The 69,303-nt window shown below is 56.5% G+C and overlaps 5 protein-coding genes across 7 annotated transcripts in view; 3 read left to right on the top strand and 2 right to left on the bottom strand.

The window, feature by feature from the left end:
• Positions 1-7,979, top strand: part of LOC119111113 (protein neuralized) — a 12,741-nt gene extending 4,762 nt beyond the window's left edge. Inside the window, exons 2-7 of the mRNA XM_037234941.1 lie at positions 3,839-4,017; positions 5,386-5,500; positions 5,815-6,030; positions 6,662-6,836; positions 7,147-7,627; positions 7,688-7,979. Coding sequence (XP_037090836.1) covers positions 3,839-4,017; positions 5,386-5,500; positions 5,815-6,030; positions 6,662-6,836; positions 7,147-7,627; positions 7,688-7,906 — 1,385 coding nt within the window. The 3' untranslated portion in view covers positions 7,907-7,979. The remainder of the gene's footprint in view (positions 1-3,838; positions 4,018-5,385; positions 5,501-5,814; positions 6,031-6,661; positions 6,837-7,146; positions 7,628-7,687) is intronic.
• Positions 7,980-9,695: 1,716 nt separating this feature from the next.
• On the bottom strand, positions 9,696-21,364 carry LOC119112549 (protein ST7 homolog). The gene is given in 13 exon segments (XM_037236765.1): positions 9,696-10,586; positions 11,374-11,513; positions 11,861-12,104; positions 12,356-12,458; positions 13,273-13,463; positions 13,728-13,825; positions 14,315-14,465; positions 14,467-14,549; positions 15,263-15,433; positions 17,249-17,432; positions 18,088-18,170; positions 18,792-18,829; positions 21,316-21,364. Coding segments are annotated over 12 exon segments (1,554 nt in total). The 5' UTR covers positions 18,802-18,829; positions 21,316-21,364; the 3' UTR covers positions 9,696-10,490.
• A 320-nt stretch (positions 21,365-21,684) lies between these two features.
• LOC119112575 (lipid droplet-regulating VLDL assembly factor AUP1) lies at positions 21,685-29,506 on the top strand. 3 transcript variants are annotated; one of them, XM_037236789.1, is made up of 10 exons: positions 21,706-21,740; positions 22,277-22,357; positions 23,629-23,760; positions 24,322-24,459; positions 24,669-24,819; positions 25,398-25,555; positions 25,777-25,938; positions 26,744-26,864; positions 27,433-27,577; positions 28,108-29,506. In XM_037236789.1, the coding sequence occupies exons 3-10, from the start codon at positions 23,720-23,722 to the stop codon at positions 28,401-28,403; spliced, it is 1,212 nt and encodes a 403-aa protein (XP_037092684.1). In that variant the 5' UTR covers positions 21,706-21,740; positions 22,277-22,357; positions 23,629-23,719; the 3' UTR covers positions 28,404-29,506. The 3 variants fall into 3 exon arrangements, with proteins under 3 accessions (XP_037092681.1, XP_037092684.1, XP_037092683.1); XM_037236788.1 differs by having other exon boundaries at positions 21,725-21,740; positions 22,240-22,357; XM_037236786.1 differs by lacking the exon at positions 22,277-22,357 and having other exon boundaries at positions 21,685-21,740.
• A 1,332-nt stretch (positions 29,507-30,838) lies between these two features.
• LOC119112052 (nascent polypeptide-associated complex subunit alpha, muscle-specific form-like) lies at positions 30,839-47,730 on the top strand. Its single transcript, XM_037236028.1, is given in 9 exon segments — positions 30,839-30,957; positions 32,703-32,882; positions 35,007-35,388; positions 40,124-40,296; positions 40,502-42,053; positions 42,446-42,672; positions 43,579-44,280; positions 44,282-46,707; positions 47,011-47,730. Coding segments are annotated over 8 exon segments (5,655 nt in total). The 5' UTR covers positions 30,839-30,957; positions 32,703-32,711; the 3' UTR covers positions 47,033-47,730.
• Positions 47,731-49,302: 1,572 nt separating this feature from the next.
• On the bottom strand, positions 49,303-60,771 carry LOC119111112 (RING finger protein 44). Its single transcript, XM_037234939.1, has 7 exons — positions 60,694-60,771; positions 56,637-56,786; positions 54,511-54,567; positions 54,215-54,343; positions 52,606-52,718; positions 51,966-52,410; positions 49,303-51,626 (listed from the first exon to the last, which is right to left on the bottom strand). The coding sequence occupies exons 1-7, from the start codon at positions 60,769-60,771 to the stop codon at positions 51,567-51,569; spliced, it is 1,032 nt and encodes a 343-aa protein (XP_037090834.1). The 3' UTR covers positions 49,303-51,566.
• Positions 60,772-69,303: the final 8,532 nt, after the last annotated feature.

Below are 69,303 nucleotides of genomic sequence, written 5' to 3'. Positions count from 1 at the left end.
AATATTATTTTCCCAGAGAGGGGTGGGAGAGCGACTTCCACTGCCGCTCCCCGCTTCCACCTTCCCAGTAGTGACAGGTCGATACGAGCTTGTGTTGGTAAGCCGTTGTTACCTCAGGTGATGTGCGGTACAGCCCGGCTCGTATTTTCGGTTCAGTTTTGGATAGCTGCCACCTGCGCCTCGTGCGTAGCTCCGGTGTTGCTCTGCCTGCGTTCGTGCACGCATCACGTGACGTCATCCCCATCCTCCGTTGACGGCCCTGTCGTGCCTCGCACATCGCAGTTGATCAGTGCGTGCGTCGGCACCAGCGCCGCTCCTTCGCCGTCGCCCATCTCGCCGGTGAAGGCGCGCGTCGGCACCGACGCCGCTCCGCCGCCGTCGCCCACCTCCCCGGCGAAGGCGCGCGTCGGCGCCGACGTCGCTCCGCGCCGTCGCCCACCTCGCCGGTGAAGGCGCGCGTCGGCACCGACGCCGCTCCGCCGCCATCGCCCGCCTCGCCGGTGAAGGCGCGCGTCCTGCCGTCCGGGAATGCGTCGGTTTCACACCGCATTGTGTCGGCCGGGGGCTGGCGGACGCGGCACTATTCACCGGCTTTGATCGGGCAGCTGGCGAGGGCCCGGGCGCAGCCGGCGGCGGGCGTCCCCGCTCCCCTCGCTGGGAGCCGGCCCGGCCCTCCCCGGTCCAGCCGCGGAAGGGGACGCTCATTCCCATGCTCGCGGGTTCGGTCCGGGGTTTCAACGGACGCCGGAAGCAACGCTCGGCCTGCCCGTTTGAAGCCGTGGTTAACACCGTTCACAGTTATCTACGGCAAAAAAGTACCGGTGTTTTAATCCGAAGGAATGTGATTGTGCAGTTCGAAATTGTTGTCGATTTAGGATCTTAAGATTTTGTCTTTCAGCTTCCAACGAATGCGGCTTAATCCATGGCCAAGGCATTCGGTGCTTGTTATGCAAGACGTTCATTTACGGCAGTTGGCACGTGATCTTGATATACCACAATTCCGAAATCGCAAGGAATTTATATAACAGCTATAGATACATTAAATAAAGCTTCGCATGTTTGGATAGCAATAGGATGGTCGACGTCCTCCACAAGCGCATAGACGGGTCGTTTTGACGGAGGTAGGCTATGGCTGTGCGCCTGAATTCAACATTATCTTCCTTACGCACCATAATAGCTCGGCCCAATCGTGCTCGCATGTAGACCTGGCAGCCCCGCACTGTCCGAGGATGGTCATGTCTCGTTAGCCCCCCATTGGTCGGTGGAGCCCTGTTTGGCCGGACCGGCCACAGGTCACCGCCGGCCGGCGACAGGGCGGTGTGAGACCGGACACGCTGCCGGCGCCCCTCGCGCCGTATCCGGCCGGGCCCCGGCCGCGCCGCCGCCCTGTTTGCGCCGCCGCCGCGACGCGCGGATCTGGGTTATGGCGGCGCGCCGCCGGCACTGGGCGCGCGGCGTAATTGTATCTGCGCCGCTGATGACTCGCTACCGGATCCGGCGCGGCGGCCGGGCCGGCGCAGGCGCGGCCCGGCCGCCGCGCGCCGTTCACACTTGGCCGCGCGCCGGCGTCGCTTCCGGCGTGCGCACCGCCGGCGGAAACCCATCAATTCCTGGTCACGGGTCGCAGCCTGAGCAAACACGGCACAAAGGCCGGCGGCGGCGGCCAGGGTCGCGGCCGTGCGCCGGATGACAGGGCGGCTTCTCCGGCGGCTCTCACCGGCCGCGCCGCCCCGCTGCACGTGCGCCGCCGGCCCGCCCTCGGCCGCGACGCCAGCGGAGCGGCCGGACGGACGCCGCCGAGCCTGAGCACGGCCGCGAAGCATGGTCGCGGAGCGCGGATTGGGAGTGCAGCCCCGGAGCGCTGCCTCGGACGACACGCTGGTCCGCCGGCCGCGTCCATGCGAGCGGCGCCATGGCCGGCTTTAGACGGCTGTTGGCGTGATCTGCGTCAGCCGTCCCGCCGTGCCGCGTCAGCCGTGCCGCGTGAGCCTTCCTGCCGTCCCGCGTCAGCCGTCCCACGTTAGCCATCCAGCCGTTCCCCCGTCCCGCGTCAGCCGTCCCGTCGTCCCGCGTCAGCCGTCCCGCCGTCCCGCCGTCCCGCGTCAGCCGTCCGTCAGCCGTCCCGTCGTCCCACGTCAGCCGTCCCGCGTCAGCCGTCCCGTCGTCCCACGTCAGCCAGCTCCAGTGACGGGCGGCCGCTGCCGAGCCGAGCCTCCGCTCCGGGACTGACTGGCCTGTCCGGATGGGAGCCGCAGCACTTGGGCGTGATATCTGGAGAGATGAGGCCGGGACCTTGGCTTCAAATTAGAGGCCCCTGACGTATCAGGTGAGCCACAGGGCTCGTGACTTTGCCGCACTCCGTGACCCTGAGACACAGTCGAGCTTTCCCTTGACCCGAATGCCTTCTGAGATGTCAAATGTGCGATTTGCAGCCAACATCTGCTGGCATCTCTCTTTAGGCAGTTGCCTTCCGGATGCCGGACTTCGTAACGATCATGGGCAGTTTCGTTCTGATTATCTGACTTCGTTTCGATCAGCGCAGCTCAGCTCAGCTCATCTCAGGTCTGATCAGAACAAACCAGATCAGATCAGCTTAGCTCAGGCCAGATCATATCAGATCAGTTCAAATCAGATCAGATCAGATCAGATCAGATCAGATCAGATCAGATCAGACCAGACCAGACCAGATCATGGGAGTCCTAGCACGATCGGGCCGTTGTGATCAGGCCGGTAAAGGCTGCCAAATGTCAAACGGCTGGGCGGCGGCCGCTGCAGAGTTTCCCGGAAGTGGGCGCGATGGGCTGCGTCGAAAGAAACCAAACAAAACGCTGTTTAGACGTGCGGGAATTCGTACCGTGGTGCTGTCAACCGTACTTATCTGACCAGTTGTCAACTGTGCTCAGTGCGTGCAGTACTAAACACGTCAGCCTGGTGCGCATGCGTTAAAATATGTAGTTATGTACGCCAAATCGCTTATTGTTCAGTTAGAACAATTGACAACTGGTAAAAGGCAGTTTTCGTTAAAACGATTGCAGGTTGAAGAACCTTGTGCACCCTGCACTTCGCAAGCAAAGATTTTCAACATAAATGTAAATAATCTGAAATAACGCTAGTGGTGGAATGCATTGTACAGGTTATTTACAATGCAAACTAGTGCAAAGCTACTTTATATAACTGGGAGGAAATACGACACATGTTGTGTAACTACATCGCAAGTATATGACATAAGCGGTAGAAGAACATTGAAACGAATATAAGCTGGAAAGTTTTCCAATGCATTTTCAGCCGAGCCTTACGAAACGCGAACGAAACGCCAGCAGTTTGCTTTTCAGCTATAACACCCGTAAGATGCCAAATTATTGGCTGTTCGTTGGACCTGCCATGCCCTGGTGAGCGGTAATCGTGGCCATGTATTTGCTCAACCGTCGCAGTTTTTTTGTGTGTGGCTTCGCACGGTGTACTCTGGTAATCTGTGTTACGAATGATAACAGCCTTGGCCTCCGATAGTGTTCAAAAGAGCTCGAGTGGTGGGGACGAGGACAGGTGCCGTGGTGAAGCACGGTGACGCATCGTGTTTGTTTTCGCGCTCAACGATGAGGCCGGATTTCCCGTTCGCTCTGTTCCTCCGCTGCTGTCCCACCTGTATCCCCCAAAAGCGGCCTCGAGTAATCATCACATCTCCGTGCCTCTGGAGGCCGGCGTTGCGCTGTTGCCGCTCGCCACCGTACAAATGCGTCCCGCCGGCACCTATTCGGGTTGGGAGCCCGCTCTGACCGCTGTCGTGTCTGTGTCTGATGACGTTACTGCCGTGCTGACGAGCCACCCTGCGCCGTTGCAGCGTCTTCGGGCGGCGGCGCCGGCCGCTGCGTGGCCACCAACAACCTGCCGCCGCTGCTGTTCCACGCGTCGCACGGCGAGAACATCCGCCTGATGAACGGTGGCACGCGCGCCCAGCGCGTCGACTCCTACTGCAAGGGCATCGTGTTCAGCAGCCGACCCGTCCGCATCAACGAGAAGGTGTGTGACTCGCAGGGGCGTGCTGGGCGATGCTCGCCGGACCCGGAGCCTAGCAAGGCTGGTTTACGGTGGCTTTGGCCGTGTTTCGCTTCGTGTGTGGACGTGCCATGATGTACCGGCTTTTATTTCCGCTTTTTAGTGCAAACTGTGCGCGCTGACCCAGAGTAGAGTCGCTGTTTCCCGAGGCGGCTTTCCAAATCGTATGGGCTGCGTCCTTTATTCCACGGTGTGCTGGACTCTCTAGTCTCAACACACGCGCCTAATCATGTCACGGGCAGGAAAGCGGCTCAATCGAGCCGGGACGCGGGGACGGCTGCCTGCGCTCCGCGTGCCTTAACAGCGGTTGGTTGTGCCGCTGGACCCGTTATCGGCCTCGACACGCTGCCCCACCAGATGGGTCACGTGCGGGGCGTGTTTTACGATCGCCTCGCGCCGGGCCCGGTCCCTTCCGATCGGCCGCTGTCACCCGGAGCCGTCCATTTATCACCCGCTCGCTGGTAAGGCGGTCGCGTGCCTGTGTGAGTCGGCCGGCTCGCCGCGCGCCCGCGGGCCGTGGCGAGCCCGGCGCTACCTCGGACACGTCGGCGCAATCAGCCCTGTTTAGAGTGGCGGTCCGGCTGGGGTCGCTGGCGGCGTCACGCCGACCCGCCGCTCACATCCCACGCCGACGCCGACCTGCAGCCGCAGCGGCTGCGGCGGTGCGACGCGCCGGTTCCGGACGCCTTACTGGGAAGTCTCCCGTCGCCGTCTTTGTTTGAGGTGCGCCGTCAGGCGACCGTCCTCACCGAGCGGAACCTGGCCGCGTCCCGTCGCGGCGCGTGCCTTTGTGCGGGGAGCACCTCTGAATCGCGGCCGTATCCGGCGGAACTAGCTCCCCTCCCTGCGCCCGGTCGCGGGCGGAACCCTTTTCCTGCTGGGCGGCGAGCGGAACCCCGCCCTTTGTGCGGGGGCCGCGGCGTCAGCGTCGCGCCGCCGGAGCGCGGTGCCGGCGGCCGTGCCGCGCCTGACCTGGCGCCGTGCCGCCGCCGCCGCCGCAGGCCCGGGGCGCCGGCCAGGCGTGGCGGCGGTCGTCATGGCCGGCCGACCCTGTCGCCGGCCGGCGCTGGGAACGGGAGGTCGGCAGCTACGGCCGGCCGCGTGCCACGCGCCGCCGGGCCCCGGCGAGGCCGCGCCGCCGGACGTGCCGGGGCCCGTCCGGGGGCGGTCCCTCCGGGTCCGGCCTCCGCCCACGGCATTGCCGCAGCGAGTCGTCCGGCCATGCGCGACCACTGGTGACATGACCCGGAACGAGGATAGCGCGTATTGTTGGACTGTTGGATCTGTCTGACGCCGGCCTGTGTTGTTACCGGCGTCGCATGCCTGTTGCAGATCGTGCTGCGACTGGCGGACGTCTCCAACCAGTGGAGCGGGGTGGTTCGGCTGGGCTTCACCAGCGTGGATCCCCGCACGCATACGCACGGCCTGCCCAAGTACGCCTGTCCGGGTACGTATCGCTGACCCAGGCTGTGGGCCGCCGCGCTGCTCAGTCCACCGTCGGACGAGAGGCGTATCGCGCTGTTCTGTGTTGCACGGCAGATTCTCGAGTGGGTCCTCCAACCGGGAGGAAAGTAAACAGCTTGGACGTGTGAGTGGGCTTTGCCTGAAAGTGGGTCGCAGCCTGCTCTTGAGAGTGTGTTGATTGTTGATCTGAATGCATTCCAGCCGCCACTCACCGATTTTCTTCGGTCGCGCCACACACGGCGTAGTTCTTACGAAGCGTATGCTCACACACTGCTGACGTTGACCCTCAATCGGCAGATCTGACCAGCAAGCCCGGATACTGGGCCAAAGCGATGTCGGAGCGCTACGCTGAGCCCGGCTGCGTGTTTTTCTACTACGTCAGCGCCGGCGGCGACGTCCACTTTGGCCTCAACAACGAGGAGAAGGGCATCTTCTTCTCTGGCGTGGACGCGTCGCGGCCGCTCTGGTGCCTGGTCGACATCTACGGCAACGCCACGGCCGTCGAAATCGTCCGTGAGTTGTACTCCCGCCGCGGCGCGTCCGCGGGCCTGCGTGAAAACCGTCCGAATTGCATCACGTGCGGCTGCTGCAAGACCAGCCCCACCCGCCGCGCACTGTTTCCTTTCTTGCAAGGCTGGCCACCGCGCGGCCGGTGGGTTTTTGCGGCTGGGCAGACAGCGGCCACTTGATCGGGGGGCGGGGTTCAAGGCTCGGCCGACCAGATTAGTCGGCGCCACGATAAGCCACCCACTTTCCCCCGGACGGCCCGGCCCGCGCTCGGCAGCGCCGACTCGCCGGGCGCGTGGGAACGCGGGTCGCCGCGGCATGCCCGCCGGACGGCGGCGTGTCGCGGCGGCCCGGCTGACGGCTCTGTCGACACGCACGCGGCCGTGACGCCGCCGCGCGGTCACGGCGCTCCGGCTGCGGCCGGCGAGAGGCCGCCGCGCCCGGACGGACCAAAAATCCGGCAGCACGTCTGTGGTGTGAAAGTCGCGCTGCGTGGGCGTCCACGGGAACGTGGTTTCTCGATGATTCTGCAAATTTTCACGCCGCTCAAGTCTCGAGGAAGTAAATGCTGTCACGTGACCCACCACGTCCGCACCGCTGTGGCTGTCGTCGCTGACGCCGCTGCCTCCATCGACAGAGCCCCAGTCGACGCCGGCGCCGGTGCTGGGCCCGACCGACGAGGAGCTGGAGCGGTGGACGCGGCCCGCGCTGGCCGCGCTCACCATCCAGGCGCCGCCACCGCACGCCCAGCCGCCGGCGATGCCCATCAAGTACCACACGCACTGCGTGTTCTCCCCGCTACTTCTTCACCCGTGAGTAGGCGCTGACAGGATCGGGGCGACGGATGGAGAGCAGGTCGCTGCTGGGTCTGCGCTGTAACGAGTCGGCGCATGGGTGAAGTCTGTCGGGGCTTGTTTGACCCGTGAATTGATGTGCTAAGCCTGCTTGGACTGGTCTAGTTGACGAATTAAGCCGATGCACTTTGCTCGATTCTGCTGTTTGCGCCATTTTCCGGCTTCGGTGGTGTGGAGTCACAAAACTCACGCTTACCTCGTTGCCACATGCGAGTAGCGGTGACGTGGCCAGCGTCCGGGTTCTAACATACAGCTCGCTCCGTCGCAGGCGTGTCCGCGGCCGCAACGTGGCCGTCAGCCCGGACCGGACGGTGGCGGCGCGACTGGAGGGCCAGTTCTGCAACGGCTACGTGTTCGGCCAGCGGCCGCTGCGGCTGGGCGAGCGGCTGGTGGTGCAGGTCCTCTCGCGCTGCAGCCTGTACGTCGGCGGCCTAGCGTTCGGGCTCACCTCGTGCGACCCGTCGCGGCTGGCGCTGGCCGACCTGCCGGACGACGCCGACCTGCTGCTGGACCGGCCTGAGTACTGGGTGCTCGCCAAGGACGTGGCGCGCACGCCGGCGCCCGGCGACGAGCTTAGCTTCAAGATCAGCGGCGCCGGCGCCGTCGAGTTCTCGCGCAACGGCGGCGCGCCCGTCGTGCTGATGCACGTGGACGCGTCGCTCGACCTGTGGCCCGTGCTCGACGTGTTCGGCGGCACGAGCCGCGTGCGCGTACTCGGCGTGACGCCCGAGCTGACGCCCGGCTGCCCGGCGCCGGCGCCGCCGCGGCCGTCCGACCACTGCCTGCCGGTGCCGCCGCGGCCCAGCCAGCCGCTGCCGCCGTCGCCGCCGACGGCGTCCGAGTATCCGGCGGCCGGCGTCGCCGACTGCGCCGTCTGCTTCGAGCGCGCCTCGGACGCCGCGCTCTACTCGTGCGGACACGTGTGCATGTGCTACTGCTGCGCTGTGCAGTGGAAGGCGCGCGGCGGCGCCGTCTGCCCCATATGCCGCGCGCCCATCAGGGATGTGATCCGGCTCTACCGCAGCTAGGCGGGCGGCGCGGCGGCGCGCGCTGCCGCCAGACCGCGCGGGAGAAACGCCCGCGCCGAGACGGCTCCGGATCAGGCGGCGCGCGCGCACCGGGTTAGGTAGCGCCGCCGCGCGGGAGCGAGCGGCGCTGCCGACAGATGGCAGACCATGTTACGTCAGTGGTGTTGTCGCCGAACTCCACGTGAGCGCGCAGTGGCCTCGCGGGGAGCGGGCGCGTGTTTTGGAGGCGTGATATGCTAGTCAAACGATTGCCTCCTTGTCGATTCCTGTACAACCTGAAGTAATTGCTAGATGCCTTCGCATGCAGCTATCGTTGATCGTCGAGTCGTGTGTCCTGTACGCCGTTTTCTACCGCAAGAAGACTTTCCCTCGATGATTCTAGTCGTAGTGAAGAAGTTACATATTATTTAATGCAAGAGTATATAAGCACATCGTGATTTCAGTTTGTTTCATTGTTTATGCAGACAATACATTTTCTATGTACCTAGGCTTATGCGCACTCGCCACTTGAAATAGGAGCAGCGCTGACCACGGCAGGGCGGAGGCATAGAAACAGAGACCCACTGTTGTTGGTCGATTGTCCGCTGACAAGAGCCGGATCTTAGTTGTTCCAGCCAGCGTATTCTGGCATATCGTTCGGATGTAGCGCTCGCCGCTCCTCTCGTTCGATCATGACCAAATGAAGCTCATCGCCGTTCTCCATCCCGCACCAGTGTGCGGACGAGGCCAACTTGAGACGTGACCTGTGATTTTGTCAACGCCCCTCAAACGCACTCCGCTTGGCGGACGCCAGCGGAGATAACACCACCACACCCGCGGCCCCGAACGGCCAAGGTTACTCAGCTGAAGTGCGTCTGTTTGTAGTGTAATGTAGTGGTTGGACGGCCTGTTGGTACTTGGTGGAGTATATACAGGACAGAGGCACCACCGGCCCAACACGCGTTTCTAAATAGGGTCCAGTATCGTTTCTCCAAGTCTCATTTACACCCCATCAGTGAAAACTTCCGACATGAGAGCTCCTCGATGAAGGAACTATGACTTGGAGAGGACGAGCAGTCGCGCGTGAACGCCCCCGGTGAAGTGCGCAAAACGTGTCGCGTTAACCTTCAGTGGCATAGCCACGGTCCGCGCGGCCCGGGTACCGAGAAACTAAACAGCTGTGGCGCTCTAGAACCCAATTCAACAACCTCCAGGGCGGGGAGGGGACGCGGACCCAAAAGCTCTGCTTCAGGTGCGCCACCGCTGACCCTGGCGCGTTAGCCAAGCCCAGCGCCAACAGCATTGTCAGCTGATGTTCCATAACCTAGGACGGGTCGAATGTTTCGTCCACAGACACACACACAAACACAGCTGTGATAAGCACAGGGTCAGTGACAGCGGCAGTCGGGAGGGCAGCAGCGCGACAGGTGTTACCGCTGCCAGCAGGGTGGCCGCGGCTCGTTGCCCGACGCTGCCAAACGGGGCACGTCACACACCGTGCCGCGTCTGACAGTCCACGCCACCTCGATCCCCGTCGACGAGGGCGAGAAATCCGACGAGATTTGCCCGTCATGTGACGTGCGCTGCAAGACCAGCGAACAGCATAACTTTCACTCGTAAGAATTGAATCCTCGCCCTGACCTGGCGTAGAACCCGACATAATTTGAACCTGCGAAAAATTGTATCTTTCACCTGACAGATTTTAAAACCAGGGTCTGGCGAATTTCAAACTTTTTCGGGGCACATTTCACCTTGCGAATGCACGCCCGGAGCCCCTTTACTTTTACCAAGCCATAACTAGCCGCTATCGTATTTGAAATACCTTGTATTGTACCAGCAGCGTAAACGCTTTACAGATTTACCACAAAACACGCAAGGAGCCGCCAAAGTTGTGCCCACGCATAGGACGTATTACAAGACAGGTTACAAAGAAATCAACAAAACCCATCGAACATGGAAATGATGAAAAACATTTCACGTCTAAAAGGGCTCGCGCAGGAAGTGGCAACATCAAACAGATCACCGAAAACAACTTTTTACACAAATTTCACGAACATTTTCACGGGCATTTTGCCCATCATTGTCGGAAGAGAGCTATCCGGCCACGACAGCACTGGGAATGAAACGATGCTGCGTTTCCCGGTCATTGCAAAGCCTTGTCCCGACAAGCACCAACACAAATCCACAAATCTGTAGACGCGCCAGGACGAATCCAGCCACCGACGCCGTAGCGCCCGCACGTGAGCTGCCCCGACAGCGGGGTTCCGCCAGCGCAACTGAGGACACCGGCAGCAGCGCGGAAGCCACAGAGGACCGCCTCCCAGGCGCGGAGCAGATGACCGCCAGCGGAAGCGAAAGCGCGCGCCCGGCGTGCGGCGGAGCGGATCCTGACGCCGGGACGGGGTCCGAACCAAGCTAGAGCGCAGACAGACGTCCGCCGCCGCGTCCAGCGCTGCGACGGCCACCGGCCGTCCCAGCCAACGTAACAAAACAAAACAGCGGCCGCGGCTCGGCCCGAACGCAACGCAGCCCGGCCGTCTCGGTCAGAAAAGAACACAGCCATCGAAGATCTGCCCGGGCGCGGGCTCCGCGGTCGGCGGCGGCATCAGACGCGCGACAGCTGGTGCAGGATGTTGGACGGCAGAATCGCCTCCAGCTTGTCCAGGATGTACTGGATCGGCATGTATGACCAAGCCAGAATCTGTCGCACGGGGAGCTCGCATCAGCACGGCCGTACAGCACAGCCACGAGGGCCGTCCCAGGCTCACGGAGACCACAGAACGAAGCATACACAAATCCCTTTTGGAGCTTTTGGAAGCGACACTTCACAAAGTTTCTCAAGTAAACCTTTGTTTGAGGGCTGATGGCCTCTATGCCATATTAAAGCGGCAGCTCCGCAAGGCGAGGAGATGCTAGTCGCACACGTCGACCTTGTGCTCTTCAGGGCTTTTCAGCAATATCGGGAGGGGAGCGTTCGTGGCGGTCCTCTCCTGGCAGTGAGCGCCAGCGGACCTCGCTGAACCAATGAAGGGCCCCCATCGTCCAAACGTCTACGACTAGAACTCCGGCTCTTTCCACCACCACCACTACAATATACGGCGTACCAGCTACTGGCCTAAAGATACACAGGGACACTGTGTCACACCATCTAGAGGGCTCCACAATAACTGCACAACATAATTCTGTATGGTACACGGCATGACAAAAGTGACAGCAGTACAGCTCAGAACACTGCATGACAGCAGTACAGCTCAGAGCACTCTGCTCAGTACACGGCATGCTATCCAGATACCCACCGGCTCTGGATCAACCAGTCCTCATCGGGCACATGCCCGCAGCGGCCCCGGACGCCACACACCATCCCACGCAGTGCAGCTCCGTGACAGCCGCTGCTCGTGACCGTGACCTGCTCGTGATCGTGACTCTGCCCGTGATCGTGACCTCCGTGACGTGGCAAGAGCTGACCGACGCCAGCGCGGCCCACTAACCGTCTTGGCGACGATGCCCATCGGCTCGGGGTACTGGTGCGTCAGCAGCGCCAGGATGGCCGTGCACGAGCACAGCGCGCCCGTGAACAGGATGAAGAACGGCAGCTCCTTCTTCGGGTATACGCTCACCTCGTGAAATGCTACCGGCGGGCGTGCGAACGCATCAGTGGCGGCGAGGCGCTGGGTTCGAATCCCGGCAAATGCATACGAGTGCGAAAAATGATACTGAGAAGCATCTAGAAAACGGTCGCACGAGTTATATGCTGAATGGCGTTCTAGGCTACAGTCTTGCTGAACTTGTGGAGCCCACGCAAGCCTACGCCTAGCTTTCTTCACGCAGTGATTAACAACACTCAGTGTGACCGCGAGGTGTCATCGCATGATCGTCCTACTGCACACTAGCTCTCTCAAGCCCACACTACACACACTGGGTACTCCAGACGTCCCCCCCCCCCCCCCCCCAGCGGAATTACCACCACCTGCTCACCTGGCAGCAGCTCACGGTCAGCGAACTCGGTGCTGTTGGGGTAAGGGAAGAAAAGATGTCCCTTCTCCAGCGGGTATGGGATCATGCGGAAGGTGCCCTCCCAGGTGCAGTGCAGCAGGTTGAGCGCACCCTCCACCCGCTTCCAGTGCGCCAAGTGGAAGAAGGCGTAGGCGATAGCCTCGCTGTCGCCGCGCTTCAGAATGTGCTCGGTCGGCAAGATCAGCGGCTTCGTCTCCAGCAGGTACTGCCGGCACCGGCAAACGGTGTTCAGTCGAGATATATTTAGTTCACAGTTACACGATCAGAAAGACACAGACAAGACAAGACGTTTGCAAAAGAAAGACGTTGGTCCCCGAGCGTTGCCTCCAATAAACAATGACTCCCAGAGTACCTCCCTAGAGTCAGCGAGCACAGGCAGACTACAGTGACATCCCCAACCCCCGCCCCCCGCAGAAAAATCACATCCGGAGCCCGTCCAGCGGCTCAGCACGGTACCTTCGGCACGTGCGGGTTGAACTCGACGGCGCGATGTATGGCTTCTACGGCAGCCAATTCGGCCGACGTCAAACCGCGCTTAGTAGCCACGTCCGGGGAGAACCTGGCGGACCGAGGCGGCGGTCAGCGGGGACACAGGCCCACACACGTGCGGGGGGAACCTGGCGGACCGAGGCGGAGGTCAGCGGGGACACAGGCCCACACACGTGCGGGGAGAACCTGGCGGACCGAGGCGGCGGTCAGCGGGGACACACGCCCACACACGTGCGGGGAGAACCTGGCGGACCGAGGCGGCGGTCAGCGGGGACACAGGCCGACACACGTGCGGGGAGAACCTGGCGGACCGAGGCGGCGGTCAGCGGGGACACAGGCCGACACACGTGCGGGGAGAACCTGGCGGACCGAGGCGACAGTCAAAGGGGACACAGACCGACACACGAGCGCGAAAACCTGGCGGACCGAGGCGGCGGTCGGGCAAACGTCCCGTGAACAGACACGCACCAACTAAGACACCTGGATACACGCCTTAACTCGGACAGATAGCGCCCAGGCGCGGTTTGTAGCAGTATTATCAAATAACCAACAGTAGCGATGCTTCCTAACGGCATTGAATTCAACCGAGGGTTTCCAGAGGGCCGGTGAGCCTTAGCGTAGTCTGACAAAGTTGCGATGAGATATCTCTAAAAGAGTTCAGCGGAATGTCGGCGATTCATTTGCGTTATCTGGTGCATCCACCCGGCAGGTCACGTAAACATACGATCAATAAGGCACCACGACGACTCGGAGGACCCTGAATCCTCGGCCCCGGCCATTGCGGCGCTCACAGGATCACGCGGAGCCAGCAGCCCCCTAGATAAGCAGAGCGATCCTTCCCACACATGCAGCACCGGGCGCCGCCACGCGCTCGCGAGCCTCACTTGTCGGCGACGGCGCGAGCCTTCAGCAGCGCGGCCGTGTAGCAGATGGTGGCCGACTTCGGCAGGCTGATGTCGTCGTAACGGGCCAGCACCGCCTGCGCGTCCACGTACGCCTGCGCCTCGAGCAGCGCCTCGAGCAGGTTTTCGTGCATGTTTAGCACGCTCATCCACGGCGGGCTCTCCTTCAGCAGCTAGGCGGGGGCGGATGGCGAGTTAGACCTGATAGCCGAGCTCTCAGCCCCAGGCTTGGGGTTGAGAGCGGTGCCGTCAAGGACGTGCATTTGTCAAGAGAACGGCACTTCTGCGATCCTGCACTCCAATGGCAGGACTGGCAACGCCAATGATGTAAAAAGAGCGCACAGACAGCGAGAACGTGATACAACCAGGCCTTCGACGCTAACGACGCGGCGTGTGCGGCCGCGACCCGGACGGCGACTGGACGGGCGCCAACTCACGTCTCTGAACATCTTGATGGCCTCCTTGAGCCGTCCCAGTCGGCGCGTGCACATGGCCACCCGCCGCTTCACGTAGATCAGCACGTTCATATCCCGCCCTGCGGCAGGTACAGAGGCCGCTCACACGCGGCCAGACACGGCGGCAACTGTGCAGATGGTCCAGTGGTGCATGCCTGCAGCGCGGACTCGCAAAATTTGAAACACAAATAAGTTCATAGAGGTGACACTACGGTCACATCAAATTCACAACGCCCACCAGCCTCGCCGGGATGACGATGATTCGGGAGATAGGGCTCAGTAGACCTCTTAAACCTTACTGAGGGGGTTGATCTAGGTGGTCACAGAGCCTTGCAATGATGACACACATCTTCAATCCAGGGACACGTGCGCCTTGGAAGCCTTCCGCACATTACTGGGTGTTCGAAAACCAAACCGCACGGCTCCTGTAAAATGACGCCTATTCTGAAGACCACGTGTCAGTTCGGTGGTTAACAAAGAGCGCTTCAAACAGCGCTATGGACAGGCTGCGTCAGCCGGGGTGGAGATTCTCCGAGCACAGAAGCAGGTGGTCCTCCACTGTTACTGACTGTGGAGCGACTCCTGCGGCGAGTTGGAGTCGCGGTAGATGACCGTCTTCCTGAAGTTGGTCTCGGCCACCCGCAGCGCCTGCTTGAGAATGCGCTCCACCTCCAGGATGGTGGTGGACTCCTCCTCGGCCAGCAGGATGTAGGCGGCCGCAGCAGTCGGCGCTGCGCTCCAGCGCCTCCTTCGCCAGGCGAATGCGCGCCTCCGGGTTCCGCTCCCGCCAGGCCGTCTGCATGACTGCCGGCGGCGGGCGAGGTGGCGGCGTCAGACGGCGTTCAGCACGGCGAGGGGCACCGCCGCCGGCAGCTGCGGTGCCCCTGCCACAGTACATGTCCCGCCAGGCCGTCTGCATGGCTGCCGGCGGCGGGCGAGGCGGCGGCGTCAGACGGCGTTCAGCACGGCGAGGGGCACCGCCGCCGGCAGCTGCTGTGCCCCTGCCACAGTACATGTCCCGCCAGGCCGTCTGCATGGCTGCCGGCGGCGGGCGAGGCGGCGGCGTCAGACGGCGCTTAGCACGGCGGGGGCACCGCCGCCGACAGCCACGATGTGAGCCCACGGTGTGCGCTGAGGCACAGCATCGGAATGCCGGCGACAGCCAGCCGTGCTGGAGCATTTCAATGGGAGCACTACGTGCATTTTAGGGACACGCATGATTGTGCTTGTCTTATATCGCAAAAGCCCGAATAGCTTAGCCCTCATTATACGCCTTCTCCACACCAGAAACCTGACTCACGATGCATCACTCTCGTAACCTGACCGGTGATATTGGATAAAACAACGCTACACAGAGTGTGAACACGGACGAAACGTCGTACATTTGTATGCTTACATAAACAGAATTCCCGGGAAAAGACGTAACATGTCAAACATGCCGCGGAAGTTGCGTCCAGATCCAGCAGGTTGAGGCGCGGGCGGTCGATGATCCATTCGTAGCACGCAGAGTGACTCACTCTCGTACTCGGGCTTGCCCGAGTCGGCGTCGCACGTGAAGAACGTCTGGTGATCCTGGGCCGACAGGTTCATGTCGTAGTAGGTCAGGGGCTCGCGGTGTCGCGCCGACTGGAACCGCTGATATTCGGCGCCGCGGAACAGGTTCAGCGGATTCCTCCACATCTTACACTCTGCGGCCGGGCGGAGGAGACGCCGGTCAGCCCAGCGCAGACACACAGCTTGTACAGCCCCCGCGGGCGCAACGACAAGGGAACAAGTCAGAGCTCTAGCTCACACGCGCGGGAGAGAAATCCGAAAGTCGGCTCGACAACGAAATTTGGAGGCTTTCTCGCAAGAACCGGAGCAAGACAAACCCAGATAGGTCCCCCGACCCACGGCTCCATATTTCTGTACGCCGAATATAAACGTTAAAAAGCGCCAAAATGCAGCTTTGCAGCATCATATCATTTCCCGCATTTCCTAGAGAAAATTTTTGCAGGCGATGTGGCCCACAGCAATTTCGTGTTCACTAACCCAATATGTGGCGCCCTGATGCTCTCAATCGCAACGAAGGAGAGCACAGTACGAGTCGCGCGCGATACCTATGGTCCAGCACGGCCAGCTGTGCTTTCCTTTCCGACATTATGCCTGCCGTGCCACACCGCACCACTGGCCGAGTGCCGCGGCGCAGCCGGACACGCGGCCGGTACATGACAGGAAGCCTGTATCGCGACTCTGCAGGAGGCAGTTCCGGTCCGGTGCCGGACTAGTCTGGTCTCATCCCGAACCCGGATACACGCGCCGACGTGAAAGATCATCGACCACCCCGCTGTCGATACCATGCCTCCCGCCTCGTCGTAACTTCGGACAGTCTTGGTTCGGTCACACTGGATACGAAACGCTGACCCTTACAGACCAAGGAGCGTTTAAAAAGGTCGACATCGGAAAAAACATGTCCCACAGAATGCACTGCTAGCACTCAATCTGTCCTGGATCTAGCCTGCCCCCGGGTGTGACTTCAGCTCGTCTCACTGTCCGGACCGGTGCCGTCTTGATCCGGGTCAGTTAGCCCGCCCCGCAGGCACGCGGCCCTTGGCAGGGGCCCTCCTATGACGTCACATCATGCCACTACCAAAACTGATGTCCTATTCTGGCAACCCTTAAAAAATGAGTCAGGCGCTGCAGCGATTGACTATCAAAGCCACCATGTAGGTGAGTCCAAATTTCAAGGATCCCTCCCAATACAGCACAAGACACTTGATGCCGAAACAGGTAGGTTCTGTACAAAGCGGAGCATGCCACGCTCTGCTTTTGTAAGGCGCAACACGATGCATAATAGATCTAGTACCCTGATCCCTATTGGAATAAAAATGCTGGCCAGGGTGGGGGGAGGGGAAATGGAGTTTTTGAAATGCTAAGCTTGTGTTTTTCGAATTATCCTGTACATGCCACAGTTTAGCGACTTCATCTAAAAGAGAACGACAGTTGCGAACTGTACTGCAATGGAAAGGAGCTTCCCATGCATGAGTTCAGGACAAAAACCGAAGCCACATGCACAGCACAATATATCAAATAGACCTGCATATAGAAATGGCCTCGATTTGGTGCCTGAATACAATCTATGCACAAAACAATCAACCAAATTTACCTGCACAAAGAATGGTTCCTTTGGTGGTACACTAAACACTGTCACCAAAAATCAGCATCTATCTGTGACCATATTGCCTTCGATGCAAAAGACGCACCATACACGTATGCACGATGACTGCTGAATTCACGGGATTACATCATCCGATATTAAATAGAACACTACAGTTACCATGAATCCGTGGGTGGTAGCCATATCCAGTCCGTGAGTAGTTACTGTATTCCTACACTCTCAACACGCAGAGACAACATTCTACACTTTCACTCTCAACACACAGGCCACAACCCGTCCACAACCGGTCGGCACAAGCGGCGAGCGGGCGGCGGCCCGGTCAGCGCGAGAGCGCGCGCGCGACTACCTGGCGTCGGGGGCTGCCCGTCGCCGTTGTTGCTGCCATTGTCGGAGCCGTCGGAGCCATTGGCGGCGGCGCCGGCGGCGTCGGCCGTCGCGTCGCCGCCGCCCAGCCACGGGCTCAGGTGTGTCAGCGACACCTGCTCGATAAACGAGGTGCCGTACTTGCGGAAGTACCACCATTCGAAGATCTGGAACGGGGCAGCGGGCCGGCGTCAGCCGGGCGCCGAGGACATTGCGTATACAATCGAAGGCTTCTCGAACGGATATGATCATGGGGACTGCTGCCCGACACAGTATTCACGGTCGTACTTATTGAATTTCACTTGCTCTTGGAATTATTTGGCTCGTTATGATACTGATATATATATATATATATATATATATATATATATATATATATATATATATATGAAGCAACTTTCTGATGATGGCCACCCTTGATTCATGGTAGCGTAATGTAACCCGATGTAACCAATCATAGATCCATCAGTTATCATGAATATGCCCAAAGATGACAAGTGGGTCATCCACATCTCACAGCTGAAAAATATGAATAACCATTTCTTAAACAGCTAGCATCTATTGTGGAACAACTCAAATAATAAAAATACCCTCAAAACAACTCACATATCTTCAAACATCATAATATAACTTTCTAATGTAACCTCAATATCACTATTAATATGAATGTATAAGATAGCCTCAAATATCCACCAAAATAGACATGCTTTGTTTAGGAACTGAGGCACGCATCGCGCGGCATACGAAGACAGCGCAATAACACAACAATACGAGATTAGCTGTTAAAAATACAACATAGCAATTCACAATGACATGACTCACCAGAATCAGTCCCGATATCAAAGATGAAGTTCCCGTAAGAGCCACGTAAAACTTCGGGCTCAACGTGCTGAGAAACATATTCGCTGAAACAGACAGGGGCATCACGTGAGCCTAACCTCCTTATTACACTTGAACCGGCCTCGCGTCCCCGAAACAGTTAGGGAAGCACCTGCCCTGACGCACCGTCGCTAGTCACGATCGCACAGTGAGCGACAGAAAGACCCACCATTACGAGCCATCCGCCTGAGGTGCTGCACGAGCAGGCCCAGGCCGTGGGCGGCAGGCGGCGCCGGCGGCCGGGCCGGCCCCGTCCATAGCTGCCGGACGACTGAGCGCTGCTCACCGAAGCCGAAGACCCGCGAAACCGTGTCGGCCACGCAGGGCTTCAGGGGCGGCGCCGACCCTCCCCCGCTCCACCCCTCTCCCCACACATGCAGCAGGTGGGGGCATGACCTCCGCACACCGAGACCGGGTGGCGCCTGTCGCATGATGTGCCTATGCTCGTGGAAGGAAGTACAGGACTATGAGAGCACCATATAAACTTATTCTAAAAGCTCCAAAAATGCTTCAGTTCAATTCCATGACACATCAGTCCTTGTTGACACACAAGACAAATCAAAAGTCCTTATAATTTTCGTAGGGTACAAGTAGCCTCAGCTTGCCAATGTCATAACAGGCAGTCATTTTGACATGTATGAACTTACCCATGTTCATGCCAAATTCTTCAAACCTTCATGCATTGCTGAAACAAGGTAGATATTGTCATCTGAAGCAAAGCCACTGGGTGAAAAACATGAGGGTGAAAGAAAAGCAGCCCCTAGCAGCAGGACAGGAAGCTTCCTAAAAAGTTAAACATTTTGAATGAAACTCACTCCATTTTGATGAAGCAATAGCAATAGCCTGCTGTTAAGTCTTCCCATGGAAACAGGCCACTGTTGATTTCCTTTGTCTTCATATAGCTGGCTAAACAAAACAAACACCTGAGCCAGGGTGTCACTGACCCTTCCATTTGGTTATCAAGTTTAGGCATGGCTGCATCGCAGAAGGAAAGGGGATGGCAAGACAAGTTTCCAATCTTCATATGATTTAACAGTATGCCCATGAAACTGTGTGGAAAGGGACATCTTAAAAAGTCTGATGTCCACTCACAGGACTTTTGATAATGACAATGATCTTTGACTTCACAGCCTGGTGCAAAACTGCCCCACAGTTCAGTCAGGCCACTTGAGTGGTGGATCAATGTCCCCACACCAACATGTGGTTAGCAAGGACTGGTGATGTCTACAGCCTTTGATGCTTGGAGGTTCAACCACTGATCTGTAGGGTATAAGCTCCTGCTTTGAAGGGTCAAACTCACAACTTGGAGATGAATAATAAGAAACAACACAACCAGAGTGACACCAGGGGCCAATCCCCTATGCATGACATCCATGGTAAGGACTCCAATTTTGATGTAACTTAAGTAAACATTCATGTGATTGAATGAAGGAACTATATAGTGCAAGCTATAACCCAAATCACAATGCTGCAGGTCAGAAACTTTGCAATTTTACAGTTCCTAATGACACAGCAATAATATATTCATTGATTGTTTTGCTGTTTTTTACAACTGTTTTCTGCTTTATACTTTTGCTGTTTTACTTATTCAGTGGAGCAAAATGAGGTGAAACCACATTTTTTCTATCTGAAGTCCATGCTTATGTAGAAGGGTCACACATCATGCAGTATGGCTGGTCCAAGTCAAGGGAAAAACATATGCAACCAGGAGACCATATGGGTCCACTAAATAATTTCCTGGCTCATCAACCTTAATTTTGAAGTGCAACAGGCTTTCTGCCTTTATTTTCAGTAGTGATGATTGTACATCATGTATCAACTATACTCTAACTAAATTTGAGAGGCAGATTGCACAGCTTAACCTGCCATGGCCTCAAAGACTCAAACAGAAAGAAGCACATGCTGATGACTCTCGCCACTCTAGCCCAATATAACAGGTGGGGTGCATCAGACTAATGTAAGAAGCTTTTAATGTTACACACAGGACTGCAATCCTCCATATTTACAAAGCCCAGGGGCACCAATAATATTTACCAACCATCCTAAAACCTCACAACTAGTAGATAAGAGAAAGTATGCACAGAACTAAGGATGTATTATATAGCTAGTTTACCTAAATATGACAGGAAGCTTATAGCTTGGTGACATGACTTGTTGGCAAGGCCAGAATTTTAGGTATTTGTCAAGGCTTTGCTATCTCAGAAATGTGTTTGAATACTGGACTAAAAACATGCATTTTCAATATTCATTTCAATGAAAAGTCTGCTTCCTGCAGGTATCGCAGAAGCAAACCATGCTTTTATTCTAGTTAATGATCCTTGCTTATTTCTTAAGGCTCATCACCAGATGGCAATCCATGGCTGAATCTATGTACTTGTCCCTCAGAATCAGAGATGTTTCTGAGACACAGCACTATATGTTCAGATGCATATGCTTGTAAAACAAGAAGCATGTAAAGAGAGTTTCAGCTTTGAAACATTTGTACATATGTAGAAACAATGGACAGTGATTGGTGCCCTGTAGCATTGCAATGGTTGACTGATGTCCACAGTCTTGTGGTTAGCCTATATTCAAATGACTCACTTTAAAGCTGAGCTTACTCTCAGTAGAACTAAACACTAAATTTGATGACAACAGGTTCTTTTTCACCACATGTATGCCTTAAAATGTTGATACCAGATATTTCTAATCTTATCAGTTGCCATTTTCAGATACATGCTTTGATCTTATCTGAAAAGAATTAGGAATATCCACATGTCAAGCAAAATAGGTCTTCTACATCGAACCCACACTTAATCATCACTTGTAGGTGGGATGGGGATTCAGAAAATGAGCAGACACCACTGCCGCTGGTCAAGGCTTTGTGCTAGGGGGCGAAACATGTGTCGCACACATATGTCACCATATCCAGAACTTCAATTGACAGAATACCACATCCAAATGCGAGCTTTTGCTTTACAACTCCCGCAACATTTATCCAAAAATAAGCATGTTATCATCGATAGTCTGGTGGACAATTCAGCTCAGCATGTGTTTTATCAGCTTGCTCAGTCTTCAACGACGTCGCAAATACCCAGCAGGGATTTCCACGTGTGAAACACCGATAAAGTAGTTACTCATGACACATATAAAAATATCACTGCATTTCGCACAACTTGCACCCATCCTTACCACACAACCAGCACGAGACAGTCGGCAATGTTGCGATCAGACGGGGCTGCTGCCAGTTTTCGTATGTTTTTAGTATATAGTAAAAGTAGCACTTATTCCATATACCATTGCATAGCCAAGAAGTACTGAGTGCAGAAAATGGCAAACACGCTACTTTATTTTATGAAATTTTCTTTGAAGCTAAGAAATGGCCATAGTAGGGTACATTACAGTGTACTACCTTGAGTCAGTTCCCTATCTTACCACCTCCCAGCACCAGCTTTGGTATATATAACAAGTATCTTAAAACCTACCGTCGGATTTTTACATTCATGACACCTTTGTTTCATTTACGATACGACTGTGTCTAAACAGCTGTCTCAGTCTAGCTTATGAAAATGTGCGTGATGCGGCGCAGAACACCCGGGGTGTACGTGGTTGGACTGGTGGGTACGGTGGTAGCTTTGTTCATGAACGATATACTAGTATTTGTCTTAGAAATTGCATGAAATGAAAAAAGATGGAATTCGTTGTCATTTTGTATTGAAAGACGCATAGGCCAAGTCGATCAGCCTGACTGGAATATGCTTCTTCGGGTCGAATGTTTATGTGCTAAACGGCGAACACGTCCATAAGCACATGTCCTGATATAGATCTGGCGTTTTTTATGTAGACTTTAACAAGAAAGCATGCTTTTCCGTTTTGACATATTTCTTTTTATTTAAATCTCGAGCTGTGTGGAATTGCATTAAACACTATGATGAACCTTAAGTCTGATGCACAAGTGTAAAAGGATATTTTTGTCACATATTGATCCTTATTGTCAATGGGACAGTACTGATATATGGCAGTCAGATGGCTGGAAAAGATAAAATTGATGACTGACCATTGGCTGGAAGAGAAGGTGTTAAATTTGGTCTGTTCCCATGACTCCTTCCAAAAAAGATGCTATTAGTTTGGAGAAGCTTGGAATCTCCTCCAGGAGACTCCAATCTCCAAGAGAGAGGAGGAGGAGCTCTTCATCTGCATCAAATCTACAACTACAGGAACAATTTTGGAAGAGGTAACAGCTGTCTGTATATCTTCCTAAACAGCTTTGGCACATTTACTGTAAATGATTGATATAAAAGGTATATTTTAATTATATATAAAAGGTAAAAGGTTTATATAGATATAAATCTGAAAATAGTACCTTTACATTTAATTTACTTGCACCAATTTTCTCATCTGTCCTTTTTTCTGTTATGTGACAACAAATTGAAGGTATGAATGAACCATGCCACTATTATCTGCTATAGCCTCCTCCATAATATAGCCTCCATATAGCCTCCTCTGAGAAACCACCTCCCTTATCAGAGGAGGCAAGAGTAGGTTCAGGGTTTTTCAACTTGGAGGTGCTTGGAGGAGGTTGCAACCCCAACTCATGCTTGAGGGCTCATAAAATACATGCAAAGCTTTTTATTTTCCCTGATAAAATTTGTCCCAATGCTGTACCCAGGGAGGCTTACCTGGCAGGCCATTGCACATGATTTGCAGCTCTCCCAAACAGGTAATAATCCATCTGAAAGTTGCTAACCATTGCCAGTTTCAGGTTTTGCGAACTATCCTAGTGTGTTGCCCATGCTTTGCACATTGCCTGCACATACTAGTGCATTTGTGGCACCTTCCATGGGTAAAACTAGAGAGGTGCTCAACATAATGTATAGTGTTTGTGTATGCAAACCCTATTTGGATTGCCATAGCAGTAAAGATAAGCTTGACCATGGGGTACATCAGAATTTTAATATTGGAAAACAATTTGAATGGGAGTGAAATCCCAAATTGAGAACATGAAGTTAGGGATCACCAAGTTTTTTAGATATAGGTACATTTGTACCCACACAAACCTACACTGGAAATGCAACTAAATCTATAAGACCACTGCTTCATCAAGAATGAGATCAAATTCCTGACATGCATCACCTGAACTGGCCAGCCCTGGGCCAGGAAATCATCTGGCTGACAAGGGGCATTAGTTCGCACATTATCATTTTTATGCATAGATGACCAATCCCAAAACAAAATTCACCCAAAATACTTCTTAGTGTACACATATTGGAATTGTCGCCATAGCGTCATTACTTGGGAACATTTCCCACATAAATAATTGGGGATGATTGAGTATTTGTGTCATTGAAAAGTAATTGCTTAGGCTGTTTTCTTCATTACTATGATTGTGTGCCTTGGATTTGCCCACCTTTCAGTTGTTGAGCTCTGTGAAATGTGATAGACAGGGACATGGAAGACTGTGTTGATTTACTGACATATTATTATAATTTGTACCCTTTATTTCAGGTGCTGACATGCCAACACCACACTAGATGTCTGTAGAATATCTGGAAGAAACAGATCCTGTTATATAGCACAGTAATTCTCATTTATTCAGATGGCAAATACTGACCTTAGATCCCTGTTCCATACAAACAGGTAATATTTTCAGTACCATGCTGCATAGGTTTGGTGCAAAATTTTCTTGATTTCCCTTGTCCCTTGAACTCTGCAAGGGATCTGCAATGCTGTTGTGTGTCATTTGAAGAGCTTGAATCCCTTTTTTCCTCTCAGTGTTCTCCTTGCCCCTCTCATATTGTAAAGGTATGGGCAGGCTCCATATGACATTGGTTGGAGACTTGTGGCTCATGTGTTTGAAGCGTACTTCGAATCTCTGCATGGTGCCGAAGCCGCCGTCGCCACGCTTGGGCGTCGGCGCCCATAGGCATAACGCAGTTGATCGTGTCTTGCCAGGTAACCAAGCTGCCAAAGATCAATGTCGTGAACTGTACCGCAGACTCCAGTCCTTAAACGCCGCACGTGGGCGGTGTTCTGCATGTCTAGGGCCCCATACCGCGGATATCGGTTGTCTTCGGCCGACGTGAGACCTGACCGATGTGAGGCGGACATGAGACGGACGTGAGACGCCCCGTCGCCGGCGTCGGACGGCGGCAGGCAGCCGCTGTCGGCACTGCCTGACCGCGTCCCCCTCCTGTCCAGGCTGCCCTCGGGCGTGCCGCTGCTGCTCTGCCTGCTGTACACGCCGCTCGGACTCGGCCTGCTGGTGGTGCGGCTGTTCATCAGTGTCCAGGCGCTGCTGGCCTTCACAGTGTTCCACTCGGATGGCGTGCTGCGCAGGTAAGACGGCACGGAGCGGTGCTCGGAGGCCGCACTGCCCTCGCCGCCGCCCTGCGTGCGGGAATGATGTCCCGTGGTCTGCTCTGATGGGAGGAAAGGTTAATGGGCTCAGGCGACTTCGCCTGCCTCCCGGTGCCGCACTCCGTGTGTATTGCCTCTTGGCGTGGGTCCAGTTAGCATTATAACGGTCGCGGGCCGTGTGTTGGCAGTGTGGTGATGCGGGTGATGTCGGCCGTGCTGGGCGTGTTCGTGCGCGTGGAGCCGGGCTGCACGCCCGACGGCCAGCCCCGCCTGCTGCTGGCAAACCACGTCTCCTGCCTGGACCCGCTGGCGCTGCAGCTGGCCGCGCCGTGCGACTCGGTGAGCGGGCCCGCCGGCCGGCGCATGCACTCTGAGCTGTTGTGCTTCAGTCTGTCAGCGCGGCAGCCCCGTCACCCGGCAAGCCCACGTGACATTGTCCCCGTCCGTTGGAGCTGTCAGGTCTAGATCTTCGAGGAGCTGTGCATCCAGCAGCTCCCAGCCGGTCTGTTGGGAATGCGTCTTGCCTTTTGCGCGCGTTCAAAGGCATGTTTTGAATCAAATTGGCAGGCTCAACATGGCGGCTGTCATGTTTGCGTGCCCTGTGTTGAGTTCAGGCTGTTTTTCTTGCGCTGTTTGAACACTTCCACAACGGATGCTGCAGTGTCATTTATGTTTGTCGTAACGCGTGCTCCATAATGCTGGTAACCACATTTTACGGGGCTGTGAGTCCGTTGTCAGTCTATCCTCTGAGTGTGAACCCGACACCGTATCCTGTCTGACTGCCTTCGGCTTCAGCTGCACTGTGTATCTCACATTGTCGTGTAAAGGACGAACATGGCGGTCCGCTCTCTGAGCTGCTGCTGTGCACCTCAAGGTGTGCTCTGTAGCCCCACGTGACCCGTGCCCGCCGCCCGCAGGCCTGCTCGGCCGGCACGTGGCCGGTCGTGCGGCATGCCCTGCGGTGCCGGGTGGTGGCCTCGCCAGAAGCAGTCGAGCGGTGCGTGACGGAGGAGGGCCGCGCCCTGCTGCTGCAGCCGGAGGGCGCCAACACCAGCGGTCGCGCCGGACTGCTCACGTGAGATTCACCGACACGCTGCCGCCGGGTGGTGAACTGGGCCGCTGGGTCGCACTGATCGAGCGTGAACCGGCATGTGGGCCGATGCCGCCCACCCTTTGAACCGATCTTATGGTACATGAGTGCCTTGTGTGAGTGTTTGAACCAATGACGACGCAGCATGACCTCGGAGCGGTACAGCTGCTCATGTTCGGAGTGAACAGGGTCGGTGCTGTCGCCAGATTCTCGGCCCAGTGCGTGCCCCGCTCGTTGGAGGTGCAGCCGGTGGCACTGCGCGCGCAGCGGCCGCCGCTGACTGACGTCAGTATCAGCACGCTGGCGTCGTCAACCTTCTCCGACCTGCTCTACTTCCTGTTCGTGCCAGGCACTCTGTTCACCGTCAGGTGAGAGGATGCACCCAGGGATCATAAATGGCCGGGTAGTTAGCGCTGGAGCTCTTGCGGGGGCAGTCTGGATCTGTAGCCCGGGTGCGCCATGACCCCTGGTCGCTAACATGACTGCCGTGGTCGCTGGCGCCCCAGAAAACGCTGCGCGATGACGTGCGTCGTGACAATTGAAAAGGACACGCACCGGAAGATCGCCGACTGTTCTGGGTCAGACATTGAACCTCAAAGACGGCCACGCGTTGGCTCTCGGGGACTGACGGATCTCGAGCATTAGACCTCAAAGACGCCGCGCATGCACTCTCAGGGACTGACGGATCTCGGGTATTAGACCTCAGAGACGGCCACGCATGCACTCTCGGGGAGTGACGGATCTCGGTCATCAAACCTCAGAGGCGGCCTCGCATGCACTCCCAGGAACTGGCGTGCGGTGTGCTTTGAATGGGCATGGGATTACTCGGGACGGGCACTGGTGATGCTTTGGACTGGCGTAGGCTGCTCGCGGACACCGTTCTGGTAGCTGAGGCCAGGTCACTGCTTCGTCTACATGCGTCATAAATTGATTGCTTCGACGATGTAGTGCTGTAATGTATTTCAGCAATGCATGTTAACGTAATGTTTAATTCGTGCTGAAGCAATGGAGTTTGGTTGCATGATGTGCTGTTACCGTTATTTTGCAAGTTACATTGAAATGAAAGATTCATATCACAAGATATTTCAGTGGGTGGGCTTGCTATTTCGTCTCGTTAATCGATAATGTTAAGTTGACCTGCATATTAATTGGTGTATTGTTTGGTTGTTTCAGCTTTCTGAAGCCAATGAAAATGCAAGAGACTGAGACGACCGCGGAATTCTTGGAGCGTATCCGACTTGCAATTGCGCTTCATCTGAAAATAACACCCACCAAATTCTCATCTGGTGACAAAGTAAGCCTTATGGAACATCATCGTTTGCTAAATGAATCTCATATTGTCGATCCCTACCTGCGCGTTTTGATGCATCTGGAAATTGTGGCAAAAAAATGGCCGACAAATTTTATGCTTCCCAGCTGTACCTACCGTGTGCGATCATTATACACCAGCCGACCCAGTGGGGCAATTTTGTTAATGCATACTAACAGCCGAGACAAAAATCTGGTCTGTGCAGACTAGTCTCCCAGATGTTTTGCAGGCGTAGTGAATTAAGTTTTTTGCATGTGACAGCCGGTACCATCAATTTGTATTGTGCTTTGTCTCGGTTGGAAACCAGTCTAGACTGGGCGGTTGGTGATAGGCTGTGGGTGGAAACGAATGAGGTGAACTCACGACCACTCCGTGCTTCCATTTTTATCATGTGGATGACAATCTGATCATGTTTCGCCACTAACGGTAGTTAGTGGTGAAATGGCGTGTATGCCTGTATACACACATCGCACCGACGGCGTGGAACCATCAGCGCTCCGTGCAGCGCCGACTCTTCGTTGCCTGTTGACAACGAGCATCTGTGTCTTTGCAGGCGGAGCTGGTGAAACGCGAGACGTTCCGCGCCGTGCCGCGCCGAAGCCGGCCGCCGGGCCCCAGCCCCGAGCTGCAGCGCATGGCCACCCAGGTCAAGGAGGTGCTGCCCCGAGTCCCGCTCACCACTATCGTCGATGACCTGAGTGAGTGACCGGGGCCAGGTCGTCCGGCGGTGGTGCGTCTGTTGGGCCTGACCAGGAAGTGTAAGAGTGCACGGCACCACGCATCTCCGCCGGCCGCAGATGATGGTACCCCTCCACAATGTATGCTGCTCTGCTGCAGTTTCTTCCCCCCACCACACTCGTCTCGCGGTGTCATGTGCCGCGTCTGACGCATTGGAGACACATTTTTGCAACCCGGTTCTTTGATAAGGACTGAAAGAGTTGAACGGTGTTGACTACATAGCATGGCGTAGGTTTTTTGCCATGCGGCCTGGTCAAGTGTGCTGATTATTTTGGAAATAGGAAATATTATGGCACCTTGTTTGCGTTGTCCTCAAAATGCAAGCCTGCAAACAGCGATTTGCGGAATCATAGGCTGCACGAATCTGGAGCTGATCATTGATTGTTATGTGTGATATATCCGTGACATTGGACAAAGATTGCTTCAAGCCTTCCAGTCCTGAATGAAGCTGAGCGGCGTCATCCTAGCCGTTCCCATCGCGTGCCCACAGAACGCACGCGCAGCGTGGACCAGACGATCGCCAACCTGCTGGAGGGCGTGGTGCGATACGTGCCGGAGCCGCCGCCGCCGACGGCGCCGGCGGTGCCTCCCTCGGCGGCGCCCCCGCCCGCGGCGGCGCCGATCGGTCCGGGCGGCACCGACCTGCGCACGGGCGCCGACGAGTTCGCGCGCACTTCTGCCGGCCGCCAGCTGTCGTTCGAGGAGCGCAAGCGGAGGCTTTTCGAGAACGCCCGGCGGCGCTACATTGAGCAGCACGGACTCAAAGTGCCCGGCTACAACTGCTGAGCGCGTGATGTGTGCGTCGTTGCCGCCTGGGAATACAGGCGATGGCGGACGATAGGTGAATGGATGGCGCAAGGCCCCTCCCCACGCCCATGAAAGATCATTGTTTGCTTTCCCTAAACAGTGAACGTCTTCCGAGTTTAGAGACCTGACAGGGTTTGGTATCTCGTACGTGAAAATTTAATGCATTTGACTTGCTGTGGTCAAAACCAGCACTCGGGATGTGTCTCGGGGCTCTTGAGTTAAGCAGTGCCTTCATCATAATTGTCGCATATATTGACAGTTAACTGGGCTTTGGTGAAGAGAATCATCTGAATCAAATGGAATTCCACCCATTGGATCAGCTCACTGGCTCGAACTGAACCTAATTTGACAGAGCCAAGCATAAAAAACGTACAAGGTGGAGGGCACTGTCTCGCGCCACCCTGGAGCAACCGCTGGTTATTTACTCACTGCCTGTTTCTTTCTCATAGGGGTATGCGGCATGAAAAGCTGTCCAGTTGTTATGTAACATATTCCAAATGTTTCAAGATTGGGGAAGTTCCAGCAATTCTGGATCATGCCTGCATTTCTTTGATAAGCCATAACCTGAGCATGAACCAGTGACGTAAATGCGTAATGCTTTTCATGTCATAGGAAAGGAACCCAATAATGTTGCCCTCAAGGCATCAGGCTTATCATTTGGAGGCTCCTTGTGTATGCTGGCACGTACCCAGGTGTCGGGCATCTTGTGTGCAATGTTGGCAGGTGGTAAATAATTGTGTCAGTGCACTGTGCTGTGGTCGGGATACTGGTACTTTGTGGCGGATGACGACTTCGGAATGTGTGGGACAACTGGTTGTCCGTTTCAGTTATTTTTTGTTTCTGTGGGCAAGCATTACATAATCTGTTTGGCATGGGATAAAATGTATTTTATCATTTAGATAACTACCTGTTTTTGGGTAATGGCTCAGAACTGATTGGTTTCATAACTGTGTAAAAAAGGCTGTAATTTAAAAATGTGCGTGATACAGATTAGGCCCCTGAAATAGAATATCCTGGCACTAACGTGCAACCTGTATTCTGTTTGCTTCCACGTGCGAATCATGAATATATGACGTCGCCACCACCATGCTGCCTACTGTTGGTCGGTTTTGTGCGGAAGGGTACATAATGCTTGCTATGAGAGCATGCCAACAGCAAGGAAGGAGAGGGCAGGATTCTGACAATGAACAGTTATGGGATCTGATCTCCCTTGCTATCTGTTAGATACTCCCGAAGGTTCGCCATGCGACGAGCGCGCCACGAATCTGACTCCCAGCACTATGCTAGCAATCCAACACTGGGCCAGTGGTGGACCTTTTTCAGAGATGGGCTCAACAGATGGAGAAGGGAATGTCCAGGCCGCTAGATTACGAATGAGCGGGGCGTCTGGGTTATACCGGTTCACGCCATGCCGTTATTGTCTTCATTTGGTCTGGTTTCCATTTCAATTTAGAGCCATTTCAGAGCTATATGACAAAACAGGAGTAAGCAGTGGGGCAATACTGCGGCCATGGTGGAGACCTACCGACCGCCAAGCGTTATCTAGCACGGGAACTTTCTTCGGGTGCGTGTTCGAGGGCTTCGGCGTGACTCCCGCCAGGGTGTCCATAGAGCCAGTACGCAGCGGTACTGCCCCGACATTGTCAGTAGCAAGGACGGAGCGTGAAGACCACAGAGCGGGTTACCTGCATCTGCCCTACGTTGGCACTTGGCATTTGCAGGGAATCCCATGGGAGGAAATACGTTCAGAATACTCAGGTGCAGCCGAAGGAGGGGGTTCCGCCTTAGGCCCTATTTTTTTAATTTTCTCACTAGAAAGCTTCTGACAAAAAGTTGCAAACCATCGTGATATGACCTTACTGCACTCCACCCCATTAGAAAACCTGGCTGCATCACTGGCATATTACATAGGCAGATATACGCGCCCAGAACGCTTCGACCACACGTACACATAAAGCCAAGCCCTCGTGTGGGGTGGAGTACCAAAGTATACCCAGCCAATTGAAACTCCCGCCACTATGCTTACCTCAGTTTCAGCACCAAGCTATTTTCAGCTTATCGACCACACTCAATTAAATATAAAAAAGATGATCTGCTGAAATTAAACTGAATTTCGAAAGGGAAAGCTGTAGATCTGTTTTACACTTTTTCATAACAAGCACTTTCAACCATCAGCACTATCTGCACAAATACGCATTTGTAAACCCTTATTCTTCAATAGTCATGCGCAGAAAGTATGATATTATTTAGTCCATCTCTGATAATTATTTTTACGCCAAAACATAAAATCATGTATGATTGGCATAAAAATCTTAATGCAACATCATAAATTTGCTGACCTATAACATTAGTGATTGATATTTAAAAACTATATTCTTTGAAACGAAATACTGAACGTTCGTTGCCCGTCCCCCGCATTCATTTGAAAAGTTGGCGCTCGTGTTTGTGGGCAGCGTTGTGGGTACCGATGTGTTTGGATGTTGTTTTACCGTAATAAATATCTACCATTTTCCCTAGCTTGGAGCATTTTAAGGTGAGTTTGGGGTTTCTCATTAAACCTTGATAAGTTTTTTGGATTCGGTCGAAACATTCAATCTAGGTTTGTACGTAATGTGTCAGTGGTTGTAATAGTAACGGCTTGCGTAATGTAAAATGAGTTAGGGGCTAAGCTGTGAAAGATTATGAAACGTACCTGAAAAATCTGCGATTAAATAGGTTTTTGTCCGAAATCGGTCCGCCTTTCTCAAGGTTTGGGGGGGGGGACTGAAGTCCTATACATTCGAAAAGGAAGCTACATCCCTGTGTAAGGTGACCAAAGCGGTGGGGAGACAAATACCCACTTGCCGAGTAGATGCACGGTGATTAATCGAATCATGGTGCTGGTGATAAGTGTGATAAGTCAGCCAATGTCTATGATTTAAATCAACATGCTTTAGTCATTTTGCCTTGGATTTAAGACAATGATCAAGGATTCAATGTTTGGATTCAACCACACACATTTGTAATGCCCTGATGTAATGTGATTATGCAGGCAGAATGTGTTTTAAACTGCAGAATATGTAGTTATTTGCTAACACTCATGTCTGCCACATTTACACCTTGTTTACTGCCCTATTTACCCCCCCCCCCCCTCCCCTCTCCATCCTTCAGCTGCATGTATGGGTATTTTCAAGGTATTTCCTCCAATGGGATTCCCTGAGATGCCATCTGCCAACAGGAGGCAGGTGTGGGTGACCGGCCCTGTGGTCTTCATTCATGCTCCACTCTTACAACTGACAATGCAGTGTACATACAAAACATGTTTATTCATGATGGTAGATCAGCCAATAGTTATGATTTAAATCAGCATGCTTCAGCTCCTTTGCCTAGGATTCAAAGCAACACACACATTTGGGATGTCCTGATCTAATGTGATTATGCAGACAGTTGGTTTCAAGATGCTGAATATGTAGCCATTTACCATCATTCATGTCTGTCACATTTACATATTGTTTACTGTTGCATTTACTGAATGTGATTCCCTCATTGTTTCTGAAACTTCACCATTCATATCATGTACCTAGGTAGCTTGTAATACATTATTTGTATGTACCTGATGCATAGCATAATTCTGCTTGTATCCCATTACCCAACATACCACCATGTAAGTAATTCAACAAGAGTGAAATAGAGGGGTGCTGGCAGTGTAGTGGTTAACGTGTCTGCGTTAACCGCTACACGTCTGGGAAACCAGAGGTACCGGTTCGATTCCCCGCGGTGCCCGCCCTTCCTGCCAGGGTGAGAGGCAGGTGACGCCATATAGCCTCAGCAGCTGAGTGCGTTGTAAGGTCCCAATGACATAAAAAGAGTGAAATAGAGCCTTTTAAGAACCTGTACAATATGATAATGAAATTGGCTGACATTTAGTATGCAAGGTTTAGCATACATTACTTATTTTATATTATTGTACATTCATACCTTATCAAAAATTATGATTGCAATGTTGCGTATGATCTGTATTATTTTATCACACATACATTATCCATTATATATTTCATGCTAAAGCAGCTGAGTTGTGTGAAAGTTTATTGGCTCAGATTTATCTTGCAAGATGCTTTTCAATGCGATCCTCAGGATTTACATTTTTGTGTCGGTGCTCCCAGTGAAAGATATACTCTTCAGCAAAACAAATATTGTGGGTATTTTACCCAAACCTGTATGTGTGACCTTGTGTTGCCATTGAGATGTTTCCAGGGATGCATTCCAATGTCACTATTGACAATTGTATCCCGTTTTCAGTGTGCACCAATGGCGCACGGCTATGTGGTCGTGGTGAGGCGCAGTGGAGCGGAGGGCTCTTCGTTCCCTGTGGTGACCGACAGCTGCCTGATAGGGCGTCACTCTGAGTGTGATGTCCGCGTCCAGCTATCCACAGTCTCTCGACAGCACTGCCGACTGGACATCAGCCCCGATGGAGAGGTGAGAGTCACATGGAATTGCATCAATCTGCTGGGAAGAGGAGTGGTGGGAGGGCGGTACACGAGGAGGTGGGTGTTGAGGGAGCGGACAGGGCAAGGAGCTAGAGCCTACCGGCTGGGTCACTGGTGATTGCGTCGTTCATCTTCTGCCGGAGCTGGGAGCTGAGGGGACGCTTCGCCCCTACACGCCCCAGCCGGTGCCCCTGCGAGGGAGTCTGGTCAGACCAGTTGTGCAAGGCAAAATTGGCGAATTTAGGTCAAACCTCTCCTTAAGACTACACTTTGACGATAAGGAAGCAGCATTGAATGTCCGTCACGTTAAATAATACGCCGATAGTAGCCCTTCGGTATGTGTGTGTATGTAAGATCCGTGTTGTGATAGGTCAGGTTGTACGCTCAGTGTGGGCTTCACTTCGTAATCTCACAAGTTAAGTATGACATGGCAGTGAAACATTTTGGATAACCATTATCACACTACATCCAAGTGTTGGTTTAGGTAATTTTAAACTGGTTTTTGAGAGGTCCTTTTTTCTGTAGATATCTTTGACATCCATTTGACCCTTTTTTGTGCGATAAAAATGGATCTTGCTGTGGTATGATGATACAGCAGGCCAATGGAGGATTTCTTTATTAGTTTCTAGAGAGTCAAATGAAAACAGAGTAGCTCAAGTGTGTGTTTTACTTCTCCAACAAATGTACGCGTTGAAAGTGAAGTAAAGTGCGCGTAAATGTCGTCAGTAAGCTTATCAACAACAAAGTAAGTGATGCGTATCTGTCAGAAGATACACCCCCCCCCCCCCTTACACCTGCCCTCAAAGACACAAACGCGAAAATTCCAGACATGTGCTTGGAGACGCAATGATTTCGAATTGGCGACAATTGTCATGCAGCTATTTGGGAGCCGAAAGGAGAAGCGCGGAGACTGTCTCCCAAGTCAATGGGAGTGATGCTCAGCTGTTATATATCTGCTAATGATACGCGCTTTTTGCTATGGCTGCTGTAAATCGCCGAAGCTTTTCCGATGACATGGCACTTTCGCTGAGTTTCGTAGCTGCTAATTTCTGGTTATTTCTAGCGCTTACACTGCTGGATTACATCGATTTGTGTATCATTGTAGCGTAACTTAAGCATATTTCTGCTTATGGCCGCGTAGGATTTTGAAGTAACATAAAGTACGTTGTCATGAATACTTATAAAGGTTCTGGCGTTTGGATTTATCCTCGCTACTGAAAATTACGGCGTCATTCCCTTCTTAATCCCAAGTTCACTGGGCTTCCTAGCCGCATGTAATATGAGGGCCAAAGCTTAGCATTATCATGTGGTGTTTCATTTCAGATCGTATCTATCCTATGCCTTTTGAGCTTGTACTGTTTGCCGCATCCGTGTCGTATCGCCCTGCTCGTACAATCGTAGGCCGACCGTGTCATGCGACATTTGGCTTACACTGCTTTACTTTGCGACCACTTTCCATGACGATATTTCTCCGGACGATGTTATCCCGTGTGAACGTATGCTTTATTCGTCAGCGTACGATCCGACCCCACACTATCTTGAAGCACGGGGTGTATCAAGTACGGGGTCTATCAATGGCGACATTTTCTTCGGTGATCCCCAGTCTCTACGAACCGTTGCTACGATCTTTCTGTGCCATCATTGGAGCATCATGTTTTCTTCGTGTTTTGTTCGTTTTTTTTCCTACGGTCTTCACGACCTCTTGACGCAATCACATACCATGTTGTGATTTATCTTCAACGTCACATTTTCGTCGTGTTTTCGATGTTTTCACAATGTTTGATGTTTTCTTGTACGCGATACGTGTTGGCGTTTGTTTTTTATATTTAAGCCAAACGTAAGTCGTTGGCTACCAATATCCATTTGTTTTGGTCCACTGCCCTTACATCGCACAAGCAAATTCATATTACGCTTGCTCACACTGGTTTTGCTGAGTATAAACAAGGAAGATCTTGCGCTGCCGGTTTTTCGCCATCGTGAACTCAGAGTTTGTATGCCAGTTTGTGTTTAACGGGACGTTGGTATGTCGCGACGGCGTACCCACTTCCGATTCCATGGGCGGACCGATATGAATCACATGCCGTCTGACCAATCGTCCTTGGCCGTCCGCCAGGCTCGTTTGACGACACTGGCGAGCGTGAATCCGCCGATGCTGAACGGCAAGGAGGTGCCGCGGGAGCAGCCGCAGCCGCTGCGGCACGGCGACGTGTTCACGGTGGGCGAGCGCTCGTTCCGCTGGAACTACCCGGAGGGCTCGCCGCTGTGGCTGGAGCCGGAGCCGGAGCCGTCGGCGGGCGGCGAGGGCTTGCTCGACCGGCCGCAGCGCCGCTCCTCGGGCCGGTCGCCGGCCGCCGTCGGCGCGAAGGCGGTCCGCTCGCCCGGTCCTGCCGCCGAGAAGGAGAACGATCCGGGCCAGGGGCGCGGCGACGCCGACTGCACGCTAGACACCTCCTCGGCCGCCGCCGCCGACACCGCCGCCACTGCCGCCTCTGAAGGTAACCGCTTCTTCTGGCTGGGCGTGGGCTGCTGTGTGGTGGCTGCCGCGCTGATGGTCGTGTGCGCGCGGGGCCCGAAGGAGCCGACCATACGCCTGAATCGGGCCTGAGCGTGCCCGCGCCCGACACGACCGACGAGTGTCGAGTGATAACCGAGGCCGATAGCCTGGCTGTCCCCTGCCTGCGTTCCGTTGAGCTGGACCGGCTGTACCCAGTCAGTCCACGCAGGTAGTGGCAGGGTGTCACCTTTGGTAGTGCTGTGATGGTAGGCTGTCTGGGGTGCGGCACCGGGCCATTCATTCTCCGAATTCAAGTGATAGTCGAAGTACAAATTTACTATTTAAATCTAGTGTATACATTTTGAAATTAATACATGCTCTTAAGATTCCTGTTGTGTCGATAATGGGACAGATTCCTGGGATTGGACCTCATGATTGCTGCAAACTCCACCTTCGACCGGTGGTTGTAACGGGATGATAATACATCTGCATCTGATATTGAACAGCAGCTCATTTTATTAGATTACCGTTCCATGACGGAAAGTCTCATAAAACAGTGCAGAACGGGTTTCGTGTTGGTATGTCAAACCAATATGAGGCATAACGGGGGGGGGGGGGGGGGGGGTCTGAAACATTTTGCCTTTTGCCGTTCTTAAGGGAGCTGAAAGTGGCTGGGCCAGCGAGAAAACTCCTCGTTTTGTTTCGTCTAGAACGAGCAGAAGTCGTGCTGTGGAGGAGATTTTCCACCCTCCAACTAATCTCGAACAATAAATATTGCCTTCTCCGCTCCCCGTTTTCCCGTCTCCTTTCCTCTGCTCCCCATCGTCTTTGGCCAGCACGCTGTGAACTGAAGCACTGCTATACTTAAAGTACCACCACCGTGTGCTCGCGCCCTAAAGAGCCTACAACAAGGCCAAATCTTTACTGAATTGGAGCAGCATAAGGGGAGAGCTCTCGGAAATGATGATGTCAGATGAATTGGAGAGAAGTTTGCCGCGCCGGATGTAAAAGCTTAAAAAACAGATCCAATCCCTTTCTGCCCAGTGTGAGAATCAAATAATCCCAGCATCTCACCAAATCCGTTGGGTTAATGCTGCCGTGGGCCGCCGGAAATCTACCTGGTAGCTAAAGATGGTACGGTCTCGAAAAACGACATGCTGCAGCTTAATTACTCGAGTTTCACCGAGAACGAGTGAAGACTTAAGTGCCGACATGACAAGTGGGGACATTAGAACGAAGGTTATTCCTCTGGACAAAGCGCCTGATTGTGAACGAAACTGCGAGGAACGGCGTCAGAAAGTCATGTCGTTCAGTGAAGTCCGAATGCCAGCTAGGTACAAACGCAAGCTTAAACACAGCAATCTTACTAATCACGCATTAAACAGCGGAACTTATAGGCGCCCGGATGGTCGGTTGAATACCCTTCGCCCGGTTGGGGAGTCAATTTGAGCCCCCCCCCCCCCTTAGATCTCAAACAAAGAAAGCTGGAGACGCCGAATTCCCAGGGTGTGTCGGCTTGTCCGTGAACTCACTCGTCAAAATTTGAGGTTCGTAGGTCGCCTGCTCTAAGCGAAAGGTCGCTGGTGCTCATTTTGGGGCAGTGACCTATTCTGACCTTTGAGAAGTCCATGGAAGATACTAAATATGGTTCCTGTTATCGATAAATTGGAAATGAACATTCGGAAATGATTCCGGAAAAGCCTTCGTGGGGTGAGGGGTCAAACTGACCCTCGCTCGAGCGCGTGTAAAGGTCTTCCACACCAAGACCGAATAGTCCGCCGAAGAAGGTTACGGTCAGCGCCGTAGCGGATGGCCAGGACCATCGCTTCCTTCAGCAGCCTCCATCTCGGTCAGCTCATTAGCTGGCTTCAGCTTCAGCTGACCTGCAGCCCGGTGACATCTGAGAACGATCTTGTAGTCTTTTTCATTTGTCCCCTGTCGCTGACCAAACCCATAGACTTTTGTACGTGAGGCCTGTTTTTCAACATCTGGCCTTTTACATCGTTCGTTTACACCGTTCGGTCTGCGTTTCATGCTGGCGTGTTGGGGTCGTCGACTATTTAAGATATGTGTTGAGCTCCCGTTGGTGTAAGTGACGATCGGCTAAAATGATATCTGAGGCCTGCTTGCTCCCCCAGTTGTTATATTGGTGAGCAACACAGTAGCTTGGAGTAGTTTATTTCGATCCAAGTAAGCAGCTCTAAATCATTCTATGATGCCCTACCCGTCACAGTCACTGATTGTGGATTGATGGGCTGGAAGTTAACTCTTTTATGACGACACGCGGCAAAAGTTGCAATGCTTCAGTGCGACCGATTCGGGTGTCGGGCCAAGGGCCTAAACATATTAAAAGCTTGTTGATATGTTGCATCGCATTGTCAGTGCGCCTTCTAATGGCAGTGCAAGTGGTTGCTGTTCCCAGTCGTCCATTTCAGTGAGCCTGCGTTTGGAACAGATCCCCAAAGTGGGGCTTTCTCCATAAAGGAAATGTTTGACACTTGAAAATATTGAAGTAATCGTCAGATATATTGAAACAAGCTCACCTTTAACTATCAGCATGCTTTTTAAGTGGAAAAGTGCTCTAGATATTACAATTTTCTGTTTAATAAACACGCTCCTCAATGCGCATGGTTTGGTTGCGTTATCGTGCATTGCACAATATTGATGGAGAGCCTATTGACAGCTGTTATATCTGGTAATTGCCCTTACGAACGCCTAGGTTTGGACGCCTCAACAATTATATTTTTCTTGGCCTTGATCGCCGCATGGCTTATGGAATGACATGACTAGAATGACGTTATTATGACGTCATGAATGCCAAGGTGACTGAAAGACTCCGGTATACCTTTTCCCAGTTTTCGCGGGCGTGTAGTTCAGAAACTAGAGGGGATTGGGTCTTGAGAATAGCCGGATTGCGGACAGCATGTAAAGGTCTTCAAGATGGCTATTTCAGTTCAAAACCTCATGAATGTGGAACCCATCCTTTAACATGCCATGCTACGTTGGTTTGTTGGCATATTCGTGTCAGCTCCGCACGCTTGAAGGCATCACGAGTTGCTCGCATTTGACTGTTGTTTAGTTTAAACGGACCAGACAGACAGCACGATGGCCGACGATTCAAATAACGCTCCAGCAATAGGTGGTCGGCTACCAACGCAACCGCCCTCGGAGCTCATGCATCATCGCACACCCGTCTGTGAACGCTCTTTCACCGCACATTCCGTGTTCCCCCGGGCAGGATGAATTGAGCTAGCTGTTATCCGTGCGGCCACATTTTAATTAAAGGCACGTGAGCCATGCTGTCGAGGCGTCGGCGGTATAAAAGCACTGAAAGCGGAACGCTTCATAATTAAACCGTACTTCTGTGGCACGTCAGACGTGAGGGCCTCGCAAGAAACCGGGATGGGAGTAGCTTATTTAAAAGAAAATCGGTACGAACAGAAAATCCAGGTCCCTAAACTCAGTCTTCAACCCATATAAATCCCAAACACATGAATGTTGTCACTTTTGCGCTACGCCTTATGCCGTGCCCTTGCGGACTAAAACGCCCACTTGAATGAGTACCACTCTGTAATCCTCGCCTCCTAGCTGGTGCATCGCAAATAGAAAATTGGCAAAAGAAATGTGAGATGTGAAAAAGCCAATCAGCATGTATTTGGTTTCTGGTGTATAAATTCCCCTCTTCAGGAGAGCAGAACATGATGCCCATATGAGCAGGTCTACCCAACAAATCTCACCGAACTGGAATACTCACGTTCATGCTTTGTCTTCCGCTACAGCGCTATGAACTAAAACACCGTCAAGTGCCACTCCCGTACACTCGTCCGCCAATAGGGCGCACGACACTGTTGAAGTTAATCAGGACATTGCAGCGTAGACGAAAGGAAAAATAGCGGATGCGAAATGAGTCGGAATATTATGGCGCAAATTTCTAGACATTAGATTGAAATAATTAGTGTCCAATACCAGAGTTGCCTGGAGTGTATGTCCAGGGTTTACTCACTAGATGCGAATTGCTGCTCGTTTGACCCAGGGCGATAGGCGTAATGTGGTCGTCGCAGTTTGGCATAGAAAGACTCAAATCACGTATGAAAAAGATGATCCCATTCCGGATTGTCTTATACAAATGTGCACCTCCATCGTGCCAGGAACGTTGAAGCATAGCTTATCAAAATGGCTTTCCTTTGTCGGTGACATATTATCGAGTTTGAAACCAATGCTGTTAACGCTGTGCATCTAGGGGTACCTTGGTCACACTTCTAACGGGAAATCCTGACATTTTCAGGAAGATCTTGGCTGACATTGTTCTCATCAGTGACGGTTGACGGGTGCCTCCATGACTGCATGGCATAAACATTTGCTCTTAAGGTTGATGCCGAGTGCCTCGAAATTTATCGTCCCTTGTTATCATTCGGGGCTTGTCTCTTGTCCTCTTGTGCCGTTTTGTCTCTGTCCAGAGGTGCGGAAGTGATTTCTCGGTGCATGCGGGTGGCCGTGTCATCTGTACCTGTGAAATAGACGGTAAAGTCATGCAGGCATAAATCATTTATGTAGCTTTACACTGTGTATGACTTTACCCTGTATCAATGCGATAGAGGATTGTTTGTCTTCTGTCCTTTTGTCCGCGCAATAGACACCCAACCGTTGCCTACTAAGTCCCATTGTGATAAACGATACTGTCTATACTCCCCGATGCTTGCTCCGCCCTGGCGCTGACCGACGCCTGTGACCGGCAGGTGGCCGCCTCTTGAAGCGTGTCGAGGTGCTGAGCGCGCTCGGCGGCAGCGCCAAGCGCAAGAGGGTGTCGTTCGGGCCGGTGCTCAGTCCCGAACAGTTCAACCGCGAGCTGCCGCCCTCTACGCCGGTGAAGAAGGGCGCTCGCGTGTCGGCACGCACACCCCTGGTGCAGGTCGGTGTGCGGTCTGCGCCGCCGATGGGCCGCTGCTCACGGCTGGCGTGTTGATCGTCCGCTGTCGGGTGGAGCATCTTTTGTCGTCGTGGCGTGTTTTCGCAGTTGCTCAGTGCCGGGTGGAGTGATCTCGCGTGACGTCTGTTTGTGCTGCATGCTCTTTCCGTCGTCGCCTGACGACTCCTTGTTTGTTTCGTCGTTACAGACAGTGATCGTGGAAGAGACTGAGCACGCTTTGAGTGAGGCATCCATGAATGGGTCGCTGAAGCGACACCAACCAATGTCACCGGCCCAGCCGAAAGGCCCGTCGCTGCCTGGTACGCCGAAGAGAACCGCCGGTGCCAGCACGCCGCAGGACGGGCCGCCGGGGTCCGCTTCGAAGGGCAGCCCTTGGCCGGGTGCGGCCGCGCCAGGCCGCGCTCGCTCTGGGGTCACCCCGGTCGGTGTCACGCCGAAAATGACGCCCCAGCGTCGCTCACTGTCGGCACGGAAGACTCCAAAGTCGGGTGCTGTGCTGGGGTCTAAGGTGACGCCGCGTTCGTCCAAGGGCACGCCGGCCAGCGGCCGGATCGCCCCGGGCACCGTTATCACTCCCGCCACGGCTGAGCGCAAGCTGGCGCCATCGCACAGGCTCACGACGGGAACACCCAGTCCCAGAGGTGAGATGCGGACTGAGGCCTCTGATGAGGTGGCAGTCGGCGAAACCCCTGGCAGCGTCAAGAAGACTCCGCGTGGAAAGTTGGCAGGTGTGACGCCGAAGAAGTCTGGGGCCGCTCATACGGGCGTGACTGTGACTGACGGCTCTCCCAAGAGTCCGCAAGAGAACACCCCTCAGAGGGGAAAGAGGTCTTCTCTTCCGACGCCGGGCAGCGGGGGCAGCCTGTTCGCCACCCCGGTCGGCGGGGATCGGCACTCGGAGGGAGGTACGCCGCGGAGAAGGTCCGACGACCGCGGCCAGCAGGACGGTAATGGCGGTCTCGTCACCAGTCCGTCAGCTGACTCGACAGGGAGCCCCGGCCAGCTGGGCATCAGTCCCAGGAACGCCAAGTCCAGTCCTGTCTTGGGAAGGGCGACGTCCAACTCAATTCTGTTGGATTCTCCAGAAACTTTCCAAGTCGGTAGCGAAAGCGTGAGCTCAGGGGATACTTCCCGCGACGTTGTGGCCAATAGTTCTCCCGATTCGAGGGTTTTGACTAAAACACCGACCAGGACCCCAATATCTGTCTCGAAGACATTAAAGCCGACTCCGGTCAGAAGTCTAAAGTCGACAACACCGCGTACACCAAGATCTGTCTCCAAGATTTCCAAGAGTGCCCCAGGCAAGTCTCCAAAAGAATCCACGGACAGTAGCAAAACACCTCTAAAGGAAACCCCGAAATCCGTCAGCAGGACCTCAGCAAGCTTCTCATTAAGCAGTCCGCGGTCGCTGACGAAGATAAAGGCGAAGATGGCTGTGGGAAGCCCGAAGTCTGCCACCAAGAGCCCGACGTCTGCAGCCAAGACCCCGAAGTCTGCAGCCAAGACCCCGAAGTCTGCCGCCAAGACCCCGAAGTCTGCCGCCAAAAGCCCGAAGCCTGCAACCAAGACCCCGGAGTCTGCAGCCAAGACCCCGAGGTCTACCGCCAAAAGCCCGAAGACCTCCAGGAGCTCGTTGGTCAGCCGGGGCGGTACCACGCCCAAGACGCCGGCTGGGGGGTCGAGGCAGGCGAAGCGGTCCTACACCACACCAGTGGCACCGGCCTCCAAAAGACTGAAAGGTACACCCGACTGAATTTTGTGCTTCTTTGGTTTTATTTCGGGACGTTGTGGCCAAAAGTTGTGGCCGTTGTCGCTACTGACCACCGTGTGAGTACGGTGGTCAGTAGCGACCGTTAACCGTCGCGCCGATTAAGTGTGTGTGGGGGGGGGGGGGGGGGGGAGGAGAAGTGGAAATAAAGGCCAGTAGAAGGTGTTGAGCCGACGGTATTAGGTAGCCTGCGGCCACTGACCGCCACACACAGCTCGGCGAGCGCGTTCTGTGGTTTGCTTCCGCTCGTGCACTGCTTATAAATATAACACTTTGTGTCGTCTCCTGTTGATCGTTAGAACATTGCTGGGTAATGTGTAATGTCTGTGGTCTGCCTAGTTAATCGTGTGTCGTATCTTCCAGAGTCGCTCCCTGTCACGCCGTCAACTGTGGGCCGGCGATCGAAGGTTGCCAAGTCCGCGGCCAAGAGCGCCAAGTCCCGCTCAATCCGTAAGCTGAAGCCCACCTATGCGGACATGCTAAAGAAGAATCTGAAGTCGAAGTACATGAAGCTGGCCAAGAAATCTGTGAAGAAGGTCCAGCCGCGAGCCAAGAAATCATCGGCGCAGAGTGTTCCCGCCTTTGATCTGGTAAGTGTCCAATATATGCTCTTACTGGACCACTCCATGGATGAGCGTGCGTCGCAGCACTTCCTAGTTGTTCTCGCAATCGTCTGGGCATTACAATTTTTATCGATTCCACAGTCATTTTGCTTTGCTTCCTAAGTTTCACCATGAAATTGTGCGGATAAATATGTCCCCTCATGGGCACATCTTACTCGATGAACTGGACGAGCTTATCACGTGGACGTGCGAAATGATGCTCCAAATTTTGCTTCAGTTCGGCAGTTACAGTTTTTGCAAACCGAGACATGAAAGACAAATAGCAATTGGTGTTGTCAGGCCGACCAGCCTCGCTGCTGAAAATGCACTACGGTGATAATTTGGCGATAATTGTTTACGAACGAGCATTGGAAAAATTGCATTTTCGTCACAAACTGCAACGTGGGCACCGCGCCCGGAGGCGTTCGGTGTCCTTGTTGCCAGCCGTTCTTAACGCTATAAAATTCCTACGATGCTTTGACCTTTATATGGACGCTACTGGATGTTTGTACAACCTGATGCACCCGTATTGCGGAAATACTCTAGGCCATGGGGTTGCAGAATTTAGAAAGGTGGCAAATGTAATGTGCATGTTTTAATCCGTTTATTTGAATCGAAAGGGTATTTTGTGATCGCAGTGTCCGCTCGTTGAAGAACTTAGTAGTTTTAATAAATCAAACTGACTCAAATGAAATTTCCTCGGTACCTTGCGTCCATTATTACCTACGCTGGTTAACACCCGTTGCAGTGACTTATGTACGTTCATCATTGACCACCAGTCCTTGCGCACCATTACATTTCTTGTCGGACATTTTTTCGAGTAAGCAAAGTAAAATTTATTTAAGTTTTGACCGCGCTCCAAGTAGCTCATCGGCCGGTCCCGCTTTGCCGCAGGAGATCCCCGACTCGTTCTCGTTCGGGCCGTCAACGACCGGCCACGCGATGTCGCCGCCCACCTACGTGCTGCATGGCAAGGCGGTCCTCAAGCGGGCGGCTGCGTCAGTCCGCAAGCGTAGCGCAGTAGCCCGCCGCTCGGGCGCGGCCAGGCGCGCCGACGAGCAGACATCGCGGCGCAGGTCCGCCAAGGCCCGGGCGGAAGGCTCCGCCGCACAGCCGGCATCGTCGCTGGAGTCGCCGGCGGCGTCTCAGAAGTCGACCCCGGCCGCCTCGCGACGCAGGTCTGTCGCTTCGTCCCGCAAGTCTGTGTCGTCTTCCCGCAAGTCCGCCGCGTCCCTGTCGCGACGCGCGTCCAGTGCCGCGACGCCGAGCAAGTCTTCCCCCGGCTGGGCGGCAGAGAAGACGTTCGACTTTGACTCGGTGTATACGCCAGACATTTCGCGGGACGTGTTCGTGTCGCCGGTTGGGACACCTCGCCAGCCGGTGCTCACCCCGGGACGGATCGGGGCTATGCTGGAGGCGAAAGAGGGAACTCCTGGCTCGCCCCGCATGGATAGCGCCAAGAAGCTGAACATGACACCTCGGAGTTCCGCTAAGAAGACTAAGGAGCTGTTGACGCCGAAGCGAACATCCGCTCGAACCCCAAAGGCGGACTACACAAACGTGGCTGGTATCAAAAAGCTGTTGAAAACACCCAATGCGCACTGCAGGAACCCCGAAGGCGGACTACACCAACTTAGGTGGTGTCAAGAAGCTGCTAAAGACCCCCAAGGCGACTGCTCGGACTCCCAAAGCCGACTACACCAACGTAGCTGGTGTCAAGAAGCTGCTGAAAACACCCAAAGCGACCACTCGGACTCCAAAAGCCGACTACACCAACGTAGCTGGTGTTAAGAAGCTGCTGAAGACACCGGGTGCTGCTGCCATGTCTCCTATTGCGAATTACACCGACGTGGCTGGTGTCAAGAAACTGCTGACGACACCGAAGACCACAGCACGGACTCCCAAGGCCGACTACACAAACGTAGCTGGTGTCAAGAAGCTGCTGAAGACACCAGGTGGCGCCGCCATGTCTCCTGTGGCGGATTACACCGACGTGGCTGGTGTCAAGAAACTGCTGACGACACCGGAGATCACAGCACCAACTCCGAAAGCCGACTACACCAACGTAGCTGGTGTGAAAAGGCTGTTGAAGACACCGGGCGGTGCTGACATGTCTCCTATTGCGGATTACACCAACGTGGCTGGTGTCAAGAAACTCCTGACGACACCGAGGAACACAGCACGAACTCCGAAAGCCGACTACACCAACGTAGCTGGTGTGAAAAAGCTGCTGAAGACACCGAGCGGTGCTGACATGTCTCCTATTGCGGATTACACCAACGTGGCTGGTGTCAAGAAGCTGCTGACGACACCGAAGACTACAAAGCGAACTCCGAAAGCCGACTACACAAACGTAGCCGGCGTCAAGCAGCTGCTGAAGACGCCTCGCCGTTCTGGTGAGCCGCACAATGACCTGACCTCCGTAGAGGGCGTACAGGAGCTGTTCAGCTCACCTGCCGCCCTACCTGACGAGCGCTCTCGCCGCCAGCGCGTAGGCGGCGCCCTTGGGGCCGCTGGGTCGCCGGCTGATCAATGCTTAGCGGAGAGCGCCACCGCTGAGCTCGAGGTGGCCGCTCCGCGCGGGAGGTCTCGTCGCGGTCGTGCCCATTCGAAGAGCGACGAGCCGGCGCCGTCGGCGGCCGGCGAAGAATCTACGCGGACTCTGCCTGCGTCCGTGCCGGAGGAAAACGTGTCGGAGCCGAAGTCGCGTCGCGGAGGCAGGCGAACTGCGGCTGGCGTCACAGCGGCACCGGCGGAACCCGTCACATCCAGACGAGGGACTCGTGGCCGCGCGGTCAAGGCTGCTGTCGATGAGAGCTCGGAGCCTGCTGCCAAGAGAAGGGGACGAGCCGGGAAGGCTGCCGTGTGGCCGGAAGCTGCACTGGAGGTCGAAGAGCCAAAGCACGACAGTGCTAGAGCGACTTCCAAGGGTGTTGAAACGCCGGCAGAGTCCCAAGATGCCGCGAAGTCCAGCAGAACAAGGGGTCGTGGCGCGAGCAGAAGTGTGCAGACTCCAGAGCCTGCGCCACAAACCACCAAACCGAAACGGGAGAGAAGGCGAGCGGCTGTCGAGGTTGCAGTCGCTGATGCACCGGCAGAAGTCAGCAGACCGAAGCGGGGCAAGACACAAGCCGCTGCCGATAAAGCCGCAGATGAAGCTATCACAACGTCGGTAAGATCCAGACGCGGAAGGCGAGCCGTGGAGCCGGCTAATTCCTCTGAGGTCGGTGACGAGATCGCCAAGGCAAAGCCTTCTGGGCGCGCGGCCCCTAAAAAGATCTCTGTTGTAGAGGCGAGTGAAGAAGTCGGAAAGGCTTCAAGAAGTTCCACGTCTGAAAACGCACCATCTGCTGCCGTGCCGACGGATGTCGCCAAACCCAGGCGGAACGGAAGGCGTGCTGTCGCCGAAGAGGTGGCGCAGGACGCGACCGTGCCCGAAAACGCTGCCAAGCCCAAGCGAGCCAAGAAACGCGCTGCGGCTGAAGAGGTGGAAGAGGCCACGGCAGTGGAGAGTCAGAAGCCCAAGCCGCGGCGCGGCCGGGCCGCTGCGGCAGCCGATGTGTCGGCAGTTCCTGCAGACACCGCCAGCACCAGCGGCGCACGTGGAAGACGAGGCTCTGCCGTGCAGAAAGAGCCAGCCGCCGAGGCGCCGAAGGTCGGCACCCGTCGCGGAGGGCGAGCGGCCGCCGCTCAGGAGGAGGAGATCCCCGTGTCGCCCAAGCCCCCCAGGCGGGGCCGTGCTGGTGCGGTCCGCGCCGAGCGCGACGACAGCCAGCCAGCGCCGGTGGCCAGACGCGGCAGGGGCCGCACCGCTGCCGCCGACACGGAGGTGACCGAGCCGGCGGCGCAGGGCCGCGGCAGGCGGGCCGCTGCCGCCGCCGTCGTTCAGTCGCCGGCTGCCAAGGGGACACGCCAAGCCTCCAGCCCGCTACCGCCGCCGCCGGTGGAGATGGGCCCCGAGCGCCGCGCCACTCGGAAACGGGCCGCCGGCGCACCGCCGTCGGACGTCAGCCCCCCGAAGCGGTGAGTCCTCTCCCGCCCGTCCGACAAATGCTGTTCAGGGGGCCCGCTCATGGGGTGAAGTTATACCAGCCAAGCTTCACTCAGTGGGGTTTCTTTATCTCTGAGTACGGGACAAAATACGCTGGACCATCCCGTGGTGCCTGGTTTACGAATTCGTTTTATTTAAGAGCTTGTATCGCGTACATTTTCATCGGCTTTGTTGTCACACGTCACGATATAGGAACTTCTCGAATAATTCAGGGACGGTAGCGAATATGCGTATTCCTGCATCGCCTGACATTTGATTCTTTTCTGTTGTTTCAGGGCTACGCGAAGCCGAAAATAAGAATGCAAGTGCAAATTTACCTGACTTATGTGTAGGTGTACGCGCTGGACTTGCCGTTTAAGTGTGCGGGTGTGTCGACGTGTGATGATTGTGTGTGCGTGTGTGTTGCGTTGTATGGGGAGGTTTTAGTCGTGCAACCTCCGAATAGGAGGAAGACAAATTTCATGCGCTTCTCACGCTTGGATCGGGTGCAGATAATTTGCATGCCTATCATGGCATGTTGACATTTGCTGTCATCATTGTTTGAGCGACTGATGTGCACTAAAAGTAGAAGGAAAGTGAAGTAGATTAATCTAGAGCAGCAGATGCCCGTTGAGAAGCTGCGTGTAGGTAGGAGCCAAAGTTTTAGTTTTAAAACGATGGCTGCAAGATGTGTGTTAGGGGATCTCTCGCATTAGTTCCGCCGTAACCCGATATGGCTCCCTTTTCCATTCCTTGTAGGCGTCATTGCTGCACTGGGAACGCCGTGAAGGTATTAATGCACATACCAGGTGCTCACACCACCGTGCATCTTGTCAGGCCGCACGTGCGTGAATACGACCATTGCCCATCGTGAATATCAATGCCTCCAGCCTATCCGTGTCATTCGTCCGCCTACCCTTACCTCGTGCGTCTGTCTGTTGTAAAGCGGCTGCTCCACTCAGCCCCCTTCCATTTCCACTGTTCTAGGTAGTAGTTTAATAAAACAACAAAATGTTTTGTTTTTGAATGTTTGCACAATGACCCGTGCATGAGGAATGACATGGCTAGCCAGTGCGGAACGGTAAGACGGCCGTCCGGAGTTCGTGAAATCCAACACATCGGACTGGAAATCGCTTGGGCGCTGTGGCCGTTGGCAATGTTCGATCGCTGTTCGATTGTTCGATCGTGGTCCACCAGCTGCCACGAAACTTGCTGACACGGTGTGCTCTGCCACGAAGACATGGGAAGCGAAGAGAAGCTGGTTAACGGCTGCAGGCTCAGATGGCTTGGGGTTTGACGATTGCGCTGACTGAGCGCGTCTGTGGTTTTGAAGTGAATTGTAGAATGTTCGCCAGTTGGAACGACCTGACTCAGGTTGGTTGGCATGTTACAATGTTTAGCCACGGATAGTGCTTGTCTGTTCGTGGTGTCATTCCCCCCCCTCCCCCCCCCCCCTAATGTGATGCAAAGCGTCAAATATGAAGTGTAGGTGGTTTTCAGAACTGCGGTCTTCGGCCCCCAAACGAATGCAGGAAGTTTCCGGTGAGCTCTGAGCCTCAGAATTACGTCCGTGATTTGTGATGCGTTCAGCATTGCAGCCCATGCCCTTCGACGTTGTGTGGATGTTGTGAACTGGGGCGAGAGCAGGTCAGTTTTACTCACTAATGTGATATCTAAATCATTGGTGAAAGGTAGCGCAGTAATCTGCGGTCCGCACATATATACCCAGCGCAAGCTAACACACAGAATGGTTCACGCACCTGTGATCTGACCGATTCCAGCTGAAAGGATAGGTCCTGGCACTTGCTGTGACGCAGTTTATCTAGAAGTTATGCGGATGGCACGATTTCCGCCGAGCACAGCATGGGGTCATGCCGTGCGGGAGCGACTAAGCCCGCCCATGCCCGCTTCTCGTCCGGAGAAAAACTAAAATGCGTCATTTCTACAATGAAAAAGTCGTTCGTAACAAGGTCGCGACTTTTTAGCGTGGGCGTATGGGCCGATCGACAACGGCAGCTCAAGGGCGTGCAACAAGACGCGTGGGCGTGATAGCACCTGACCTCAGGCTAGCGTTCAGACGTATTAGAGGAAAGCTGGCTTTATATAGCATAGCATAGCTGAGACGATCATAGACGCACGCAACTGTAAGCAGATTAAGGCCCCCATGACCACTTGCCTGCATATGGGTCGCTGTTGAGATTAAGGTGGCCGTCCTTTGTATTCGCTGATGAAACGAGACGAAACAAAGCCATATATAATTGTCGTCCGCTAGTGAATAAATACGGAACTCGACGGGGTGTGCCAAAGTGGCGCCAGACCTCTGTTTCGTCATGAACAAGTCTGAGGACTTGCTCCGCAGCATCAGCCTCAATGGCGTCTCGTTGGCCTCTGCTTGTCTCCATATAAGCGCGGTAGGTAGGCAGCTGTGCGCTTATGGCAGCGGTTTAAATTGAGCTCCCACTCTAGGTCTGCTAATTACAATACGCTCGCTGTCATTTCCATCTCCTGTGATACGAATTAGTGAGACTGACGAAACACTTCGTCTTAATATTCTCTCATCGAACAACAACTCGCTCGTAAACGACAGAAGATTGTTTTTCACACCATTTATTTTAACAAAGTTGAGGCACAATACACATGATGGGATTGCTTAATGGAAAAATTTGTGGATGAATAATTAAGCCTTCTACTTCCTGCAACGCCTCAATGCCCAATAATCTGGCTAGCACTTGACACATGGCTGGTAGATACACACAAGACACGTAGGTTAGGAGTGGGCGGTGTGGGGAAGCGGGCTGCCCCGGCATAGCGCCTGCTCTCCAGCCGTCTATGGCACTACCCTAGTCCAGTCAGCGGATAGGCAGAGGCGGCGGCGCTGCTCCCAGACATAAGCGCATGTGTTAATCAACTGCCGCGTAACAGCATACGATAACTGGGTAAATTGAACTGTAACGAACTAGCCGGGCTGGTCAGCCGCGCACCGGCCTCGCCGACAACGGATTCCAGCGAACAAACCACCAGCGACAGTGCCTAAAATGAACTTTGTCGGTGCCTACGATAAGAGATGCTAACAAAACCGATTGTTGCGGTAACGCCCCCAACTAGCGCTTGAAACACCTCAGCCAACACAACTACAGGCAAAATAGGCGCCGACGTGTATACACGTAACATTACTGGACTTTAGAGAATATAATGGCACGCTGGACAACAAGAGATCATACGCGTGGCAACAGATAACGGGGTCGGTGGAACCGGATCTAGAGTTCGGCCACCAGCGAGCACCCTGCCCGTGCCACTGTGGGGGGGGGGGGGGGGGCGCACACGGGCCTTTGGTTAGTGGCAACAAAGCGACGATCACAGACAGTGCGCGCGCGCAGGGCCGGGTGCAGCGGAGGGCTGTGCGGCCAGCCCGTCGTCGGGGCGCCCACGGTTGGTCCCACGGAGAACACGACGGAAGACGGAGAGGGACGCAGCCCGGCAGCGGCGGCGCGGGGCCGGCGCGGCGGGCCGGGACAGGGACCGGCGACGGGGCGGGGACCGGCGCGCCTCGGGCCACACTCGCCGTCGCCGGCGGCCGGCGGCACGCGCCGTGGCAGCGAACGGCCAGGGGCGTCGCGCCGATCCCGGCACCCGGGCCACAGGTCGCCGCGGAGAGCGCCCGGCGGAGTGTGGAGACGGAGGGCGGTCGGCTGATCGCCTCCGGACAGAGGGCCGGCGAGGTTCGTGCCGTAAAAAGAGAGCGGGATTGTGGGCACAGTTGGCCAGGGGACGGCAAGCTCTAAAACGTAACAAGGCAGCCAAGCCCGTCCAAAGAGAGAGAACAAAGCAATTAGGCTAAAAATAACGCCCCGCCCGCGCCAGAATCCCAGTGCACCCGACAGGCCCGGAGCAAAGGCCACGCCCGGGTCAACCGAAGACCAGATCGGCACCGCCCGCGTCCACCCCGTCTAACAGAACGCCACGAGCGTGCTGCGCCGCGTGGGCGGCGGCCACGGCGGCGTGTGCACCAGAAGATCGATCGCCCAGAACTGGGAGTACGTGGTGACCTAACAAAACGGCACACTGACAAGCGGGCCGCGCGGACACACGCACACAAGACCATCGGCATCTACGACTTGAGCACAACGCGGTACGACATGACAAAGCGCCTGAGTTACATGGATGTTACGTATTACACACTAACACGCGCGTGTGGACACACACAGGCAAACGCACAAGCACACACAGACACAAAGACACAATGCACACCCTCCCACTCATCGCACATTCACACACCACCCACCTACGCATCCACCCATTCATTCATTCATTCATTCATTCATCCATCCATTCATTCATTCATTCATCCAGCCACTTTCTTCCTCAGCAGTCACACGCCCACTCACTCCCCACCTCCTGCCATAAGGCCTTTTGTACACTTAGCGCGGGAGACGTGATTGACAGGGGCATTATGCAGTGGGCAGCGGCCGAGCCGGGCCGGGCCGGACCGGCCGGGGTGGGGTGGAAGGAGTGCAGGGTGGCGCCCGGCCTCACTCGGCCGGCGCTGAGGTGCGGGCGGCGCGGCCGGCGCACCCCGCACGGCGCCGCGCACACGTTACAAAAGTGACACACTCGGGCGAGATTATTGCAATGTTGTTGGGTGGAATGCTGCGTGCGAAGGCGGGCCGGGGACGGCAGGCGGAGCGCTGCGCCGCCCCGCCGGCGCGGGGGCCGCTGCGGGCCGCCCGGGCCGCACGCTACGGTAGCACACGACACACAGGCGGGGCGCTACCGGACAGCTAGCACACGGCGCGGAAGCGGCGGACAGGGCGTCACAGCTGGCGGTCGGCGCGGCCGGCGCCGGACGCGCGCTCTACGCGGCGGCGAAGTAGCTGGACGCGTCGCCGCGACAGATGGGGCAGGTGCGGTTCGTCTGGGGAGAGCGCAGCAGCCGGTCAGACATCTCCGCAACAGCGACGGCGCTCCGTGATCCAATCCGGACTGGGCGATCACAAACCACTCACTGAGTCCGAACAAACCTCCATTACATTACCTAAGCATTTCATCGATACTTTTCCAGGTGTGGGGGAGGGGGGGGGGGTATTGCAGGGAACAGTTATCATTACATCAATACTAGGACCCAATTAAAGACACACACTCATCAAAATGTGTTACATACACAACGGACGCACACGAGAAGTGATCACGCAAACACATCACGATCACTCACCACCGCCATCATCCGAGGATCTCGCGGCGCCGGCCAACTCACCTTGAGCCACTTGTCGACGCACTTGGTGTGGAACTCGTGGCTGCAGGGCAGCACGCGCAGGGTCTGCCTGCTCTCGAAGTCGCACATGCAGACAACGCAGGAGGTGAGGTCCGAGTTGTGCGTGTCGGCGTTGAAGCGGTAGCTGGGCAGCTGGTCCACCTCGGCCTTGCTCAGGCCGCGCGGCTTGGCCTCGCCCAGTCGCTCTGCCAGCGTCAGCAGCGCCTCGTAGTTCTCCGTCTCGGCGTTACCGGCCGGCAGCTCGGTCGGCCCGTACGCCGACACGCTGCCCGGGCTGTTCAGCATCGCCAGGAACTGCAGCAGGAACGGCGTGTACGGCGTCGGGTGCGACGTGGGCACCACCAGGCTGCGGATGTGGCGACGCGGCAGCGGCGCGGCCGGCGGCGGTGGTGGCGGCGGCGGAGGAGGCGGTGGCGGCGGTGGCGCCGGCGGTCGCCGGCTGGAGGCCGTCGGCCGCCGCAGACGGTGGCCGCCGTGCGCCAGGTGCGCAGCCAGCTCCAGCTGCGCCGCCCGCGAGTCACCACCAGGCGGCAGCACGCTCGCCGGCGGCATCGGCAGCGGCGCGTGCGCCTGGTGCTGATGCTGGTGCTGATGCTGGTGCTGGTGCTGGTGGTGGTGGTACGGGTGCTGGTGCTGGTGTTGGTGTGGCGGAGGTGAGGCATGCTGCTGCATCGGCATCATCCGCGGCAGCGCCACCATGTTGGAGCGCCCCGCCAGGAAGTCGCTGTCCGGCCGCTGCCAAGGAAAGGGAATGGCGTTTCAGTTTCAATCGCCATCTTTGGGGATGTAACACTGGCTGCGAAAACACAGCGGCACACATTTATTTGGCCGTAACCAATCGGTAGATGAAATTGTCTTACAATAAAACATATGGATTGCGCGGAAAACGTTATGGTTACAGTCCTACAAAAACTACCAGTGCAATGGCTGGACGTGACGTGTAACCATGTCCATTCCACACAGCGAGAACATTTCTTTCTCGACTTGCTTTTCACCAAATATCTGTCCTTCGCTACGCTATTCAAAACTAGCGAAGACTCGCTATTAGGTCCACCCTTGAGAAGGGCGGTCCCAAGATGGATGACTGAGAAATATGGAGCTTTATCGTCGTTCGGGTTAAGGCACGATCGCCGCTGGTACAGCGTCGGTTGCTTTTTCGTTCAGACCCGCCGAAAGTCATCGCCAAAGTCACTATGTTCGGTCAACGGAAGTTACGAGTCGGGGGCCAGGGATTGGTGATCCAGCTCTGAAAAGGCCCGGAGAATTCGCGCATTGTTTAGTAACAAACGGAAAAGAACGGACACGTAAATCCTCTCCAACCCGTCTCCTTCTAAGGCTTAGCAGAAAGAACACATCCCTCCCCCTGTTCACCAACAAGACTTTTCATCTAAAACAGCTTGCAGAGTAAATGACAACCACTCCGGTAGTATTTCCAATTCACATAGGTCTATAGCCTTGATAAAGTGAGTATATTGCATCCCTTTTTATCTTTGCTTCTAATCGGAAACAAAACAGAAACAACTACCCCAGGCTACGCAATTTGTTTTGATCGACGTCTAAACTATCATATAAAAGCCCATATGGCATTGGCTGACGGTTTCACGAAAATACGACATTGTTGACAGCGCCGCACACGGTGCGCAACTGCGCACATTCTAGCACATTGATTCGATGAAGGCATATGGACGGCGCGCTGACAGTGAACAACTGGCAGGTGATATTGCCTGCCCCTGAACGCGTGACTGCCGGCGCACAACAGAGGCAAGGCTCACAAATTACCGGCGTATTTGGGGGACCGGCTGTCGTCGCCGGACACGGGCGTGGCAATAACACGCCAGTGTCAGCCGACCGCCGGCTGCCGTTTGTGGTGAACCGCGCCACTCGGCGGGGGCAGCACGCGAGGCCCACTTCCCGGGGTCTCCAGCGGTGGTAACCAGCGAGAGGTGACATCACTGCATCGGATCTACATGCATCTACGGCTGGCACGGCCGCGGCCAACCTGGCCACTGCAGTGTACAACACCGGCAACTTTGCCTACCCTTTCAGTTGGTCTGCAAGGGAACGCCAGGGTATGCATCTTTTCTCAGTCACTGAGCCAGAAGGTAGGAAAGAATGCTCTCCGTTCCTCTCCGATACGAAAAACACTTGGTGGCAAAAGCGCCCTCCACGCCCGACACCGCGCCCGGCTCGAGCCGCAGGGAGCTGCGCGCGGCCGAAGCGGGCCCTCTCACCTGGTTGAGGTGGGGCCGTGTCTGGAAGTGGGCCTGGCCCATGGTGTTGGCGTTCATGTGCGCCTGGGGCGGCACCTGACCGTGGAACGCGGCGTACGGCGGCGGCAGGCACGCGCCGATCTGTGGCACCTGGCGAGACACGGCACTGTCACGAGGCGGCCCACGCGGACGACGGCGGGGCAGGCCCGCGCCGATCCGTGGCACCTGGCGGGACACGGCACTGTCACGAGGCGGCCCACGCGGACGACGGCGGGGCAGGCACGCGCCGATCTGTGGCACCTGGCGAGACACGGCACTGTCACGAGGCGGCCCACGCCGACGACGGCGGGCAGGCACGCGCCGATCTGTGGCACCTGGCGGGACACGGCACTGTCACGAGGCGGCCCACGCGGACGACGGCGGGGCAGGCACGCGCCGATCTGTGGCACCTGGCGGGACACGGCACTGTCACGAGGCGGCCCACGCGGACGACGGCGGGGCAGGCCCGCGCCGATCTGTGGCACCTGGCGAGACAAGGCACTGTCACGAGGCGGCCAACGCGGACGACGGCGGGGCAGGCCCGCGCCGATCTGTGGCACCTGGCGAGACAAGGCACTGTCACGAGGCGGCCAACGCGGACGACGGCGGGGCAGGCCCGCGCCGATCTGTGGCACCTGGCGGGACACGGCACTGTCACGAGGCGGCCCACGCGGACGACGGCGGGGCGGCCGACACGAGCGGGAACACGGCCCCCACAGCGTACCACATACACACCAGCCGATGGGTCAAACTGAAGACAACTGCGGACGCCGGGCGCATAACCGACGGACAGTCATGCGGATGCTAACTGCCGGAGGAGAGAGCCAAGACCACTCCATAACCGGGGGCTGACAACACGGGAATGGGGAAGGGGGAGACGCAGCGTTCTCCGGGGGCCATAAGTCTCCGTCAGGTGGCACGTCTGATGGCGTAACGAGAGCAGAAAACGCGGAAAACAGTGCGTGCTGAAGATGCACGGCCTACACTAATGACACGCCACATCATATCAGAGTCCAAGTCTGTCGCATTATGGGACCCGCCGGCCATTCAACAGACAAGGCCATGGCGCATAGAGTTACAGGTACGCAGCGTTTCGTGATGTCGTCGTCATTGGCGAATTCTCAGAGATGACACATATCGACTTGTAGCGTCTGATACATTTCTTGCACAATGACAGTGATCATGCTTGCAATGTGAGAATATAAATTTATTTACATTTCTACATACGCCTCAAGATGTCAAGTCTATTATAAAGACTATGAAAGTCTACAGAAGCGTCTATGAAAATGACTAGTTAACAGACAAGAGCGTCATTCGTCATTTTCACTAATGATCATTCATCCGGTTATGTTTAAATGCGGGTGCGTACAATCGAAGAAGGCCCACTGATTTTACAGACAGCACAAACACAAGACTTAATATAATTTAGACAACAGTTTCAAAACTTCACCTCATGAGGTGAGCATAAGATAGCTATCATCATACAACATTGTTTAAATGGACAGACCGTTTTCCTATGACATCACTTGTACACGCACCTCATCACAAACACACTGGGCTTGGTCCGAACCGAGAAAAGACAGGGATGAGGATTTCTGCAGTAACATGGAGGTCATGGCGTCTCAGAATGGGCAGGTATAATGTTTAGAGGATGCGAAACTTGAGGTAAAAGAAGAAGAAAACGAGACAAGGAGACGAAGCAAGGAGCTGGCATTTGGGAGAATGGCGCCAGTGGTTTGACCACAAAGCGCTGTTGATCCGAGCAGGCGAGACACGTAGTCAACATACAGGGGGATAGCTGGTATTCCGACAAAGGAATGGGTGGCGCTCCGGGCAGAGCGACCTGGTAGCTCGGATAGAAGTGCCCAAGACCTGTGAGGACCAAGGACGCGGATGTCTGGTGTTTGGACGGAGGGATGTGGTGGTCTGGACAGAGATGTGGTAGTCCAGAGAGTGATCTGGCGGTCCGGACAGAGGGATGTGGTGATCCGCTCAGAGGGCTGTGGTGGTCCAGACGGAGGCATGCGATGATCTAGACAGAGGGATGCGGCGGTGCACACAGACGATACCGGCGCCTGCCTTGGCAACGGAAGTGAACGGCGCGGGGTAACCGGCAGCGTCCAGCGGCGTGGGGCCCGGCCTGGCTGGCAGGGGCTGATCACGGGCCAGGCTATTTGTGACTCCACACACTGCTGAGTAACGACGCCACCGCGCGCGCGCGCGGGGGGGGGGGGTCCGCCAGCTGGCAGAGCGCGGCGCCAGCGGCGGCGGCCGTGGAGCCGGCGCGGCGGCGCCTCCTCCGGGCTCCGCCGTCCTCCGCCGCCGCCCCAGCTGCTGCCGACGCTGCCGACGCTGGCGAAGATGCCGGCGCAGCACCGGCGGTGGCCGCCTCGACAGCGCCTACCTGGCAGGTGCCGGCGAAGTGCGGTCCGCCGCAGAACATCTGGCACGGCTGGAGGTGGGACGGCGCGCCGGCGCACATCGGCAGGTGGTGGTGGCCCGAGTACAGAGGCACGTGCTGAGACGTGAAGCCCAGCGGCATCGGCACCGGCACCTGCCGACCAAGGGAGAGACGGCGTCACAGCCAGGTCTGAGGACAGACCACAAGACACGGGGAGGCGCGGCATACAGCACATGGGACCGGCGCTCTCTGTCCACTTAAATGCATTTGTCATGCATCACAAGATCGCGTTTCCTTACCGATGAAACAGTTGCCATTTTCGACAGGCGATGGGCAGAAAAAAACTGAAACAATGCAACGCGGAACCAACAGATTGTCCACAAAAGCCCCGTGGTGGGGCGGTGCAGGACGGCACGTGGCCCCGCCGGCGACAGCCACGAAACCACACAGCCGTCACAAGGCTGGATGTCGAACAGAGAGGGAGGGCGATCGCATGTCGCACCCAATCAGCAGCAGGTCCGGTGCGGGCCGCGCCCCGCCGCGCCAGGGCGACGGGCCGTCATGGATTGTCGGCTGCCGCTACCGGCCGCTCGACACGGCGCGCCGCCCGATGATGGGGTGCGGCACGTACCGGGGCGGCGAGGGACAATCATGGCACGCCACCGACCGACCCTTCGTCACTGCCCCCACCCCGCCCTGACGTCAACAGAGATCGGACAAATGACGTCATCAGGGGACCAGTGACGCTCCCACGGTGGGGTCAATGCGCCACAGCCGGAGTCGAAGAGACCCAGTCGAGTGTGGGTAGGTGAGAGTGGTTCGGTTAGGTGAACTCGATCGCGCAGGCTTCCCGGACCTTAAGTACTTAGTTTCACTAGGCACTAGTGCGATCCCCCTGAGTCACTCCAGTCCCACTCCCAGACTGAGTCAGCCAACCGTTTGCCGAGTCTGGACTGATTCATTTCATACGTTCCAATTCCGGAATGACGCATTCTACAGCTTCCGGTCTCATAATGAGTCATTACGTAACTTTCGGTGTCAGTTCGAACTGCCATCTGTCGTAGCCGGCCTCCCGCAGTGTTGCACATGGCTGCGTCCGGGTGTGTGGCTGCTCTATACAGCTCCAGGCTACGCCACACGCCTCCCTCGGCAGAGACGCAATGCGCCGGCTCACTTCGCCTGAGGCTGCTCGAACCAGAGTCTGTCGCCGGTTCTCCCCTGGCGGTGGCCTGAGCGGTCCGCTCGGGGAGTCTGTTGTTTATGCATGGCATCACGGCTCGGCCAGACTGCACGCGCCATTCCGTGCCATCGACGCGAATGCCTCTGCTGCATAAACCCCCAAACTTGGTGCACCAAAAGGTCCGCTCACATATTGGTCCTTGCTATGGATTCTGTTGGCGGGCCTCAAATGAATTCCCGACCGTCGACCGCGGTCGGTCGACGGTCAAACGCGACCCGTCGATTTCCCGACCTGGCTCAGCTGCTGCCACTGATCGACCCGGCAGCAAGCCCTCTTCGCCGAGAACGGGTCTCGTCGGACACGGCTCTCCAGACCAGGATTCAGCCTGCATTTCATTTCTTTTCTGCATTTCCAGACCTGAACTTAACCCAGCGCCTGCTATAGAGGCCGGCACTAATGGCGCGGCGCGCCTCTCACTCGCCGCGTCCGGTCCCAGGCGGGTACGCCAGCTGACACGATTGGCTCAATCACGGCGGCTCACGTGACCACTATCGGTCCGTGTTTCTCGAGGCCGCCGACCGAGTCGTTCAGCTCTTGGACAGCGATGTTGCGCCGGGTCAGAAGCGCAGCAGTCTGCAGGGTGAATGTCGGGTCCGTCGTCCCGACCAGGAGCGTAGGTTCGCAAAGTGAGCTGGAGGGTTGAACAGTTAAATATTGCTTTGCCTGCCTAGATACACCAACGAACGAATTTCTTCCCGCATTTGGCACAATTTTTCTCAGAATTGGGGGGGGGGGGCTAGAGCCCAAGTTGGAGTGATGGGGCTAAAAACCCCTCCCCCAACTGAAAAGGAGACTACGCCCCTGGTCCCCACACTAACGGGATTGAGGTTCACGACCGTTAGAGCAACCGTGCTGAAGTTCCCTACACGGAATGGCCAGACCACGCGACGCTATCTGCCAACCGCTACACAAAACAGCCGTCGCCAAGCTCCGTCGTCTCAATCAATCAAGGTAAAATCAATACCAACACCGAACAGCTGACCGCAAGAGGCCTTGAGAGGGAGTGAAGACCCGTCTGTAAGACCGGCGCCGGAGCCTAGCATGAGGATTTTTCAGGACCAGTCAGGCACCCACCGCATGCCAGGTCACGACGAAGCGATCAGAACCGGCAATCTTCCCACCCGCAGATACCGCCTGTATCGACCACATAGCGGGCCGGTAGAGGGCGGCGTGGCCCGCCGAGCGGCACACGCGCCCTGCAGGCCAGGCCGATCGCCAACCGGTGCTGATGTCTGCGGGCCGGGCCGGGGCCCAAGCTCTCGGATCCCACATCCCGCTACATATAGTCCGTCTTTGTGCGGCAAAGCACGTGGGGCTCGGGCCGCTCGCCAGCCACCGACTGCCTTTGTCTGGTGGGCCACAAGCCCTGGGATCTCAAAACCTGCCACCTAGTCAGCATTTGTGACGTGAGGCACGACCACGGGATTCAAAAACTCCCGGAAAAATAGGTACTGAGTAAGCGCGTTACTTATCTCATATTTCCCTTTACCTGGGGGTTTACTCAACAAGGACGCCGGTGTGCCAGCAGTCTAGCAGTGCTCGTCCACTCGTCGCCAGGTGTACCGGACCGGGCCTCGTGAGGCAGCGCAGTGAAGCACCGGCCTGCGGCTCCACGCCCCGCCGGCCGCGGGCCGTACCCGTGCCCGGTGAGGCTCGGCAGCCCGCCGCCAGCAGCCGGTCTTTGTGCGGCCGCCCACGTGGTGCGGGGTCGGGCCCGGCTCGATGAGTCAGGCGCGGCGCGGCGGGGCCAGCTGACGCCGCCGTGACGTACAGCGGCCGGCTCTGCGGCCAGGGCGCACGGCGCGCGCCGCCAACGCCAACAGCCCGTACGTAAACAGCGCCCGCACGGCAAACACGTCAAAAATATCGGCCCGCGTCCGCCCGGCCGCCGCACACAGCCGGATCCGGTGCCGGGCAGGGCCTCCTCCGCCCGCACGGCCGCCGCACACAGCCGGGTCCGGTGCCGGGCAGGGCCTCCTCCGCCCGCACGGCCGCTGCACACAGCCGGGTCCGGTCCCGGCCAGGGCCTCCTCCGCCCGCACGGCCGCCGCACACAGCCGGGTCCGGTCCCGGGCAGGGCCTCCTCCGCCCGCACGGGCAGCCTCCGGCCGCGGCCCAGCTGTCGCCATGCCGTCACAGACGCGCGCCGACTTTGTCTCAAGGCAAACAGAGGTGTTCGTCGAAACGTGGGACGACGTATAAGATTACCAGCAAACTTTGAATTACCGTTGCAATAATTACTAGCTCTCCTGGACAACAGATGGGTTATGTACTCGTTTTGAATTCATGCTCAGTCCTTGCAGGCATCGTCCTGTAACCCAGGCTGTGCATCAGTTTGCAGCTCCGTCAGTCAGTCCCCCTCCTCTGCTCTCCTCTGCTCCCCTCGCCCCCGGCCTCTCCCACCGTCCGCCAGCAGCAGCAGTCATCGACTCTCGCCGCTGGCTGGTCTCCGATAGCGTGCGGCCACCTCGTTACGGGCCATATCACGCCATATCGGCTTCCTCAAGGTACAACGCACCGCGGGGGATAATCGCGTCGCTGGTGACCACTTGAAGGAGACCCCCATTACAAGTGCGACTGAACTTATACAGGCCAGCTCTGAACATACACACCACATCGGGCCCGGCCATGCAGCCTCACCTCTGACAGCTATGTCAACAAACCGGCACAATCCCCGCCCGGCGCGGCCAGCACCACTCCCCATGTGCCATCCATTGCCCTCGCCCTCCCACCACGCAGCCCACCCGGCACACAGATCCCTGCCTGGACGCGTTGAGCCCCGCTCCCGAGCCGCGGCCACAGCGCGCGTGACAGCCTCACCGGCAGGCAGATGATCATGGCGTCGGCCGCCGGCCACACGGCGAGCCGGTCCGCGTCGAGCCGGGCGCGGACGATCATCGCTGGCGGCGCGGCCCGCTGCCGCAGACCCGTGCGACACTCACCGGCACGCAGAGCATCATGGCGGCGGCGGCGACGGCAGCGGCGGCGGCGGTCGGCGGCCGCGCGCGGCTGCGTGCGGCGGCGCCCACAGCGCGCGTCGTATTGAGCGGCCCGGCCGGCCGGCCGCGCCGGCCGCCGGCGCCGTACAAAGGCACAAAAGAGCGGCGCGCGCCGCCGCCGCCGCCGCTGCCAGGTCGATCGACGCACGGTCCGGGCCGCTGGCGGAAAAAGCGCCACCGGCAGACGGCGCCGCGTGCCCGGCCGTGCTGCAGCCAGCTCGGGGCGGCGGCGCGCGGCGCGCTGCAGCCAGCCCGGGAAGCGCTCACGCCGCCGCTGACCGGGCGGCCGCGCACGTGTTGATCGCTCTGGTGTGGCGACTGGTCCGCCTCTGCTGAACTAGGACTGGCGCGGTGCAAATTAACGGCAACTGGGACGGAGCGGACCTTTTCACTATATTTACCCATTGGAACGTGTGCCATTGACGCACGAATGGATGCCTTCCGCGTCACTTTTAAAGTTATCTACATCCGCGCGCATAACAGACCTGCTGCCGACAATCCAACTGCCTCGAAGCATGGTCAAGATGCCGCTCTACCCTCGCGCAGGCCAGCAAACTGTCCGTGGCCAGCCGTCCATCGTGCTCGCGTCACTCCGATGACCACCGCCCGCGGAAGCGAGGCGGCTCAGCGGCTGACACTGGGCGGTGGCAGTCCAGATCGGCTGGTCATTAAGCGTCCCAGTACCGTCCGCGGGAGCGAGGCGGCTCAGCGGCTGACACTGGGCGGTGGCAGTCCAGATCGGCTGGTCATTAAGCGTCCCACTACCTCCCGCGGGAGCGAGGCGGCTCAGCGGCTGACACTGGGCGGTGGCAGTCCAGATCGCCTGGTCATTAAGCGTCCCACTGCCGCCGCGGGAGCGAGGCGGCTCAGCGGCTGACACTGGGCGGTGGCAGTTCAGATCGGCTGGTCATTAAGCGTTCCAGTAATCACAACAGAACTGCTCCGATCGTACTCGTTTCTAAAACATTTGTGAAGATCGTGCGATTTGTAAAGATTACAAATAGCCAGAGTTCCTCGGCAGTTTCTGCGAACAGCTCTGACAGCAGATCAGACAACTACTTCTTGGTTAATGAAGTCATATGCACGAAAGACGACACGGCACTACACCTTGAGAAGCGGAACAAGAACAAAACGGCTCAGGACATTACGATTCTTTTCCAGGACGAGTGCGCGCGCACAGGCAAGTCAAAAGAGGACTTCTCTCTCACATGTAGTTATGACATCGGTACAACCGAAAGCGCCAAACACATCCTGCCTGCCTCGTGCATGGCTTCCTTGCTCCCTCGGGCCCCACAATCCGTCGTGCATTTTCCGAGTTTTGTTTTCTCCTTTTCCCGCACGTCATACGGAAAGAAGGATATGCATCAAAGCTGTTAAAACATGCTAGTGTAACTATTGCACAAACAAACAGACGCATGATGAAAAATTTGATATGAAAGAACATCGGTATCTTCCTCAGTGTTTGTGCGATGAAGATTCATCTAGCATGCTATTCTAGGCATATATACCTATATTCCGTGCGCAGCACTTTGTCTAGACAGAGGGAAAACTGTGTTTCGCCCGACAACGGATGGCATCTGAGATCGCCAGGTCCTATGATGACCCACGCCAGGAAGTACCAGCCCTGTCACCACTGAGGTAGCACGTTAGCCTAAGGCGTCTAGGTGAGGAAGGCCTTCCCTAACTGCAGGTGACAACAGTCAGTAACACCGGCCAGCGGCGGCGCCAGCACTGTCGACGCGACGCGGGTGTCTGAAGGTGAGACACAGCTGGATCCTGTCTGGACCCGGCCGCGCCGGATACGCGCCAGACGAGAGGCAAGGACAGCTGATGCCGACAAGTGGACTGAATAGCCGCTCGCCACCCCGGGCCCGCTGCGACAGGTCTGAGTAAGTTTGGCGCGCTGCACCGCGAGCATCCGGCCCTGGACGGGACTTGACAATCGAGCCGTGCTCCCCTTTAGGAAGTCCCCGGACACAACACTGTGGGCGAGACGAGTGTGACGCATTTCCAGCGAAAAGGGGAAAAAGTGGCGTGCGTTGCGAATCAGTTCGACTTCACACCAGTCATAACAATCGAGAAGCAACTGTCCAGACGGCCGAGCAATGTCACCACTTGTAGCGCAGTTATAACCAGTCCTATCCAGCTGTGTCGCGGTAGCATGAGGAGGGCACCAAACGTGGCCTCAAGGCCGGCTAGAGCCCGGGGGAGACTCACTCCGGCCGGTACGTCTAAGCCAGCACGCAGCCGCGGCGAACAGCACCGCCAGCCCGCCGTCAGCGTCAGCCTGCCTATAGCCCTCGATATAGCCCTACAGCCCCCCCCCCCCCCCGCCCTCCCTCCCTCCCTCCCCATCGATCCAACACCGACAGGTCCTGCCATCTGCCGTCGCCGACCGGCTGTGGCGAGCAACGCCGTTCATAGGTGGCAGCACGTGCCCGACATTGCGCACCGCGCGCCGCCACGCCCGCAATCACTCCCCTGTAATGGTCCTGTGTGCGTCGTTTGCTTTCGTAACAGCGCCGCCGCGACCGGCACAATGAGGACGTGGGTACGGCGGCGTTCCGCGTGAGGCGCGTCACGAGCGCGCGCACGGCCGCGCCGTATGCATGAACGCCCGACCAGCGAGCGGCAGCAGCGCACTTCGGCTGGAACGTATTGCCGCCAGGGTGGCGGCGCGTGAGCGTCAGACGCATACACGCACGCACGCGTACACAAGCGCACAAAAACCCGCCCGTACGCAGCTGCGCGCGTACGTGCAAAGTGCGCGGCCGGCGGCTCCACGCATCAAGGTCCGCGCGCGAGTTGAAGGCCGAGCCCGACCGAGTGTGACCGGGCAGCCGGCGACAAGGATGTGCGGAGCACGAGCGGCGCCGGCTGGCGGCCGGCCCCCGCAGCGCGGCGCACCGGCGACCCTGGCCGCCAGCCCAGTTTCCCAACGCGTCGCCCGCGGCGGCGGCGCCGACCAGAAAAGGTCGCAGTGAAAGGCGGGAGCCTTTTTCGAGGTACAAGGTCAGCGGGGCACGTGGCGGCGACCTCTAGCGCCGCGAGCCGGCGCGGCGTGGCTGACCTTGCCACCGCTGCCGGGGTCAGCCCCCGGTCTCCGGAGGTACGGCACCGCCCGGCCGCCGACGCGCTCTCTGCGCCAGCACGCTCGCACCGCCCGTGCGGGTCCAGTAGGCGAGCGGCGGCGCCGGAAAGGCTTCGCCGGCGGGTCGGCGCGGCGCCGGTCGCAGCCAAGGCCGGCACCTCTTCGCTGCGCGGCGCGACCCCCGCCCGGGCCGTCCGCGTCCCACTGTGGCGACATCGGCCGTTGCAGCAGCGCGTCGGCCGATCGACAGGCAGAGCGTGAATGCCAGCCGGCCGCACTTCAGCGCGCGGCCCGGCCGGCGACACGCCTGCCGCCTTGCACCCACGGCGAGCGGTGCGGGCCTGGGACGCGCGGTGACTGGCGCGCAGAAAGTCACGTGAAGCCGCCAGGTGTAGGCGCACCGTCCGTTCGGATGATTGTTACCCCACTCTGGCCGGGCGTGACGCACACGTCCGGCTCTGACGCACGCCCGTCGCGCTGGTCCAGCCACGTCGCGCCGAGTGAGCGCCTTCGACGAAGCCGCTAAGGGGCGCGCGGACGCCGCGGCAGCCGGCTCACCTGCAGCGAGCGGATGTGGTGCGCCGTCGCCTGGCCTGCCGGCGGGTACTGAGGTAGATGGTGCGCCTGGTGCTGCGGCGGCGGTGGCGGCGGCGGGCGGTGGCGGCGGAGGGCGGCGGCTGCAGACTCACGTCGCCCGGCAGGCGACCAGACTCGCCGACGCAGCGCGACGAGCGGCGCATCGGCCGGGCTGCGGCAGACAGAGAGTCAAGGGCTAGGGCGGCGGCGCGGGGCGGGGCTGGAGTCGCTGGCCGCGGCCGCAGCGGCCGCCTAACGCTTCACTCTGGCACATGGATCGTTAGGTTTGACGCGACTCAACAGTGACACCACGACGGGACACGCCATTCTGAGACGCACGACCGTAATATTTCGCAAGGTAAACTGCACACTGCGAGCCGGCACCAGCGGTGCTTGTTCGCGACGGTAAACCAGCCCAGTGCCCCTGGCCGCCCGTGCAGCACAGACACAACAGTGGGCACAACACCGCCCCCACCGAAAGCGCCACACACGCAGCCGGGATACTTCCACCAAAGACCACATAGCAGCCCCGGGCGCAGCGGCACGCCCGCGCCAGCGTTCGCGTCAACCACCGGGAGAGCGTGGGCGGCCGCCGCCCGTGGCGAGGCTCACCTGCGGTGGTGCCGACCGTCGCCCGGCTGCCGGCGGCCCGAGGGCAGCGGCGGCGGTGCGCCAGGCGGCGGCGACGCGCCCGCGGCCCGGCGGCGGCGCGGCGGCCGCGGCGCCGGCGGCCGGCGGCGGCTATCCGGCGGCGCCGCCAGCTCCAGGCCAGCGCCGCTCAGCGAGATGCGCCGGCGCTTTCTGCTCGGCGATTCGCCCGCCTGGAAACAGAGGGCGCGGTCAGAAACGGCGCTCCCAGGGTCGACGTAACCGCCCGCCTGGAGACCGGGCAGTGCTCGACCCGACGGAGGGCAGTGCCCCATCAGGCGGAGGGCAGTTTGCTCACGGCGAGAACTGGAGATGGTCAGCCCATTAGCCATCAGGCGCGGGAGATCTTAAGCGTAAGCACGTTAGAGACGGCGTGGAAAACTTCTTAAATAAATGTGACCGAATGTCATGCAGACAATATTTTGGTATAGAGTACTTGCTGAGCACCTTTAGCTGCGAGGAACTAACACCATAAAACCGGGATAGCAAGTCCAGTTTAGTGAACAATTTTGGCTGCAAAATTCTAACATACCGTGTAATGCTGACACGGCCAACATGTCCCAGTATCATTCTTCTGGCAAGTTGCCAACTTAATGGTGAAAAAGGCCACATCAGCATGATTTCTTAGACGACAGAATCCGCATACCTGCCACACATTGGTACAGGCGTTCGACGCTCTACCATCTAAGCTACAGACCGACCACCAGACCACAGAGCAGATGACGAGAAACATGAGCGGTCTATGCAACATCAGATTGTCGCTCAGAAATCTGGACATCAGCATCACTTCAGTTATCTCATAGTTCTGCACGGCCTCCTGACATTAACCTACATAGCCATTGTCATGAGCTGGAAAGCATTTCATTGTGCATGTTTAACGTCTTCATCGTCCAGAGCGGTCGCATGTCGCGCAGGGATGTCCAACCAACGTTCAAGGGGTGTATGGTAGCGCGCAGGGATGTCCAGCCAACGTTCAAGGGCTGTATGGAAGCGAACAAATGGTCCAAACGTCGCGTCCCGCCACCAAGGCTGATCTGATAGTCTGAAACCACGGCACACTGCCGCGCAGTGCCCCGTCCCTCGGTACTTCCACGGCAATAGGTACGAGGAAATTCCCATCCCGGTATAATGGGCGGAGGAAAACTGGGCTTAATCCCTCACCAACTAGTCGTTGGATCGCACTGTTCTCAAAGGCTAGAAGTGCGTATATTACGAACATGCTTGCAATGTAGAGACAAAGGGTGTGGGAGAGAGGTGGCGAAGGAAAGAAGGCGTGGGGGAAAAGAGGGGGGAAAGGTAGCGAGGAGCTGATCTTATTCGTCACAGACAAAAGCGAGGGAGCAAGGGAGAGCCAGAGGAAGCGGACGGTGGGAGCTGGTCTTAGAATGGAGCGAGGGGGGGGGAGGGGGGGCGGGGAGAGAGGGAGCGAGGAGCCGGCCTCAATCGCTACATACGGTTTCAGATGTTCCGCCTTTTCTTACCATTTTTTTTCGCCTAATTTTTCGCGCTTTCCTTTCTTCCCACAAGCGCCCGACAGCCCGAAAAGAAATGGCACAAAATGCTATTTTTTGCTCCCCATTTCGGGCGGGCCGGTGTTTTTATGCGCGCCGGTCCAGGCGGTGGCGTTTTTCCCCGTACCGTCCCCATTCGGCTGGGTTTTTGCCCCGCCGGCCGGGGTAGCGGGGTGCGTCGCCGGTCCGCCCAGGGAGCTGGCATCCACGGGTGGCGGTGGCGGCGGCGGCAGCAGCGGCGGCGCGGACTTTGGCGCCGGCCGCCACCAGCACGGCCCCGCGGCCCGGGCGCGGTGCTGCAGCGCGACCGGCGGCACGCTCGCCCCGCCGTCCAAGGCCGCCCAACACGCTGGGCGCCGGCGGCCGGGCCGGCGCTGACTCCGGCCGGGCGGGCGGCGGCAGCGGCGAGCGAGCCGTGTGGGACCGCCTGGCCTGCGGTCGGGCTGGGCCGGCCGGCGGCGCCCCGGGCCAGCGGCGGCGAGGCAGCCGTGCGCTGCTGACTGGCTGCGGTCGGGCTGGTGCAGCCGACAACGGGGAGGCAGGGACGGCGCAGCGCTGACTGGCTGGCCGGCCAGCGGGTCGCGGTGGCGACGCTACACTGCAGAGCCGACTGGCTGACCTGGTGTTGGACGTGCCGGCCGCGTGAGAGAGCCGCCACGTGGAATATCGCCCCGCCCACGGTGACTGTTTCATTTCAGAGACTTGGCTCCGACGTGGGCGGCCAAAATAAAACAAAGAAAATTCCTTGAAATTAAAGCTCCTACCACTAACAGGAAAATAATCATGTCTGAGACCGTCGTCGCCCCTCCGCGATAACTGCAACACAAAGCTCCCAGTGGCGTCCTCCCAGGCCGGGCGTTTTTGCCGGCCGGCCAAGCCGCGCCCAGCGGAGCCGGGCTGCCGCGCGACGGGCCTGCATGCACCGGACACACGGCGAGCCAGCGGACTCATGGCAGGGCGGCCGCGCCGCCAACGGGCGCCGCAGCGGACTGTCGTCAGAACGGCCGCGTCCCGTGCGCAGCGACGACCGACACAGCGAGACAACGGACGGACGGGGCACGGACGGCGCCCTGCGTCCTCCAGCGGTGCGTCAGGCACCAGCGGACAGGGCGCCTGGCTGCCCGGGCTCGGCCAGCAGCAGCGAATCAATGCGAAGGCCGGTTTCCATGAGCGCGTGACAGACAGCAGTCTGACATATCGGCTGCCATCGGAACGCATTCGATTAAGTAGTTGCAGCTGAAATGCGTGCCCGGTCCGGGGCGGCCAGGGCGCGGTCGGACCCTGCAGCCCGCCGCCCGCGCGTCCGGCGGCCCCGCGCGGTGACAGCCGACAGACGAGCGGGCCGTGGCGCCCCCTGCGGCCGACCACCTCTCTTCCGGCCACCCGGTCAGTAATAGCAGCCGATTTTTTACCGCCTGAAAGCGAGTCGCACCAGCTCCGCCTATCGGTGGAACAGGCAACTGGTATCGCGCGGGCAGTATCCTCTCATCTGGAGCAACGGAATATGGCAACGTGGCTAACGTGACTTGGAGAGAGCATCGCACGTGAGCGTAAAAGCACGGCCATGAACGACTTAAGGATCGTCAAAATCAAATAAATTTATTGCAGACTTGTGCCCGATGGTGATCTGACGCCAGATCATCTGGTAATGGTCCCTCTGGGTCAACCCGGGAAATATGTGCTGGGTAGAACTGGTCAGCAGAGACGCAAATTTTCGAATCCGCTCAGGACCGCTGCTCATCTGGAGCTTTACAGAAAATCTAACACCTCTCATGACCTAACGGGTGACCCGACCCTTCGTCCACTCACCACTCGTCCCGCAAAGGCCTGTGTACTGACGAGGTCAACTCAGAGTCGTGACGTCACGCCGGGCACAGTTCTGGTTCAGACGTCGACACACACGTCTGTAACAGTTCAGCTCCGGCCGTGAAATCCTGCGAACATCCGCGCGGTGGCTCCAAAAATCCAGATTTTCTCGATCGTCAAAATCCGGATTTTCTGGATTTTTGGATGCGGAAAAGCCATGCCAGAAGAAAACCTGGCGTGAAGAGTATTTTTCATAGAAAGGCCCCTGACATGAACTGAGCGAGTATCCTACAGCTTGTGCATAGCAAAGAGTAGCGTCATTCGTCCGGAAGATGCCGAATGCCTCGTTCACTGGAGCAGAGCGAAACTCCGGGGAAACGATTCAGCAGTCCTTTTTGCAATGTTCCGCAGAAAGGCAGCAATAAATCACTGACCTCACTGCCAAAAAACATGTGGAGATTACTTCATATAAGCAACAAAAGCCTTCAGCTGATGACTTTTTCAGCATTGGGATGGAATCTCTTGTTCTTGTGTTGAAAATAATCACATTCCAGCTACCCGGACGCACTGGCTAAACAACGCTATCAAGCAAGCATTCATGTACTTGTTACCAGAAGCACAACTTCGAAACGAGTAATCTTGATATAACCAAGGCTTGCCTGATCACGCCGTTTAACTAGTCCCTCCTGACATAATAAATGTCGATTAAGAATGAAAAATTCCCATAAGCAGCACAATAATTCCCAGCTCATGTCGGTTATTTCATTACCAGACATACGTATCGGTGCGCAGCCAGAAT

The sequence above is a fragment of the Pollicipes pollicipes genome, unplaced genomic scaffold (assembly GCF_011947565.3).
Source record: "Pollicipes pollicipes isolate AB1234 unplaced genomic scaffold, Ppol_2.1 Scaffold_7261;HRSCAF=8764_pilon_pilon_pilon, whole genome shotgun sequence".
In the NCBI taxonomy this organism is placed as follows: Eukaryota; Metazoa; Arthropoda; class Thecostraca; order Pollicipedomorpha; family Pollicipedidae; genus Pollicipes; species Pollicipes pollicipes.
This window is presented reverse-complemented; position numbering and strand designations above follow the sequence as displayed.

Excerpts from the sequence above, each read along its gene's own strand:
- LOC119112575 (XM_037236786.1), top strand. The coding sequence starts at position 23,720 with ATGGCAAATACTGACCTTAGATCCCTGTTCCATACAAACAG. Across the intron at positions 23,761-24,321 it reads TCCCTGTTCCATACAAACAG|GCTGCCCTCGGGCGTGCCGC; the intron begins GTAATATTTTCA and ends CCTCCTGTCCAG. Across the intron at positions 24,820-25,397 it reads TGGCCGCGCCGTGCGACTCG|GCCTGCTCGGCCGGCACGTG; the intron begins GTGAGCGGGCCC and ends CGCCGCCCGCAG.
- LOC119111112 (XM_037234939.1), bottom strand. The coding sequence starts at position 60,771 with ATGATCGTCCGCGCCCGGCTCGACGCGGACCGGCTCGCCGTGTGGCCG. Across the intron at positions 56,787-60,693 it reads CCATGATCATCTGCCTGCCG|GTGCCGGTGCCGATGCCGCT; the intron begins GTGAGGCTGTCA and ends CTTGGTCGGCAG. Across the intron at positions 52,411-52,605 it reads CAACACCAGCACCAGCACCC|GGCGCCACCGCCGCCACCGC; the intron begins GTACCACCACCA and ends CCGGCGACCGCC.